This window comes from Dipodomys spectabilis, unplaced genomic scaffold (genome assembly GCF_019054845.1).
Source record: "Dipodomys spectabilis isolate Male_0828 unplaced genomic scaffold, ASM1905484v1 ptg000094l, whole genome shotgun sequence".
Taxonomy (NCBI): domain Eukaryota; kingdom Metazoa; phylum Chordata; class Mammalia; order Rodentia; family Heteromyidae; genus Dipodomys; species Dipodomys spectabilis.
Window position 1 is genome coordinate 12,824,736 of NW_024870771.1, and position 72,089 is coordinate 12,896,824.

The following is a 72,089-nucleotide window of genomic DNA, read 5'->3' on the forward strand; positions in this document are numbered from 1 at the left end:
GTTGGAGTGGGTCTCTTGAGTGTGTGCTATGACCCTAAATCTTTGGTCAGAGATAGATAGCGGGACTCCCTGTGAGAGCGCTGCCATCTTGAATTCCCTCTAGACACTAAGTTTTAAATGAACTTTACAAACCTGGGGGAGGAAGATTGAGAGAGGGAAAAATGGTAGAAAATGGGGGAAGGGATAACATTGTTTAAAAAGAAATGTACTTATTACCTGATATATGTAACTGACTCTTCTGTGCATCACCTTTACAATAAAATTTGAATTATAAAAAATGAATTAGGAAATACCTGTTTCTACAAGCTGGATTAAATACTCTATAGATCTTGCCCTGCTTCCTCTTGTCAGAGGTTTGGTTTAGTCTGCTTTTAATATCATGGAGCTTGCTGGTTTCATTCACCACCAGAACTGCAGAAAACAGGAAGGAAAGAAATGTGGATACCTTCTACAGTCCAGTATACAATGTGCTCCTTTCCTTGGCTCTCTATTGGAATCATGGGACTTTTGTTGGGGATTTAGTAGGTAGCTCCTGGCTCCATTGTGGTATTTCCTATCAATTTCTTTTACAGGAGTGAGAAAAAACTAGAACTTTACTCAGGAGCAGGTGAGTTTTCCGAGTTTTGATTATCCTGCCTAATATTCTTTTAATGATTCTTGTGCAGTAGAATTTTAAGAGAAAATGAGAGAACTTAATTGCTTGAGAAAGAAAAAAGAATCATTTACCTATATGTTTATATTTCAGTGTGAGTGTGTGTGTGTGTGTGTGTGTGTGTGTGTGTGTGTGTGTGTGTGTGTTTGAGTGTGTTTTTTTGTAAAGCAGATTTGAACTTTGGATATTTTGTGCTTGCTTCAGACTTTTCTACTTTTTGAGCCAATGAGCCACATCTCCAGTCCTTGTTGGTCTAGTTATTTTTGTTCTCTTCTTTAATAATTCCTGTCATAGCTGGAATAACAGGCACATACCACCAAACTGAACAATTGCTAGTATTGCCTGGTTAAGGGTCCTTTTCTAAATATCAATCAAACAATCTTTCTATTTCTATTACTAACCCTGCTCCAAATTCAATAGCAAATTTTCAGAACTTCTTGAGAGAATGTTCTTTAAGAATTCCGAAAGACTTATTGACATACATACATTCCAAATGTACTTATTAATGTATTCAAACTTTTGGATATTTTTTTCTTTCTTTTTTTTTATTGTGAGACTACCATACAGAACAGTTACAATTACATGGGCAAGATAATGAGTACATTTCTTATCAAACATTGTTGCCTCCTCTTTGTTTCCCCTTCCCCTCTCTTCCCATACACCCTCACCCCCACCTGATCCTCCCCCCCCCCACTAAAGTTGTGAAGTTCGTTTTTTGACATAACGACTTGTACATCTTATTGCTGCAATGGGTCCACCTGGATCCCTAGTTAAACAATTTGTTTTTGCCCTTCCCCTCCACAAATTATACTAACATCAAATACAGTGAAAGCAGGGGTTATACCATGGGGGAGGGACATATAAAGCAACATAGAAATCATCTTATAAATATGTTAGAAACAATTGCTTGAAAGAAAAAAAATACTTGAATACTTATCTTATGTTAGGGTTCATTCCCCTAACATCAACTTATCTGACCTTTTCTGCTTAACTCAGACATATACTAGTTATTGCAAATAAGGGAAACCATGGGAGCCTATGTTTCTTTGGGCTTGGCTTACTTCACTTAATATAATTTTTCCAAGTCTTTCCATCTCCTAACAAATGGGGCAATGTCATTCTTTCTGATGGAGGTATAGAATTCCAATGTGTATATATATCACATTTTCTTTTGGACATTTTAAACCCTCATTGTTTCTCATAGTTTCCTAAGCTTAGAGCAACTATCTCATTCCTTTGTGACCAAGCTGCACCTGAAGGAACAGAATTTTGAAGGTTTATAATGTCATGGCTTTTGCATCAGCTAATCTTGGACTAAGCATAAAACTTTCTCCATGGAACTCAAGATTCAGACTGAAACCATCCCTGTCATTCCAGAAGCTTTGGAAACTCCCAACAATTTACTTTATAGCATAACATTAACCTGTTTTACCTACATGTATTTTCAACTTATAGATACTAAATGTCAAAGCGATAAGTAGATGGATAGAGATAGATAATCCAACAGCTGCTAATATGTTGATATGGTGGTAAGTATATACAATTTTAGACTAAGTTGTTAAGCAAAAAGAATATATGAGAGATATTATGACATTCTATTAAATATTCATTTTCTCTTTGTAATTTCTAATACAATCACAATTCTAGTTGGGGCGTCATCACATTCTGATATAAGTATTTGCACATCCGATAAGGAGGATGGTTATATTGCATGGTTTTGGACATGACTGTCTCTCAAGTTGTTTTAGGGCTTGAGGTAAAATCATTTGATTTAAGTATATATTGCAGTGAATTCTTCTTTTGGTGAGTTAGTATAAACATACATTTCCTTGTTCTTCCTGCTAAGCCCATTTAAGAGTTATACATACAAGATTGAAAAATGAAATGAAAAGTCAAACAGTCCTGTGACTCCTGTTCAAGGAGTCACAATGGATTAAGTTTCTCAAGTTATCTCTGTCTCATATATCCAACACCAATGATTAGGTTGCCAGAAACCCATAAGCATTGGGCACAGACAAAACAGAAGAGCTCCAAGGAAATATTCCTTCATCAAATCACCAGAAAAGAGCATTAAAGGCATGCTAACAGGACAGAGAAAATTTAAAAATCTATTCTCACCTAATGTGACCCAAAGAAGTAGAGTCTCAAATTTCGACACCATCAGAAAAGACTGTGTAGAAAGCTTAGATGTGTACCCTTGCCTTGGTACAACTAGAAACTCCATACTCCCTGGCACTAAATGTCAGAGATGGACAAATGGGAATCAACATGGCCATCCAATGGCAAAGAGCCCACTTCTGGAGCAGCATAGGTAGATAGCATGTGAAGGGGTCTAGATGTCACTTCCCCAAGTAGGTGTTAAGAAGACTTATTCTTTCATGGAGGGATGTCAGGACAGTTCTTGTAGGATGTCCAAACTTGCATTAATGCATAATGAGATTAAAACCACTTCTGTGGTAGCAGAAGTGCCAACCTGGGAAAAGTAACAAAGTCATCTGTTCTTGCTAGCCAAAATGCCTAAATGGGAACTATGTCTACATAAAAATCACTTAGCAGCTTATTATCTAACACATCTTTCATTTACTTTTTTGGGGGGGTCCGGTCATGGGGCTTGAACTCTGGGCCTGGGCGCTGTCCTTCAGCTCTTCAGCTCGAGGCTAGCACTCTACCATTTGAGCCATAGCGCCACTTCTGGCTTTTTTCTTTTTGCTTATGTGGTGCTGGGGAATCGAACCCAGGGTCTCAGGCATGCAAGGCAAGTACTCTACCACTGAGCCACCTTCCCAGCCCCTAACACATCTTTTAGTATTAATGATTTAGTCCAGTGAGTACCCAGATTTTAAAAAATAAGCATGCAAAATTAAATTGCAAATATTAAGCTATAAACATAGAGTACAAAATTGAAACTATAAGTTGGGCACTGGTGGTTCATGCCTGTAATCTTAGCTACTCAAGAGGCTGAGATCTGAGAATTGCAGTTCAAAGCTAGACCAGGCATGAAAGTCCCTGAGACTCTTATCTCCACTAAACCACTCAGAAAACCAGAAGTGGTGCTGTGGCTCAATGGCAGAGTGCTAGCCTTGAGCTAAAGAGCTGAGGGACAGCGCCCAGTCCCATAGTCAAGCCCATGATTGCCGCCGCCACCAAAAAAAGAAAGAAACTATATTATATGCAATCTCTTTAAACAGAAAACAGGATGAAAGAAGAACAAAAAGGAGCCACAAAGAAAGTCAAGGGAAAGGAAGGAATAAAGGAAAGGAAAGAGGTATGAAAAGAGAAGAGAAGGAAAGAAACATAGGGTCAGGTATGACAAAATACATACAGTACTTCTACCTTGATAACTATAATATGTTGACAAAGGAAATTTAAAATTACCTGAATGAAGTGCAATACATCTTGTGAAGAAAGGAATTCAAAAAGAAAATAGTTCATTCCCTTCTGTTTAACCTACAGATTTAAGGTCATATGTACAAAAATACTGAGCAAAAGATTTGTGGATCTAGAAAATTTTATCCTCAAATTTCTTTTCAAAGTCAAAGAAACTTGAAAAGCCAACATTCTGAAAAAGCAGAATAAGATGGTAGAACAGATTGAGCAGCATTCAAAATGGCACAGACAGATCAATTGGGAGTAGAAAGATCATAAATAGCTCCACCCAAATATGGCTAACTTATTTTTGAAATGGATGAAAAAACATTAAAAACTGGCAAAAATTAAACTTTGATTTAGACTTCATGTCTTAAACAAAACATTAACTTAAAATGGATCATAAATATAAATGTCAAATGTAAAAGTGGAAGAACTTATAAAAAAACATAGGAGAAAATATTTTTAACCAGGGGCTTGGTAAAGAATTCCAAGATATGACATTGAGAGTACTATACAATAAGTAGACTTCTACTTTATGAAAATTATAAACAATTGAAAAATGAGGTGAAAGATCCATAAAGAGACAATTCACTAGAAAGTTTGTGGTGGTTACTTGTCGTGTCTACTTGACTTGGATATCTGTGGAGCTGATAAGATATTTTTTCTAAGTATGTCTGTGAGGATATTTCAGAAAGAAATGAACATTTAATTGCAAGTCTGACTGAAAAATCTACTCTCATGAAAGTGAGCATCATCCAATCTTTAGGGTACTGGAGAGATTAAAAAGACAAAAGAGGGTAAATTCACTCTTAGGGAATAGAACATCCATCTTCTGACTTTGGATAGCATTACTCCATGCATTTGGACATTGAGACTTATAATTCCAGTGATCCAGTTGCACAGGACTCCAGCCTTGGAATAATTAATAAATTAAAGGATTAGACAATCTTTTTAAAGAGCTATTGGCAAAGAACAATATAGCAGAGATGTTCTATAATGGGTCTCTGTTCAGGATATTTATTCACAGGTTGATGAATTAATTATTTTATCATTGTCTTATGTTAACTAATCTACTGATTCATTAGCTGAGCAGTTGTACATTTGCTTAATATCTGCAGTATCTATTTAATAGCAAATAATTATATATACACATGTATGTATATACTATTTTAGTATAAATGTAGTCTATAAATACAGTGTATGTATATATAACCATCTGTATATACACCCACAGTATATACAGTTTCAAGAATCTTGCTATATCACCCATGCTAGTCTCAAATTCCTACTCATCATGCACCTGCCTTGACATGAAACTATTACAACTCATAAAAATCTAGGGTTAGAACATCTTCTAATGCAGAGTTTGAGGAACAAAGAGAGAAAAAAAACAGAGGTGTGGAAAATGTGGGAAAAAGGGAAGAGGATGTAAAAAAGCATGGCTTAGGCTTCATCTGTGTATTAGGAGTTGTTTTGTGTTATTGTTGTTGTTTGTCTCAATACTGGTGCTTGGAGGGCCTGGGTGCTGCCTCTTGGTGCTTTTGTTCTAGGCTGACACTCTACCAGCCCTAACTTTAAGTAATTAATTGGAGATATGAGTCTTATGAATTTTGCTGCCTACACTGTCTTTGAACCTTAATCACCAGACTGTCTCCTGAATAGTTAGGATTATAGGTATGAACCACAGTGCCTGGATAATCTGTATTTTTGGGTTGCAGTGGCTACAGACACAGTCTAATGATAAGTTTTCTGATTTCTTATTTCCCCTGTTTTTGTCAACTACATGTGATATGTGTCCCTTCTCCCTAAAGTTGACACTTATCTGTATTTTTCCATCTACCCATATGTATGATAAAATAAACTTAAGTACATAGTCGGTTCAATAGTGTAGTTTTTAGCCTCCCACTACTATGCTTATTTATGGCTTGTTCTATGTCATAAGAAATTTAGATCCTGTTCTCTGAAATTTATTTGTGCATTATTTCAATTCTAATGCTTATGTGAAGCATTTTGAAATTTTTGAACTGACATTTCTCACAAAGTTGCCAATATCTAAAGAAGACTGTGAGATTCATTTGTAACTGGTCATCTTTCTGCACATCTTAGTGGATTTAAAATCCTGTAAAAGCTTAAATGCACTCTGTGTGATAAAAAGCTCTATGGGGTTAAGTCATGCAAGGACCATAAGAATATTGGAGAAATATTCCCATCAGCCAAAAATCTATATCTAGGAGCATGTTTGTGGTGATCACTTGTTGTTTTACTCTGTGCAGCAGTGAATGCCGATCTGAATTACTGATATTTATCCTTCGTTTAATCAGTCTTGGTAGAGTGGGCCTTTCAAAGAAGCTGCTCTTTTTGGTCCATTAAGTTCATTAAATATAGTTTGTATATCGTTGTTGATTTTTTTTTTACTTTTCTTTATTTCTGCTCTTATGTTTACTATTTCTTCTACTTTCTCTCAATTTATTTATGCATTTATTTGGTTATTTATTTTATGTCAGTCTTTGGGCTTGAACTCAGGATCTGGGTGCTGTTCCTGACCTTCTTTTGCTCAAAGACAGCATGCTTTACCACTTGAACCTAGTTCTACTTCTAGCTTTTAGGTGGCTAATTACAATTAAGAGTTTCATCGACTTGACCGGCTTTGAATCATGATCCCTAGATCTCAGCCTCTGAGCAGCTAGGACTACAGGCATGAGCCACCAGCTCCAAGGTCTCTCATTTTAATTTTTCTGCTTTCTCTTCTTAAGGCAACAACTTTGTTATTTTATACAAAATTGATTGTATACTCTAATAAAATATTTTAATGCTAAGTACTCTTTAGCCTGAAGCTCCAGATTTTTATATAGGTATGGTATTTTGCTTTCACTAATTCAAAGTAATGTAATTTCTCTTTGACATATGAGTTATTTCAAAGTGTAATTGAATTTCAAACTATTTGGGTATTTTTCCAGTGTGTATCTACTGTTACTTATTTTTGTTGATTTATATGACATATTGCCTTATAAATTTATTACATATTTTCTGTGGCTCATAATAGTTTGTTACTTGGTTCAGAGTTCTTCCCATACTTTATCTTATGTTGTTTGTAAAATGTTTATGAAGGCCAAATTTTGTCAAATTTGCTAATGGTTTGCATTGGTTCTATATAAACTTACCAGTTTTTGTCATACTTGGACTATCAGTTACTAAGAGAGGTATGTAAGTCTCTAAGTATAACTTGAATGTAAGATCTATTATGTTAATCATATCTATGGTTCTGTCATTTGGAATAGAAAATCAGTCCTGCCATGTACTTTTTGGTGAATTGATCCATTTACCTGCATCTTGTTTTTGTCTATTGAATATACAAAAGTTTTTATCTTGCTCATATTCTTTCTAATGAACTTCCTGTAGCACTCTTTATAAACTGTTCATAATAGGTTTTTATCAGTTTCTAGTTGTCATAGAGGTTCATTTTTGTTTTCATTTTTAAGAATATGTATAATTTTGGATTGAAAACATTTTTATGCTTTCAACACTTTAAAATTTAAATATCTAGAACATTTAAAAAGATTTTCTCTCTATTTTCTTCTTGCTTATGTAAATTGTAGTTCTCAATCATTTATTTATTTATTTATTTATTAAATAAGTTTTTTATTGTGAAAATACTCTACAGAGGGGTTACAATTACATGAGCAAGGTAATGTACATTTCTTATCAAGCATTGTTGCCTCCTCCTTTGTTTCCCCTTACCATCCTTGCCCTCCCATCCGCCCCCTTCCCCCCAGCTAAAGTTGTAAAGTTCATTTTTCAACATAACATCTTGTACAACTCACTGTTGCAATGGGTCCACCTGTATCCCTATTTAAACAATTTGTTTTTTCCCTTCCTCTCCCCAAATTATATCAACATGAAATACAACCCAATGGGGGAGGGACATACAAAGCTACAAAAATCATCTTATAAATGTGTTAGAAACAATAGCAAGAAAGAAAAACTATTTGAGTCTTTATCTTGGGGTTCATTTAGGCTAAAATCAACTTATCTGACCGTTTCTGCTTGTCTCAGACATATACTAGTTATTGCAAATAACAATCATCTATAACTTTTGTCGATTTCCACAGAAGGTAATTTGCCTTTCATCAGTCATGCTCCCTGGAATAACTTATCTTTGTATCTATCTTATCATAGCTTTAATATGGTTTTCTGAGGCAAACTTCATTTGATGCTTGTCATACATGGAAATTTGTTAGCTTTCTGGATATGTAGTTTGGAATCTACAACTAATTAATAGAAAGATGTGACTGCTACTTATTTAAATATTTTTCTGTTCCATTTCCTTTTCTTTTTCTGGGATTTCAAATACATGTAGTTTACAATGATTTATATTGCCTTATAGTTATTGAATGTTGTTTTTCATGTATATTATTTAATGGTTATGTTGGATAATTACAATTAACTCTTTTTGTAAAATGATTCTTCTCCATACTGTGTCTACTGATTACCCCATCAGAGCAGTTAAAGAAATTGTATTAAGGTGATATTTAGCATATTCTTCTTGTATATTTCTAATGAATTTATTTATCTGATATTGAATGCTGCCTACCTGTGCCATTATACACTTGAATTTATTAATCAAAGCTATTTTTTCCTGAAAATTGTTACTCTGTGAAATGGCTTGATCTGATTATGATCCTTGTATTGTTTCTTCATCTGTCTTTTTTCATTTGTTTCTACTCTGATTTATTCAGACTGCTAATGCATTAAAAGAAATGCTATGCTGCTGGGCCCCAGTGGCTCACGCTTGTAATCCTAGCTACTCAAGAGGTTGAGATCTGAGGATTATGGTTCAAAGCTATCCTGGGCAGGAAAGTCCATGAAACTCTTATCTCTAATAAATAACCAGAAAACCAGAAGTGGCGCTGTAGCTCAAGTGGTAGAGTGCTAGCCTTGAGCTGAAGAGGTAAGGGACAGCACTCAGGCCCAGAGTTCAAGCCCCATGACTGACAAAAACAAAACAAAAACAAAAACAAAAGAAATGCTATACCATTTGCCAGTTGGAGGTGAATAAGCTTTTCCTTTAAGTGTCCAATTTGAGAGGTTATGTTAATCTTGTCAGCAGTTGAGCTGAGCTTAAATTTGCTATTCATCATGCTAAATTGTTTATGTGAATCACAGGCTTCATACAACACTATGTTTCCTTTGCTCTGCTGTAGTATATTTCATGTAGAAACTGGTTGACTAGATTTTGACTTTCCCCCTTCTTTCCTGTGTGTGTGTGTGTGTGTGTGTGTGTGTGTGTGTTTTGCTTATCAATTAAAATTTGCCTCTCACTCTTTTCTAATAGTCATCAAATTGTACTGCTTTTGTTCTTACTATCATCCTTGTCATTTTGAGAGTACAACACTTGTGTGTTTGTACTAAGTCCTAGATTTCAGAAGGCATCGTGGAACTTTGTCTTCAGGTCATATTCTTCAATTGTTCTTCTGTCTATCCTTCAGTTGGAGTTGTGACCATAACAAATATTTGTATATATTTTGTGGGGGCATACTTTTTATTGTTGTTTGTTTCTTATTCACTACCTCTAAGCTGCAATGCTTTTCTTTTTTTAAAATTATTATTGTGAAAATACCATACAGAGTACATTTCTTATCAAGCATTGTTGCCTCCTCCTTTGTTTCCCCTTCCTATCCCTTCCCATCTCTCTTCCCTACCCCGCCCCCCGCCCCCCGCAATGGTTTTCTACCGGATCTCAAGACTGTATTTTTCCCACTCCCTTTGCAATTTAAATATTTTCTCTTTTGTAGATAAGAAAGAAGACCGACCAAAACTGATACCTACTTACAAGTATTATCATGAAAGAAACTTCCTGAAAATTCTCATTGATGTTTTCCTGCAAGTGCTTCATAATGAAAGCCTACCAGAAGCTAAAATCTCTTTATGTCTGAGATGGCCATGGAGTTCCACAATGTCCTTTGGCAATTCATTAAAAATTGCTAGCCTCATCTGCTCTCCATCTTATGTGGTGTCTGACAGTATTTTCTCAGCAAGCAAGCCCTTAGGTCCTGTTGCTCCCTGCATGTGTCTATCTCTCCCCAGATTTGATGTAGTTGTTTGCCTCCAACCTCAGTGTTCTGATGAAACTTATTTCCCAGAAAAGGCACTAGCTTTCGTTTTATCCAGATTTCTTTTCTTATTTTGAGAGTCAGAATAATGCTGTTACTCTTCCTCTCAGGTGAATTTTGAAAACAGAAAAAGGATTGAGTATCTGTAGTGAACTATATTCTCAAAGCTATCCTGACCAAAAATAATTCTCTTACTACAATTAGTACGGTAATTTTAGAGTTAATATTGGTACAATAAATCTGAAATTATTTTATGAGTCGTGTTATAAAATAAGTACATACATTAGAGTTAGTAGCAACCAAGATTTTCACAAGGACAAAAGGCAAATGTATCTAAAAAAGTAATGAAACACTTGTAATATGAAGTCGAATGTGGGTATGTCAACATGTAGTCAAATACTTAAATGTGTATGCATAAGTATATTAGATCCCTTCTAGTTCTGTCTTAAGATGTTCTAAATGAAAACATCTAATTCAGATGTGCATTTCAAATCACTACATCTTTTAATAGTTTTTTTAACTGTTACAAAAAAATAACATTTTTTCAAGTATAGGGCAAGAAAATACATTATCAATTTGAAATAACTTATTTTGCCAGAAAATAAGGAAAAATTCATTCTAAAAGAAAATAATATATACACTATTAGAAAAATCACAGTTTAAGCCCCATGACTTACCAAAAAAGAAAAAGAAAAAAATCATAATTTTACTATTTGATGAATAGTCCTTAGAGAAATGAATCATCATATAGTCTGAAAATGACATGTGACAAATTGCTTTTAAGTTGTAATAACAAAGGGACACTTTAGGTTCCAAACTTAAGAAAATGACCAAGCTGCATTCAGATTTTTGGTGAAGAATCCTTTCTATAGGAATATAACATATGATGTACAGACTGTGTTCTTACCAAAAAATGTTTAAGGTAAATCTATTTGTCAGTAATAGTCTTGCAAATTTGGAATGGAATGGATTACATTACAAATGATCAGAGACCTCAAAAATATTTGAGATGAATTTATGTATTAATTAGTTTGTTCTAGACATCAAAATATTAAAGATAATCAATACAATATGTAAAGTGTAAACTGAACTTGGATAAGGAACTTTATGAAAAAGACAATAAAAACCATTTCCAGCACAGATAGAGAGTTCACATGATCACACTGGAACTCACTCTTAACCTAGGAAGCCATCTGATGAAGTAAACAAAAATACATTTCCTACAATTTGCTGACTAACAGTGAAAACATACACACACACACACACACACACACACACACATACTTAGGTGCATGGATAGTCATAAATTATTTGTGTATCAGTGATTAAATATAGCAACAGCTCACAACTAGTAAAAAATGTTTGGAAGGAAAATTGTATTATTCAGACTGTCTATAAAGATAAATCTGTTCCCAAGAATACTTAAGAAATAAACAACTGTAAAATAAATAATGGTAAAATTTAAATGACAAGATCACTGTGTACAAAATAAGGCAATGTCTGATAAATATGTTCTTTCCCTACCTCTCCAAACCTGAGTCCTTTGTAAGAAATCAATTCCTTTTAACATTTTGTTTAATTTTTTCTTCTAGTATTTCTATTGCAATTCCAGAGAATATGAATTTTTATTGTTCTACTGCCTAATGCTATAGCTGAATGGGCAAATCATTAGCTACTAAAATATTTTAACTCCTTATTTATTACAACAATAATTAACAAGCTTTTTAAAGTGTGAATAGTGTTGTTTGTAGTGATATATACCCAGAGGCATCAATAATATCAAATGATTAAGAGCTAATAAGGAAAAAAAATGATGTGAAATCTTTCAGACTCTGGGAGTAGCACATGTACACCAAAAGTGGTTTCTCATATCTCTGTAAATATTTTTTACTGATTCTTTGGTGAAAAATCCAATCCATGCATCTCATATATACATTTTTCTAATTTGAGCAGGGGAAAGGAAATAACAAATGCTGAAATAAGGATCTAGGTTGACCCACTGTAACAATGAGATGTACAAGACACTATGTTGACAATGAACTTTACAACTTCAGGTGGGGGGAGGGAGGAGTTGGGGAAGTGGGGAGGGAATGGAAGGTAGGGGAAAAACAAAGGAGGGGGTAACAATGTTCGATAGGAAATGTACTCTTTACCTTACTCATGTAACTGTAACTCCTCTGGACAGTATCTTTACAATAAAAAATATTTTAAAAATCCAACCCAAACTTAAGTTGTGTCTGTAACTAATAATAACACTAAAATATAATTTATTTGTTTATATAAACTTATCTGTCACTTTTTCAATGCATAGCAAATTTCTCTATACTCTCCTCAAGCTAGACAGTCATATCATAGAAATGTTGACAAGCAATTTACTCAAAAACTCAAGCTGGCTAGGTTTTGGGGATTAGCTGTAACCTACAACACTTATTAGGATGTATTATTAAGTGACAGTGTGGCTTGAGTGATAAACAGCCTTGAGTAGAAAAAGCCAAGTAAGAGGGTGAATCCCTGAGTTCAAATCCTAGTAAAACAAAATTAATTAATTCCCTATATGTTTATTAAGAATTTATTTGTTACTAATTGTCAGATACTTTCATAAGGCAGTAGTTCTCAATATTCAGTGTCTGAGAGTTCACAAGGGAAAATTGTCAGATAGGAGTTCTATAGCTCCATCTGGAAAAAACAATCAGGAAATCTGAGACAGGACAGAGCACTTAACTTTAAAAAGCCATTCGTGTGTGTCTTGTCTACAATAAATATTCAATACTAAAGCATTGTAGTAGATTGTATATGTGTGCAAGCATGTATGTGTGTACATATATTATATACACATATGTGTAAATATGTGTATTTGATATTCAAGTGAATGCTTAAATGTATAAATCAGGTTGCTCCAGAAAAAAATAAACAATAGGACACACACAATCTGTGTGTGTGTGTGTGTGTGTGTGTGTGTGTGTGTTTGTGTGTGTGTGTGTGTGTGTGTGTACTCACAAGCACCTGAGTTGGAATACCTGATTGCTTAGAGAATTGATGAGTCAGGATTCAGTCCAAAGCCACAAGCTTGAGTCTCAAGGTAGTCAGGGAAAAAAGATCAAGCTTTTAATCTTTTCTGTTCTGTTCAGGTCTCCAGTTGGTAGGATGAGTCAGACATACCTTAATAAGGAAAAATCTACTCATTGAAATGTTCATTTTATCCAGATCATGTTTGACCAGCATCTGGAGACCAGTCAAACTGAAATATAAAACAAACTGCTGGAACATTATTCAAACACAATTATCTTAGGGTTTGTTTTTGTTTGTGTTGGTCTGGTTGTGGGGCCTGAACTCTGGGCCTGGGCGCTGTTCCTCAGCTCTTCAGTTCAAGGCTAGCGCTCTAACACTTGAGCCACAGTGCCACTTCCAGCTTTTTTTCTTTTTGCTTATGTGGTGCTGGGGAATCGAACCTAGGGCCCCAGGCATGCAAGGCAAGCGTTCTACCACTGAGCCACCTTCCCAGCCCCAAACACAATTAATCTTTTTTATAATTAAAGAACATTTATTTACTTTGTACTAAGACTTTCTCTGAGTACACAACTGAATGTTGCTATTCCACTCCATCTTGAAGGGTTAGTATGTGAACGTTATAAAGTAGATAGAAACAGTTTGAAGGGCTGGGACCAACATTAACTGGCGAGGAACAGCTTCCATCTAAATCATCATAAAAATGTTTAACTAAAAAAAAAAGTAAAAGAATAAAAAAGATACAATGAGGGCCTTCAATAGAAAAGATCTTCATTTCATCTAATACATTCACTCTTGGCTAAACTGTAGCCAAATGGAAACAGCATCACTGTAATGCAAACTCCACTATAGCACATTGTACACACCTTTGTTCCAAACCCACCCCCTGTGCCCTAATGCTTCCATATCAATTATATCCCAGCCTGTTAGAACTGCTGAGGAAGGAGTCCATTTTGATTTTCATTTTGATCTAGTCTTTGTAAGGCTAGTATGTCTGGGTATCAGTTCGGTAAACAAAACAGCTACGATCTACGAGATCGTCGATCAAAATCAAACAACTGACTGATATCAAACATGATCGAGGAGCTGTTGGGATTCATTCTCTTCAGATGCTCTTCATACATTTTAGAAACATCTTCCATGCATTCATTCACAGATTCAAAGTCAGCATAAGTTCTGCCTTCTGGTCTCTTGGTAGGCTGCACCAGCAAAATGGTGTCAGACATCGCGCTAAGTGCTTCGCAGGGGCCTCTGCTGCCACCGCAGCTACTGCCAACACCTCCACAATTAATTTTCATATATGGAAAGAATATCATAATCTTTCTCATAAGTAGAATTATTTGATCTACAGACTTGGATACATTACAAAGAAAAACAATTCCTATCTTGATGTCTATGCTTGAGGCTGTGAAGCATATTTTATATCATTGCAATTTGAAGAATACATTTAAAAAGTATGTCAGTAGAAAATCAGTACTCATCTGATATTCAGGCTAATCCATAACTCATTGGTTCTACATCCCTCCCCACAGGAGCAAGTTTCATATTTATAATGATTTTGTGCATTTCTTTTAACATCATTTTATCAGAAAGAAAATATTTTGTAATTTTTAAGGACTTCTTTGAAACTGGCTTTTTTATACTCTATTTTAATTATTTACTGGAAAAACAAGTATATTTTTTACATTAAAACAAAAAAATTAAGTTGCATTTGGGACTATTCCACAAGAAATTTACATTCATTATAAACATACATTCTCATCAATGGGTCTACTAAATGCTATTTTTTTCTTCCTAAAACCACAAACTACACTAATGAATTACTGAGACTGCATTTTTCTTCTTATTGTCCCCTAGCCAATGTTCAGTCTTGTGTGTGTGTGTGTGTGTGTGTGTGTGTGTGTGTGTGTGTGTTTGTATGTGTTTAACTCTCACAAAGAGCAGATATAAGAAATGATGAATTTTAGCTATTGTGAATAGGGTAGAAGTACCTTGTCAGCATTTATTATACAAAGAAGGAAGAAAAGAAACAACACCTAAGAAATATAGGCACTAATGCAAGGGGAAAAACTATTACATGAAAATGAAGTATCTGATTTCAGGCATTTTAGCCTATAGGTAGGACAATAAAGTTCACCTTATTTGGGTATTTACTCCAGCCTTCTCCATTTTACACAAAAGTAGGGATGATTGCTTCCTAAACTAACTCAAATTCCTTCTCAGGAAGTTTCACTTCCTGTCTCATGATGCTGCAGTCAGCATGGACTGTTATGTCTGGATATATGTTGCTCATAGCCTCGATTTTTTACAAAACCAGAGCCACAGACTCTGTCAATGGATATCCAGGTAGCACTTGTCACCCAGTCAATACTGCAGCATCTCATCCCATCAGAAATCCAAAGCCAGGAGAGCAGTCTTCAGCATTCCTGAGTGAATCCTCAGACCCTCATGTGGCAAAACCAGAGTCAGTTGCTCAAATTCTCTGGGTAAAGAGGGAGAGAACCTTTTTCATGAAAAGTTATTAAACCTGTGTGCTTCTTCTGAGAAGAGGGAAGAAAAGTACAAGGAGGAAAAGACCAAGAGAAGAAAGATGGAGGTGTGAGTAAGTAGAAATAGGTAAGAAGCACTAGCTTCCAACTTACAGCCTCCACTATAAGTTGACAGAAGACAAAGTCCATCTTCTTACCTCAAGTCTTGGGGAGACCACGCCTCACAGAAATCTTTAGCTTAAACAGTGAAGTTTAGATATCTGGTGACTGCAACTGTAAGATAATAAGCCGTGTTGTTTTAAGACACTGCTCACTGCTTATCTTTTGATTTGTTTTAAAAGCAACAGAAAATTAATACTACATCAAAAAATATACAGGTGTGAAGGGACAGAAATAAAGTACAAAAGAAAAACAGCAAAGAAAAATTGATACCACTTTGAAAAAGATAATGAATAAAGTAGATAAGGGAAAGGATTTAAGAAGCTGGTTTAAGCTGGGCATTGGTGGCTCACATCTATAATCCTACTTAGTCAGGAGTCTGAGATCTGAGGATCATGGTTCAAGCCCGGGCAGGAAAATCTGCGAGAATCTTATCTCCAATTAGCCAATAGAAAACTGGAAGTAGTGCTGTGGCTCAAGTGGTAGAGCACTGGCCTTGAACTGAAGAGCGCAGGGACAGCACCCATGTTGAGTTCAAAAAATAAAAGAAGCTGGTATAAAATAAAGGCATAAAATTAATGGGCATAAATTTTATGAATTAAAAGAAAATAAACAGCTCAGATGAAAACATGAGGAGGGGAAGGGAAATAACAAAATGCTGAAACAAGAATACAGGTTGAGCCATTGTAACAATGAGACATACAAGACACAATGTTGAAGATCTTCTCCTAATCCATGGGCTTTCTAATGATTTTGCTAACTATGAAACAGAATTTACAACTTTGGTGTATGTGAGGGAGGGAGGAGTTGGGGAAGTGATGAGGGAAGGGAAAGTAAGGGAAAAACAAAGGAGGGGATAACAATGCTTGATAGGAAATGTACTCATTACCTTACTCATCTAACTGTAACCCCTCTGTACAGTATCTTTACAATAAAAAAATATATTTAAAAATGGAATGTTGCTTTATCCTAAGAGTTGAATTAAAATCTTGTAAAATAACTAAGTATCTGATATGTGTGTGTATGTGTGAGTGTATTTAAGTAATATGTTAATATTTTCTGACTTAAAAATGTGAGAAGCCAGGCACCAGTGGCTCACACATGTAATCCTAGCTACTTAGGAGTCTGAGATCTGAAGATCTTGGTTCGAAGACAGCCTGCACAGGAAAGTCAGTGAGACTCTTATGTCCAATAAACTACTCAAAGTAGAAGTGGCCCTGTATCTTAAGTGGTAGTCTGCTACCCTTGAGCTACAGAAGCTCAGGGACAGTGCCCACACCCAGAGTTCAAGCCTCATCATTGGGAAGAAAAGAAAGAAAGAAAGAAAGAAAGAAAGGAAGAAAGAAAGAAAGAAAGAAAGAAAGAAAGAAAGAAGGAAAGAAAGAAAGAAAGAAAGAAAGAAAGAAAGAAAGGAAGGAAGGAGAAAGAAAAGAAAGAAAGAAACAGAGAGAAACAGAAAGAAGAGAGAAAGAGAAAGAGAGAAAGAAAAAAGAAAAAGAAAGAAAGAGAGAAAGAAAGAAAGGAAGGAAGGAAGGAAGGAAGGAAGGAAGGGAAAGAAGGAAAGAAAGAAGAGAGAGAGAAAGAAAGCGGAAGGAAGGAAGGAAGATATAGAGAAAGAGGAAGAAAGAAAGAAAGAATAAAAGAAAGAAAGAAAGAAAGAGAGGGAGAGAGAGAAAGAAAGAAAGAAGGAAAGAAAAAGAAAGAAGGAAAGAAAGACAGAAAAAAAGAAAGGAGAGTCAGATTTTAAGAATACCACTACATTCATGTTGAGATTGATGACAAAATACATATGCTGAGACACAATGCTTAAACATAATAATTCTGAGCTCTAAAGAAGAAGAGCATAATGTAGAATTTCCTGAACTACAACAAATTATTCTCTGTAAATGTAAAATAATTGAGCCGATATGGAGTTTTCATTTTAGCACTGGAAAGAAAGATCTTTTGGGGTAATAACTATAGACTACAAAGAGACTTAGTTGGTAACTGTATAATCCCCTAAGATATTATTTACTTGTCAAGATAAAAGGAAATCTTTTCAGTTATTAATAAGTATTTCAGACAATATCACATCCAAGTGACTCTACTGATGAGATACTTCAAGAAAGAGCTGTATACACACCCTAGATGACTTAGAGAGGATAGAACAGCAAGAGTATAAACCACAGCAAAGTCCTTGTGCATCTCTCATTTGCCCTTGACGCTTGAGAAAATTGGGATGTTAAAAGATTCTGCAGTCTCCTGTATGTGGGAAGGACTAAGGAAGAGAGGAAAATCTGGTAAGAAAAAGAAATTGCCTCCTATTTCCATATAATTTTTCCATATATAAAGTTTGGTTAGGAAGAACAGCTACTTTAAAAAAAATACAGGACAGTTTCTAAATGAACAAGGGAAAGTTGGAATTGTTGCAAGCTCAAGCCAATAATGAGAATAGCTGTGAACAGAGTAAGAATTAAAGTGTTAAAGGAAATTGAAGACGAGAAAGTAAACTCCAATGGGTCAGGCAATTACACAAATTTGAATAGACTATATTGTCCAACCAAAAGAAAAGTAATGTCAAATTAGCCTAATGAATGGAATTCATCTGTGTGCTATTTATAAGAAACAAAGGGTGAACTAATTCAGCAGTGATACTCAGTAGACATTATGTTGAAAATGAACTATACAATATGTGGGTAGAACTGGGACAGAAAAACTGTGAGAAAACAAGGGAAGAGGTGAGACTGTTCAAAAAGAAATGTACTCATTAATTGACTTGTGTAACTGTAACTCCTTTGTACATCACTTTTACAATTAAAAAATGTAAGTTCAAAATGTTAAAAAAAAAAGGCTACAAAATAATGATCATTGAAGCATCAGAAAACTGCAACAAAATGAAAAGGCTTAATAAAACAAATAAGAAAAATTAGAAAACTTAATGTTCAGGGCTCATACCAACAAAAATACAATATGCTATAATATGAATAGTGTAGTCAGAAATGTGTGCAACCCAGACAACGCATGTCATTTCATGTTCTCAGATTTCCTACATCAGGGGGATTACGTGTCAAATAGTGTCTGAAAATTAAGATTTATTAAACACTTTAGTGATTTTCAGAATCCATAGAAAGGTCAGAGTTCAAGCTACATGAAAAAGCACCAGGAACCAGAGCCAAGAGAGTCTCAATCACAATGCCAGACTTTTCAGGTAGAATCTTGTCTTCTGCATCTACTAGTGGAAGATAAGGAAAGTTGGAGTCTCTACCCTATTATACATTAGTTGTAAAAGAAACAGTTGTGTTCTTTGGCATCCTAACTGGAGATCTGAACACTGAAACTGGGAGTGTGCTGTGATTTCTATCTTAAGCATCTTTAAAAGACTCTGTATTGAAGACTTAATCCATGCCCTGTCACACCACTGGATGCTGTAGGTACCTTTGTAGGTGTCGTCTAATGAGAGGAAGTTAGTTCATTGGGGGATATGCCATCAAAAAGGATGTTGTTACCTCAGCTCCTCCCCCTACTCTTCTTCTAATTTCCCCTCCCTCTCTCCTTCATCTCCTTCTGTCTCAAATTCTCTCTCTCTCTCTCTCTCTCTCTCTCTCTCTCTCTCTCTCTCTCTCTCTCTCTCTCTCTCTCTCTCTCTCTCTCTCTTTCTCCCTCTCTCTCCCTCTGTGTCTCTCTGCTTCACATGAAGTTAAGCACCTTCCTCTTTCAAATGCTCTAGCACATGTAATGTTCTGCCACAGGTCCAATTGGATGAGGCCAAGTGACTATGGAAAATAACCTCTGAAACCATGAACCTAAACAAGTAAAATATACTTTTAAATTTACTTTTCTCAGGTATTTTGTCACAGTGACAGAAACCTAACAGGGTGACACTGTGTTTTTTAAATATATATTTCAATACTCTGGTTTCTCTTCAGATTGTATAAATCTTTCACCTTTTAAATATATATTTCATTTTTATTATTTTTAGGTGTATTAAATGTTTTCAACTCAACATGTTGATTTATGAGCATGATCTCATCCTTTCCACCATTCTCTCCATCCATTTATCACAACTGTTAAATGTTTTTGGACTTTTTAAAATATACTTTTTTATTGTAAAGATACTGTTCAGAGGGGTTACAGTTACATGAGCAAGGTAATAAGTCCATTTCCTATGGAGCATTGTTACCCCCTACTTTGTTTTTCCCCTACCATCCCTTTCTTCCCCACCTCCCAACCTCTCCCTCTCACCCACTAAAGTGGTAAACTTCGTTTTCAACATAGTGTCTTGTACACTCATCCTTACAATGGGCCAACCTGTATCCTTATTTCAGCATTTTGTTATTTCCCTTCCACTCTCCAAATTATAAAAATGTATACACAAGATTCAGAGCACCAGAATCAAATACAGTGAAAACAGGGGTTATACCATGGGGGAAGATCATACAAAGAAACAAAAAATGACATGCTACATTATAAATAATCCCACTTTTTGGCATTTACCCAAATGATTGCAAACAAGACCATACTAAAGCTACCAGCACAACTATGTTTATTGCAGCATTATTTACCATAGCTAAGATATGGAACCAACCCAGATGCCCCTCAGTAGATGAATGGATCAAGAAAATGTGGTACATATAGACAATGGAATTCCATGCCTCCATTAGAAAGAATGGCATTGCCCCATTTGTTAGGAAATGGAAAGACTTGGAAAAATTATATTAAGTGAAGTAAGCCAGGCCAGAAGAATCATAGGTCCCATGGTTTCCCTTATTTTTAATTGTACGAGACAAGTAGAAAAGGTCAAAAGCTATGTACATATGACCAGATATGATGAAGGTAAGTGAAATGAGCCCCAAGATAGGAACACAAGTGTTTTTTTCCTTTCTTTCTGTTGCTTCTCATGTATTTATAATGTACCATGTGATATTTTTGTTGCTTTGTGTGTTCCTCCCCACGGTATAATCCTTGTTTTCACTGTATTTGATGTTGGTATAATTGGGAAGGGGAATGGGAAAAACAAATTGTTTAAATAGGGATACAGTTTAAACCATTGTAACAATGAGATGTATAAGACACTATGTTGAAAAACAAACTTCACAATTTAGGCAGGGGAGAGGGAGTAGTGTCTTTGTAGAGGTGGGAGGGAAGGGATGGTAGGGGATAAAAAATGTACTCATTACCTTGCTCATGTAACTGTGGCCCCTCTGTACAGTATTTTCACAATAAAAAAACTTTATTAAAAAACAACAGAGAAAAATCCCTTGTTTCCATATTTTGGAATGCATTTCACTTAGCATCAACTTATATGGTAATATATACATGTTTCCATCAGAAAAAATGACATCACCCCTTTTGTAAGAAAATGGAAAGACTTGGGGAAAAAATCTTATTAAGTGAAGTAAGCCAGATCCAAAGAAACACAGACTCCATGGTTTCCCGTTTGTGTAATAATTATTATATGTCTAGGTTAGTCCTAGAAGGGAATCACAATATCTCAATAGTAACTTCTTAAAATTCTTCTCCAAGCTTCACTGTTAATGGGAGAGGCATTTGCTTTGTGAACGTGTAAAATGTGAGAAAGAAAATTCTCCAGAGAATAATCCTGTGATCACTGAGGAAATGATTCTATCCCTAGACATGCTGTCCTCAGATATGGTGGCATGCATAGTTGAAGATTTAATCTTAATGATTCTCATTATTTCCCTATAACAATTTACCTTTGCTTCATGTGTTCCCCTCTAGTATTTTCTCTCCCTAACACAGAAGCATACATAAACTATAGAAGCACATAAACTGTGCCCCGGGCTTTCCAGGACCATGGGGACCCAGGCTAAGACAGTAACATATGGTAAATCAAAATAGAAGAAAAGAAAACTTCTAGCTGCAGAGGCATAAAAAGCTCACAAAAACTTCTGTTAATAAACAGAGAATTTGTAAAATTATCCAGAACAACCATTTTAAAGCTCTGGAAATTAACTAAATCAGAGAAGAAATAAATATATTTAAAAAATGAAAAAAATGCAAGCAAAAGGAAGGGAATTTCAAAAGAGAATAGAATCCATTAAATCAACTAAAAATTCTGAAGCTGAAAAGCACAGTAGGAAAAATAAACAGCAAAACAAAACACAGGCTCTCACCAGTTCTAACCAACACTGTGTTGAGGTTGGAGTCATGGTACTGGTAGAGAAAAGAATAGAAGATAATCAGATTAGAAAAAAAAAAGAAGTGAAATTGTATTCCTAGGCAACATGAGCTTTCATGTATATTTCAAGGCTTATATTTATTATAATTTAAAAAGAAGCAGTAGAATTAAGAAGTGAATTTACTTAAATTATAGGATACATGATCCATATGTAAACATGAAATATGTCTCTATAAAGTAGTAATGAACAATCTACAAGTGAACTTCAGAAAACAATTTGATTCAAACAAGGCCATGATGAAAATAATATGGCTATCAAACATCTTAATAATAGTTGAAATTAAAAGGTCAGAATTGTTAAAATACTAATTAAATTTGTCTATACTTTTCAGTTTATGTATTGTACCAGGTTTTTCATAGAAATACATAGGCTAAATCTAATTTTTAAATAGAAATGAAAAGTCCTCAAGCTTCTCTTTGTTGTTGTTGTTGTTATTGTTTTGTTGTTTGAAGGGCTTATCCTTTGGGCCTGGCTGCTGTCCCTGACCTTTTCTGTTCAAGATTAATGTTTTACCATTTTGAGCCACAGCACCACTTCCAGTTTACTGGTGGTTAATTGGAAATAAGAGTCTCATGGACTTTCCAATCTGGGCTGGCTTTGAACAATGCTCCTCAGATCTCAGCCTCCTAAGTAGCTAGGGTTAAAGGCATGAGCCTTAGCCCAGCTAAGGCCCAGGTTTTATAAATACATATTATAAATGAGGAATAAAATTAAAGGATCTAAAAATGCATAATAATCAAAACAATGCATAAAGCTAACATAAATACGGAAGTTTAATGATTCTATAAAAATAGATCCATCAATCAATGGAAAAGACAAAGAGAGAGAGAGCTGTTTCCTCACATTCACAGTGAATGCACTTTCAAAAAAAATTCCAAAATAATGAAATGGGAGGCATGATAATATATCTAAGAAATATGCAAAAACCAATATAATAACTCCTAATAACATATAATACATAAACCACTATAATATGTTATGGAGTCAAACTTAACTATGAAAGTCTAAATCTTGAGTCTAAACTCTGAAAGGAATAAGACAGTTCCCAGGGCTGGTAGCAGGGCACACAGAAATGAGGAGCTATCCATCAAGCATAAAGTTTCAGTTTAGCTAGATAAATAAGCTCTAAAGCTCCACATCCCACATTGTAGCAAGAGCCAAGAGTCATGTAGTATATATTTTAAAAAATGTTAATATGGTAGACCTCATAGTAGGTGTTCCTATCACAACAAAATAATAAGAAAAATCACTTTTTTAAATGTTTCTGTGCTGGTCATGGGCCTTTAACTGAGGACCTGGGTACTGTTCCTGAGTTTTTGTGTCAAGGCGAGCACTCTAGCACTTGGGCCACAACTCCACTTTGGGCTTTTCTGGTGGCTAATTGGAGATAAGAGTCTCATGGACTTTCCTGCCAGGGTTGGCTTCGACTATGATCTTTAGATTTCAGTAGCGAAGATTACAGATGCTTCAGTAGCTAAGATTACAGATGCTAGCCACTGGCTCTTAATTCAGAAATCCCTTTTTAAATTTGGGTTTACTAAAGATTGTTTAGTTACAACACCAGTAGTGCCACAAAGAGAAAAAAGAAAAGGAAGGCAGGAAGACAGGAAGAAAGAAAAAAAGGGGACATCTACAGCTGAGACTTATTCCATGGTAGAGTTCTGTGCTAGCAGTTTGAGTTTTTGTGCTCAATCCTCAGAAACAGTTACAAAGACTGATAAATTTCCAAATGACAAAACTGGATCAACCTGAATCACAAGGTAAATAAAGTAACATTAGTTTGGAATTAAGTGTGCAAACTAAATGACTGTACCTTATTGACTTATACAATCACTTCCTTTCAAAAGCAGCTGCATATGAAAAATCAGGTGGGGGTGAGACTTCATAAAAGATAAAGCTTCCAAACATTGTTTTACTTAGGTTTTAATTTCAACAGTTTAAAAGCATATAGTCAGTTCTCTTCACATGATATAATAAGAGTAACCTCTTCATCTCTGGAATCTTCCTCCCAAACACAAACAAGTATCTAGAAATCACAGTTTCAGATATATTGCAATAGGAGGGCATCTATGAACCTACCTGAGAAAGAATTGTTAAGGACCAACCTTGCCAACAGTGAGGAAAAATGTCCTAGTAAGGAGTCCCAGGAGATATCATGACTAAGCTTGTGTCCACATACTAGTGCAGCAAAAGTTAATTGTGTAAAACCAAGGATATCTGGAAAGGAAACTTCAGTTGATATTCATGTATTAGTACCAATTTATTCATTATAGCAAATGAACCACACCCATGTGAGCATTAATGCTAACCGAAAAGTATGTGGGTTGATAAAATATATAAAAAATCTCTCTATACCACATGCTCAATTGCTATGAATGAACAGGAAGGTGAATAAACATAAAAAATAGTCACAAACACATCTTGTTTGCTTGTTATTTTGAAGATGGAGTCTCATGGACTTTTTTTCCTAGGCTGGCCTTGAGTCTTTTGATCTCAGCATCCTGAATAGATAGGATTACAGGCGTGAGCTACTGTTGCTAGGCGTGGATACAATATCTTGGATTTCCTTTAAAATAATCTCTTCTAAGGAATCTATGTGGCTCATGCCTGTAATCCTAGCTACTCAGGAGGTTGAGATCTGAGGATCTCTGTTCAAAGCCAGCCCAAGCAAGCAAAGTCCCTGAATTTTTTTATCTCCAATTAACCATCAGAAAACCAGAAATGGCGCTGTGGTTCAAGTGGTAGAGTGCTCACCTTGAGCTGAAGAGCTGAGGGACAGCATCAGGCCCAGATTTCAAGCCCCAGGACAGACAAAAAAGAAAAGATATTGTATCCATGGATTAGATGACTTATATATTAAAATTTTGAATTTACCCAAATTCATTGTATATACTCAGTGAAATTTTAGTAGCTAGAAATCACGTGGAGGTGTGCATGCCATTGTACAAAAATATATGTTAGTGAGACTGTGTTTGATTTTTTTTAATTATATAAATCCCTTAGACAGTTTATTTTACAGTTCTATTTTTTAAATTTTATTTTATTTTATTTTTGTGAACATATTGTACAGAGGGGTTACAATTACATGGGCAGGATTATGCATACATTTCATGTCAAGCATTGGAGCCTCCTCCTTTGTTTATCCTTCACATCCCTTCCCAGCATCCCCCCACCCCCCCACCCAATCCTCCCCCCCTCCCACACACCTCTCCCCCCCCACCAACGTTGTAAAGCTCGTTTTCCACATGACAACTTGTACTTCTCATTGTTGCAACAGGTCCACCTGTATCCTTAAACGACTTGTTTTTCCCCATCTCCTCCACAAGTTATACCGACACCAAATATAGTGAAAGAAGTGGTTATACTGTGGGGGAGGGACATACAAAGCAACAAAGAGATAATCTTATAAATGCATTAGAAACAAATGCATGAAAGAAAAAAACACTAAAATACATATATAAGGATTATCTGACCTTTTCCGCTTGACTCATACATATACTAGATATTGCACATAAGGGAAACCATGGGACCTATGTTTCTTTGGGCCTGGCTTACTTCACTTAATATAATTTTTTCCAAGTTCTTCCATTTCCTAACAAATGGGGCAATGTCATTCTTTCTGATGGAGGCATAGAATTCCATTGTGTATATATACCAAATTTTCTTGATCCATTCCTCTACTGAGGGATATCTGGGTTGGTTCCATATCTAAGCTATGGTAAATAATGCTACAATAAACATAGTCGTCCTGGAAGTGTGGTCTTGTTTGTAAACATTTGGGTAAATGCCCAAAAGTGGGATTGCTGGGTCATAGGGGAGCTCTATGTGAAGTCTTTTGAGGAACCTCCATACTGCTTTCCAAAGTGGTTGAACAAGTTTATATTCCCACCAACAATGAAAAGTAAGGTTCCCTTCTGTCCACATCCCCTCCAGCATCTGTTGTTGTTAGAGTTCTTGATTTTTGTCATTCTAACTGGAGTGAGGTGGTATCTCAATGTTGTTTTGATTTGCATTTCTTTTATGGCTAGGGATGCTGAGCATTTCTACATCTGTCTATTGGTCATCCTTCTTTCTTCTTCAGAGAAGTTTCTCTTTAAGTCTTTAGCCCACTTATTTATTGGGCAGTTGTTTCTTTGAGGATTTGTTGTTGGAGGATTTAATTTTTTGAGTTCCAAATATATTTAGATATGAGACCCTTGTCTGTTGTATGGCTAGTGAAGATCTTCTCCCAATCCGTGGGCTTTCTATTGATCTTGCTAGCTATGTCCTTTGCCATGCGGAAGCTCTGAAACTTCATGCAATCCCATTTGTCCAACCTTTCTTTGATTTGTTGTGTTTCCAGGTCTCTATTCAGAAAATTTCGGCCTGAGCCAAGGAGACCTAGGGTTTCTCCAATCCCACCCTGTAATGTTTTCAGAGTGTCTGCTTTGACTCCGAGGGCTTTGATCCACTTGGAGTTGATTCTGGTGCAGGGTGATATATAAGGATCTAGCTTCAGTTTTCTACAAGTAGTTAACCAATTTTGCCAGCACCATTTACTGAAGAGGCTGTCTTTCTTCCATTCTATTGTTTTAGCTCCCTTATCAAAGATTAGATGGCTATAGGTCTGTAGGTTCATTTCTGGGTTTCCAATTCTATTCCATTGGTCCTGAGGTCTGTTCTTATGCCAATACTAAGTTGTTTTGATTACTATGGCTTTATAGTAGAGTTTGAAATTTGGTATTGATATTCCTCCAGCAGTGTTCTTTCCATTGAGGAGCATTTTTGCTATTCGGGGTCTTTTATTGTTCCATATGAATTTTTGGATTGCCTCTTCTATTTCCTTGAAGAATGAGGTTGGAATTTTGATAGGTATTGCGTTGAATTTGTAGATAGCCTTGGGAAGTATTGCCATTTTCACGATGTTAATCTTTCCAATCCAGGAGCATGGGAGGTTTTGCCATTTTCTAAGTTCTGTTTTGATTTCCTTTTTCAAGATATTAAAGTTTTCAACATAGAGGTCCTTCACTTCTTTGGTTAAGTTAATTCCTAGGTATTTTACTTTTTGAGGGGCTATTACAAATGGAGTTGCTTTCCTAATTTCAGCCACACTTTTCTCATTGTTGGCATACACAAAAGCCATTGGTTTTTAGGGGTTAATGTTATATCCTGCTACTTTGCCAAAGTATGAATCAGCTTGAGTAATTTGGGAGTGGAGTCTATGGGATTCTTAAAATATAAGATCATGTCGTCTGCAAAGAGGTAAAGTGTTATTTCTTCTTTCCCTATTTGGATCCCCTTTATGTCTCCATCTTGTCTTATTGTTGTAGCTAGGCATTCTAATACTAGATTGAACAGAAGTGGAGAGAGTGGGCATCCTTGTCTTGTTCCTGAGTTAAGAGGAAATGGCTTTAGTTTTTCACCATTGAGTATAATGCTGGCTGTAGGTTTGTCATATACAGCCTTTATTGTATTGAGGAATGTTCCATGGATTCCTAATTTTTCCTAAACCTTCATCATAAAGGGGTGTTGGATCTTGTCGAATGCTTTTTCTGCGTCTATTGAGATAACCATGTGGTTCTTATTCTTGCTCCTGTTGATGTGATGAATAATATTAATTGATTTGCATATATAGAACCAGCTTTGCATCTCTGAAATGAAACCTGCTTGATCGTGGTGTATGATTTTTTGGATGAATTGTTGAAGTCGATTGGCCAAAAATTTTGTTGAGAAGTTTTGCATCAATGTTCATCAAAGAAATGGGTCTATAGTTCTCTTTCTTTGATGAGTCCCTGCCTGGTTTTGGGATGAGGGTCATGATGGCTTCATAGAATGTGTTCAGTAGTGAACTTTCTCTTTCAATTTCATTGAAGAGTTGGAGGAGTATTGGTGTGAGCTCTGCTTTGAAGGCCTTGTAAAATTCCGCTGTAAAACCATCTGGTCTTGGACTTTTCTTAGCTGGGAGGTCTCTTATTGTTGTTTCTATTTCAGTGCTTGATATGGGCCTGTTAAGATGGTTTAACTCATCTTGGTTTAGTTTTGGCATGCCAATATTTGCTAGGAAAAGGTCCATTTCTGTCAAGTTCTCAAACTTATTAGCATGACGTTTTGAGAAGTATTACCTTATAATGTTCTGAATCTTAGTTGTTTCTGTGGTGATGTTTCCATTCTCATCTCTGAGTTTATTTATTTGGGTGTGTTCTCTTCTTTTTCTGATAAGATTTGCTAAGGGTCTGTCAATTTTGTTAATTTTTTCGAAGAACCAACTCTTTGTTTTGTTGATTTTTTCTATAGTTTGTTTTTATTCTAATTCATTTAATTCTGATTTAATTTTGATTATTTCTTTCCATCTACTGGATTGGGGTTTATATTGCTGCTCTTTTTCAAGGAGGTTTAGATGTGTCATTAAATTGTTGGTTTCAGATCTCTCCAATTTGTTGATGTAGGAGCTCAGAGCTATAAAATTGCCTCTGAGTACTGCCTTTGCTGTGTCCCAGAGGAACTGGTAATTTGTGTGTTCTTTTATGTTGAATAGCATGAACATTTGAATTTCCTTTCTAATCTCTTCCATGACCCACTCGTGATTCAGCAGTGTGTTGTTCAGCCTCCATATGATACCGGACTTTCTTTGGTGGCTTTTGGTGTTGAGTTCCAATTTTGTTCCCTTGTGGTCAGAGAGAATGCAAGGTATAACTTCAATGTTTCTGAATTTGGACAAGTTTGCTTTGTGGCCTGAAATGTGGTCTATTTTAGAAAATGTTCCATGTGCTGCTGAGAAAAATGTGTATTCTGATGCTGCTGGGTGAAATGTTCGGTAGATGTCTGTTAAATCTAGTTGATCTATGCAGCTGTTTAGATCTGGGGTTTCTCTGTTGAGTTTTTGCCGAGTTGATCTATCTAGTGGGGAGAGTGGTGTGTTAAAATCCTCAACAATTAATGTCTTTGGATCTATATGGGATTTGAGGGAAAGTAGTGTTTCTTGGATAAATTTGGGTGCTCCATCGTTTGGTGAATAGATTTTTAGAAATGTAATATTCTTCTGAAGGAGAGATCCCTTCTTTAGTATGTAGCGACCTTCTTTATCTTTTCTCACGAATTTTAATTTGAAGTCTATTTTATCTGATATTAGGATTGCAACTCCCGCCTGTTTATGGGGGCTGTTTGATTGGTAGGTTTTGTTCCAGCCTTTAACATTGAAAATGTGTTTGTTTTTTTTGGGCAAGATGTGACTCCTGAAGGCAGCAGATAGAAGGATCTTATTTTTTAATCCAACTAGACAGTCTATGTCACTTAATTGGAGAGTTAAGTCCGTTAACGTTAAGAGATAGGACTCAGAGGTATTTGGGAGTTCCTGCCATGTTATCCATCTTCTTGGGGGCTGCGAAAACTGGGTTCTTCCTATGGTTCTTGGATTCTCAGTTTCGGTGAAGTTTCTTGGCATTTATTGCGGTCTTGTTGGTTTTCTATGTGTAGGACATCTTTAAGAATCTTTTGTAGGGCTGGGTTGGTGGAGATGTATTGTTTCAATTTTTCTTTGCTATGGAAGGTTTTTATTTGGCCTTCAGTTATGAAGGAGAGTTTAGCTGGGTACAGTATTCTTGGTTGATAGTTGTTTGTTTTTAGGGCATGGCATACATCATTCCAGGCTCTTCTTGCTTTGATTATCTCTGCTGAGAAATCTAAGGTGATTCTAATTGGTTTCCCTTTATAGGTGCTTAATCTTTTCTCCTTGACAGTTTTAAGGATCTTTTCCTTGGTCTGAGTTGATCTTGTGTGGATTATAATGTGACGGTGGGATGTCCTATTCTGGTCTGGTTTATTTGGGGTTCTAAAAGCTTCTTGTATCTGAATAGGCCTATCTTTTTGCATGTTTGGGAAGTTCCCTGCTAGGATCCTGTTAAACAAATTTCCTAGACCATTAACTTCTGTTTCTAGGTGCTCCTCTGCACCCATTATCCTTAGATTAGGCCTTCTGATGGTGTCTTCCAAGTGTTGGGTAGATCTATCATATTTCTTGGACTTGTCTTGGATGGTTGTATGTTCTTTCTCTATAATATCTAGGCTGTCTTCAATCCCTGAGATTCGATCTTCTGCATGGTCTAACCTGCTGTCAAGACTTTCTACTTTGTTTTTTATTTCTTTTCCTTCTAATTGGTCAGCTTTGATGGCTTCAAATTCTTTGTTGAAGAACGAAAGAGAGGAAAAGGTGAAAAGGATAAGAAAGGAAGAAAAAAGATCAGAAGTTCAGTACAGCTAAACAAAAAACAAAAAGATAAAGAAAAAAAAGTGAAAGAAAACAAAAAAAGAAAGAATAAAGCACACTCACGTATCCCTAAAATAAAAATTATGAGAGGGGAAAAAAAAGTTACTGGAAAATAATTTTTTTTCAAAAAAGGCAAAAATTAAAGATTAAAATATATTTTAGTTTATATAACCTACCAAAAAAAAAAAAAAAAAGAAGAAGAAGAAGAAGAAAAAGAAGAAAAAAAAGTTCTTTGATGTTTTTGGGAGGGGTGGGAAAAATCCTGTATCTCCCTTGTGTCTGTAACCAGCCTCTTGTTGGAGTCTCTGGTCTGCTTGTGGTCCTGTGGCTTGGTTGGTTTCTTAAGTCAGTTTGTTAGAACAGGCAGAAAAATGCTCTGCTTTACCCTGGATTTTGCGATCCTCCTCCCACGCTAGTTCAATGAGAGGCAGATCTGCTTTGAGGATCACAAAAGAGGGGGATGCAGTGATGAGGCTAGGTTCTGGGTAGTATTGAGGCCTTTCAACAAACAGTAGCTTTTCCTGGGGGCTAGTTTGTGAAAAACTCACAGAGCCCAGTCTGGAGCCATTCTCAGGGTTTCTGTTTACTGAATTTCAATTGATTGTTGAGGCTGCTAGAGGGAGGGCCAGCCTCTGGCTCTGATTACCCAGTGAAGAAAGCCACTCCTAGAGCTGGCGCCCGAGCTGGGAGATTTTTCCCTGGGTGGAGCTGAGTCTTTCAGGTCATGCCACCTGAGACCTGCTATTCAAAGGCTTGAGTTGGAGCTAGCAGCTCTGCTGAGCTTTATCGGTATCCAAGATGGAGATCTCCCATACTGGGGGAGGAGGGGTGGCCTTCCCTCCTCTGTTCCCTGAGAAGGAGTGAGGGCTTCGGGCTTCTACTCATGCTAAGTCTTGGTTTCTGGGTCGTCTCTGGTGTGTGAACTGCAGGATGAAGATGTCTGCTCCTTATTGGCTCTTGCTGGTGTTGAGAAGCATCCGCTCGACCACTGCTGCATCTGGCTCCCTCGTCCCGGACTCTCGCCGCCGCCACCGCTGCTGCCGCCCCAGCGGCTGCTGGCAAGAGCTCAGATGTGTCTCCTTGCCTGGATTTTCCCTCTCTGGCCTGACTCTCTGTCCTGTGATGGCACACTTGGTGTGATTCTCTGGCTTAGGACTGTTTACTGGAACTCTAAAACTGCTTTCTATGCAAGAGCTTGTTTAGACTGCACTTCTCCTCCATCTTCCCGGAACTCCTATGTGTTTGATTTTTCAGATGATTCTCTAATTGATGTAGAAGTACAAAGGCATACCAATAAGCAAAAGAAAAAGAGACATACCTTAGAAGATATGATGAAGGCTCTTATTACATCATTGTACTTAAGATACTGAAATACTGGCACAAAATGCACATATAAGATGGTGGAAATAGGAAGTCCAAAAATGTTTATGGTATTGATATTGTAGTTTAGAAGGAAAATTTGAATATGTCAATAAATATGCTAGGAGATCATATCCATATCCATTATTATAAATAAATACATACCAACAACTCACAAAAATTCTCATAGACACATTTTTCAATCAGTACAGTTGGATTATAAATACACATGTTAAATTAGATAATTATGGAAAAATATAGACAACTTCAGATATTAGATTGAAAATGTTAACTTTTTAGCCAGCCCACAAATTGTAAACTACAGAAAAAGATCTGTAGATCTTTTTTTTTTCCAGCTTAAGAATGTCTGTTCATGGGATGACCATGAACAGAGCAAAACTAATTAGCTGCTGAGAGATGGAAAGTATCTCTAACCCAGTGAAAAATGAGAAATGATATCCAGGATGTCCAATCAAATTTGTTTTACTCATAATTACTGCACACAACTTCCTTTAAAAATTAACACAACATTTAAAACGAAAATGTCAAAAAATATTACTGGTTCAAAAATGCAAGGGAAGATGTTCAACTTTAATAATATCAATGAGTCCACAACACTATCACATTGAATTAAATGTATAATCAAATACTTCATACAAACTGTAAGTTCTTTAAGTACACATATAACATAATTTGTTTTGTATTTTTATTAAATTAATTTTATTACATTTAAATCATTGTACAAAGTGGTTTCAATTCAACATCTCAATTTATGAGTGCAATGCATGTTGATCAGTGTCTTCCTGTCTATCTTTCTTGTCAAACTAGCCCAATGATAGCCGTCCCTTCAGATAACCTAGTTCCATTTTCACATATGCATGTTGAGTATTTGTTTTTTTTTTTTTTTTAAAAACAAGGAAAGTATACAGAGGTAATGCAATTGTAACAGTTGTAATGATAAGATGAATAGGGAAAAATGTGTGGACTGTATATTGTTCAGCAGGCTTTTTAATGAATTGCTGATTGTTATTCTGAAATATAAAATACAGTTTATGAAAATAGGGAAAGTGCAATAATATTCACTTTTTTCCATTACTAGGAGGAAAGGAATACTTACAGATTGGCAAACATGAAAATAAAGATATTATTTATGCAGATGCATATCTAACTGGTATTTGCTAAAACCCAGTAGACAATATTAAGAAAAAAAATTGCTAATGCAAATACCCCACCCCCAGTCTATAGACTTTTAATTGTTTTACAATGCCTTTAAATAGTTAACCTTCACAATCTGGGTGTTACCTAATTTATTAATCTTCCCTTCATGAGTTTGTGGTTCTTGAATATATCTACAAAATCCTTTACAAAACACAGAACATTGCTTCCACATTTTATTTTATAGTTTAAATAGTTATGGGAAAACCATTTTATGTTTTACATTTGTATCTCTGATTCCTTTTGAGTTGAACGTTTTCTACAATGTGAAGAATACATTAGATTAGTTTTTTCTTTTTTATGATTTGATGTGAATGTTAATAAAGTGCAAATATTTTTTCTAGTGGATATTTAATAGTAAGTCAGCTTACAATCTGATTTTTTTTTACACACAGGTCTTTCGTTATGTCAATGCTACATTGCCTTAATTAAGGTACTTGTATACTGAACATTGAAATAACATAGTGTGTGTGTATATTTCTTTGTAGCAAGACCATAACTTGAACTCAGTACTTTGCTGTCATTCTACCAAGTGAGCCACACATACAACCCCTATAATATGTATATTAAACAATTTTTGTTTTCAAACATCCGATTCTTCATGGTTTAGGGCTGAATCTTATATATAATTCTTCTTGAAGAACAATGCTTGATAAGAAATGTACTCATTACCTTGCTCATGTAATTATATTGTAAACCCTCTGTATGGTATTTTCACAATAAAAAAAAGTTTTAGAATTTTTGAGTCTTTCAACTAATTTGTTGCATGACAAAGATTACACTTTTATTACTAAATACATTACAAAAGGTTGCTATGGTTATTTTCATTATGATTGCAGTTACTTGGATATATATGCTGCTCTTTATTTTGTTTATATTTCAGGAATATTTGTTATTTATTTCATTTTTCCTTTATTAGTGGGCCTAGAATATTCTGAAATATTTTATCTTTTGGAAAAAACGAGTGTTTTTTTTAATAAGATCATCCTTTATTTTAAATTAATGAATGAAATCATATGGTTCTTGTCTTTATGTTCTTGTAGTGTTACTTAAAATTATTTTTAGTTCCATACATATTGTCACAAGTCAAAATATAAAATCATTTTGTTATTGGGTAAAAAAGAAAACTAGCATATGTGCCATACTTTCTTTGTCTATCAATCATTGAGCAATGTGGTTGTCTTCATTTCTTGCCCATTTAATAATTTTTACTTTATTATTATTTTTTGTATGTGTCCATACTGGGACTTGAACTCAGAGTCTAAGTGTGGTCCTTTAGCATGTTTGCTCAAGGCTCATTATCTATCACTTGAGCCACATCTTCACTTCTAGCTTTTTGGTGGTTAATTGTAGATCAGAATCTTAATGAACTTTTCTGCCAAGTCTTGTTTTGATCCAGGATACTTAGATCTCAGCCTCTTGAGTAGGTAGAATTACAGGCAAGATCCAATGTTTGCCAGGCCAGTTTTGAGTGTTGTTACAAAGAGAATGGGAGATTAGAAGTCTCTTAAACATACAATTTTATTTCTCTGATACACTCAGTAGTGGAATTACAGAAACATGCTGTTTGTGTTTGTATTTTTCTGATGAATCCAATTGCTATTTTCTATCATTGCACTAGTTTATATTGCCACCAACAGTAAGTAGTCTCACAGTTATTTAAGCAAGTAGATCACATTGTTCTGAAGATAATGTGAGTTATCCTGTCTCTTGATTCTCTAAAAGCAGCTTCTCATAAAGCCTGGAATTTCATTCTCTTTCTGAGGCTCTAAATGACCCATGTTATTTTCTTCCTATAGGCAGTTACTAATCCAGACTAATCTCCAGCAATTATCATATAGGTCCATAGCTGGTGGGTCTTATGTTCAGCCGTTCTCCAAAACCTATGGTGTGATCCCTCCACCACTGTAGTCAGTGGAGCTTCATATGACAACTTCATTTGGGAGGATGATCATTTAAATTTACTTTCTCATTGGAGAAATTGTAATATATGCTACTGTTTTCTTTTTTTTAACTTCATTGTGCTTTTTATTTTTTATTTTTTTATTGTGAAAAAAACTGTACAGAGAGGTTACAATTACATGGGCAAGATAATGAGTACATTTCTTATCAAGCATTGTAGCCTCCTCCTTTGTTTCCCCTTCCCATCCATTCCAAGCCTCCCCCCCGACCCAATCCTCCCCCCATCCCCCCACCAAAGTTGTAAAGTTCGTTTTCGACATGACAACTTGTACTTCTCATTGTTGCAACAGGTCCACCTGTATCCTTATTTAAATGACTTGTTTTTCCCCTTCCCCTTCACAAATTATACCGACATCAAATACAGTGAAAGCAGGGGTTATACTGTGGGGGAGGGATATACAAAACAACAAAGAAATAATTTTATAAATGCATTAGAAACAAATGCATGAAAGAAAAAAACATTTAAGTACATATCTTAGGGTTCATTTTCCTAACATCACCTTATCTGACCTTTTCTGCTTGACTCATACATATACTATACAAATATTATATCTTTTGGAAAAAACTAGTGTTTTTTTTTTAATATTGACTTTCTTTACTCTCATTTTCTGGTTTCTATTTGACTGATTTTTGCTATATTTATTTTTTCCATGCTTTTTTTGATTTAAGTTTAATTTCCACATTTCTTATTTTCTTAATGTTGAAGATTAAGTGATTGTTTTGAATACATATGTTTTCTGGTATACATACTTTGTACTATATATTTCCTACCAAATACTATTTAATTTGCATCCCACCATTTTGGCAAGCTCTTTATTCACATTTACTCAATGTGAAATATGATATAATTTTCCTTTATGTCTCTTCTTTGGCTCTTAAGAACTTTAGAATTAAATTTGTTAGTTTCTTATACACTTGAGTATTTTATAGGTACTGTCCTGTTAATGATATCTATTTAATGGGCATTTTTTGTCCAGAAGCATAATTTCTATGAAATTAAGGATTTTCAATTTATTTGGGTTTGTTTTATGGTATTATGTTAGAGTCCATCAAGGTGAATATTCTATCTACATGTAAATAGAATATGTATTTTACTGTTGTTGAAGTGCTTTATAAATATAAACTCAGTCATATTGCTTGATAATGTTATTCAGATAATTGATGTTTTGTGGTCTCCTTTTTATATATTCATTATTTAAAGAAGGTTAGTAAAGTCTCCAGTTTGAAACTTTGTCAATTTTTCACATCATTACTATCAATTTCTGCCTCAAGGATGTTAAAGTTCTGCTTAAGAAGCATGGATATTGACTATTACTATTTCTTTGAGAAAAATTTACTGCATTGCCATGAACCAATTCTTTGTACATTCCTTGTAACATTGCTTGACATGAATTCTACTTTAATATTAAAGTGCCTATACTACTTTTGTTTTAATTAACATTTTTATGGTATAACCATTTCTTTTTAATATCTCTATTTGTATGGAGACTTTTTACTTATAAGGCAAGCTTTGTAGACAACATACCACTGGGTTTTGATTTTTAGAATTTATCTTGAATTTCTTTAATAAGCATTAATGCAAGTTTTATATAATACAGTTATTGATCTGTTTACATTTAAATTTATAATCTTGCTACAGGTTTTCTATTGACTCATCTGTCATTCACTTCTTTTATGACATTTACCTGCCTCCTTTTGGCTTACTTGAATATTTAGTTTAATGTATGTGCATTTTTAGATTAACTAATTATATTTCTTTTGATTGATAGTTTGGAAGTTTTTTAGGTATTGACTTATTAAATCTTTATTTTCCTAGATTCTTTCTTTTCTTTTTCTTTCTTTTCTTTTCTTTTCTTTTTTTTTTTTTTTGCCAGTCCTAGGACTTGACTTCAGGGTCAGGGCACTGTCCTTGAGCTTCTTTTGCTCAAGGTTATCACTAAACCACTTGACCCACAGCACCACTTCCAGCTTTTTCTGTTTATGTGGTATTGAAAGATCAAACTCAGGGCTTCATGAATGCAAGACAAACCCTCTACCACCAAGCCACATCCCTAGGCCTTTATTTTCCTTTTAGGAAAGAAAGGCATAATGTACTATTTGACCTTATTATACTATTTGATATAATCTTATAGCATTTCATTTCTTTTCAATCATTGTCTTTGTGATTAAGGCTTAATTATGTGAATTAGCTATCTTCTTCATTGTCCAGTCTGTTCTCTGACAGAATTCTCCAAGTTCAATTCTCCAACTATTTAGACACTTTCCAAACTTAGAGTTAAAATTCCTAGCAGATAATTTCATAATTTGAATAAATCTATAAATATGGCTATAATTTTCTTGCCTTTTAATATCATTTTATTAGATTTTATCCATTGTGTTTACAGAAATTGTAAAGGCTAAGATAAATAATATTTGCATTTGCAAATACATGTGTATAGATACTCTCTCTGCCTGGAGGGTTTTTCTCCAGGTAGTTATTTAGCTGAGTTGGAAACTTATTGCTATATTTATTGTCCAGGTGCTCAAACTTTAAACTTCTCTAGGTATTGACTGTAGCTATGTGATTCTAAATTGAGGCCTGCAGACTCTTGGTATTATCTGGGCATGTTTAGCTTTCAGCTGTCTTTGCTTGCATGTAGCATGACATTCTCCTTGCCCTTCCTGAGTACTGTTTTTACTTTTTCTTTCTTTTTGCACAAGGTTTACATGGCTGTACAGTTCCAACCTCTCTTAGTAAATATCCCAGCATCAAGGTCTTGGAGGTAGAGACTAGTCAGTGTTAATTTATTTTAGACAATATCTGTTTTATTTGGGGGAAGAGGATGTTTACAGAGAAGAAGGTCCCACACTTGTCCAATTGTATTAGATTTGTCCTTGACATGCAGAATCATGTTGGGTTTCTTACATTCAATCAAATGTAAGCAACCATTTTCTTTTCCTTATCTCCCTCAGTAGTGTGTCTTTTCCCTAGTCTTAGGGGTAGGAGAGTTTTATGTCCCTGTGTCAGCATCTTAAAACTTTTATTTAATGTGAAAGTATGTTGGAGATAAGTAGGGTTGAGGTTCTGTGCCTTACCAAAAGTTATTCTGTTTTTCTTTCCTGGCCAAATCTTGACTGCCTAGTGAGGGTATATGGAATATAGCTTGTGGATGGCAATAGACAACTCTGAAATTCTAAACTGCCGTAGTAACTCCTATCCAACCTATAACAAGTCACTTTAAATGTGGTTGGTTGCTGACTTTTATAGTAGCCGTTTATCTTATATTTGGGCACCAAGGAAACTTTTATTTTTATTTCCTTGAAGAAATTCAATTTACTCCATTACCTTTTAAACTCAACTCTAATTTGCTTAAGAAGAATTATATTTTATTTCATGGATAGCATAGGAACATTATTCTCCATGGCTTTCCACGTTCCAAGCAGAAGCAGGATTCTGTGATGAAATACTTTGGTGTCAGTCTCAGAGCATACTTTAATGTTAAAATATGTAATACCACTTTGTCTCACACTTCTGTTTCAGGTTAGTTGCTCCTCCCAGTGACAGCAGATGACAAGCACAGCTTCGTGTTTCTGAGATGAAGGATGGAGCAGCTTGAAACCTGCTCCTCTCCTTGAAATTTCTTTCAAGGGCTCACCAGGTCCTTAACCTAGAGAGCTAAAAAAGGATACATTAAAGGTAGCATGAACTCTCCTCATTCTGGTGAAAGTTCTTGAGGAGAATCATGTTTTAATGTCAGGATTTTAAAGTTTTTATTATGATCAGCATGACATAAAATAAGTTTACTGATTTAAATATCTACTATATATTTAACATTAGTAACTATAAGCACATTTGTACAGAAGATCTCCAATACTTTTTGCATGAGTGAAACCTTAAAATCATTCCATATAAATTCTCCATTTCTCCCAACCCAGAGACTTGGAGACTTTTATTTGACATTTGTATTGTGATTTTGACTTTGTTATTTGTCCTTTGGGGATTCTTATTTTCCTTGATATAATGTCTTCAACATGGATGAAGCTTCTTTTTCTAGAAATACCAACAGCAATATAGCTACCTTATTACAGAGCAAAGTATCTATGCATAATTATTGTTTGCAATGGTAGAAATGAAACACTCCCCAATTCTTCTTCTTCTTTCTTCTTCTTCCTCTTCTTCCTCCTTCTTCTTTCTTCTTCTTCCTCTTCTTCCTCCTCTTCCTCCTCCTTCTTCTTCCAAAAGGAGGCAGGTAAATGCTATCAACCACAATTTAAATTATATTCTGAATTGTCATGTGACTTTGGATCAAATTTCCTCCTAGAATTAAGGACTTCCATCTGTAAAATCAATGCTAACTACTAATGCTCAGGGCTGTGAAGTTTAAAGATGTTATTTTATTAAGAAGATCTAGCTTTATATATAATAGTATATAAATAGTCACATAGTACTGTATAAAATAATATATTGTCATACTATATAGTAATGGTATATTGTCTAGAGTGACATGCAGTCATGCAGAAAGGGCTATTTAAATTTTTTTTTATTAGAAGCCAACTTAATTCAAATAGAAAGGGCTAATTTCTTTACTTCAATCATTTCAGTGTTCAGTGGTTCCTTGCAATGTTTTATCCTTCTGCCAAGAAGCACCCAGATCAGGCTTAACTCTAGATTACTGGAGGTCATCCTGAAACGTCCTCCTTCCTGGAAGTCCTCCATCAATTACTGCCCATGTAATTCAAGTGGTCATTAATCACTTAGTACCTCCTCACATCTCTTGTTGTCTTACACTGCTCATCAGCAGCTTGACTCTCAAATTAACTGTCGGTGACTTTCTTTGCCTGATGGTCTATAAGAAGTGTGAAAACTGAGACAGACTGCAGTTTTTTTTCTTTCCAGTGAAATTTTAGCAAATATAGTCAATTAAAGCTATTCCTGTTTATGTTTCCAAAAATAAAGTATGCTTATACAGATACATATGCAATAAGACACTTGAGACTCCAAATTTTACAGGATGGTTTGTTCCAACACTGAATGGTCCCATTAAACAGGAGTTAATGTACGCATGTAAACTATATATAATAGACATTTATGTATGTATATATACATCTGCATGTTGCATATGAATTGCTGTTTTGTGCAACCTTTAATATGGCTTTTTCCAAGAAGCCACTTTTTATCCTGTTCTTGAAGTGTTATTTATTAGAACAAGTCAGCTCACATATCAGTCCATTTATTTTATGAGAACTTGAACCTAATAAATCCTGTCTGATGGCCTGAAGAGTCTGCCCACCAAATGAGCACATATGCTTGTGGAAAATTTTGTTTCTCAGAAGCACATGTAGATCTCCTCTGAGTGATATTTGCCTCATTATTTTGTAAAATGTAGTGCTTTGTCATTTGTACTGGAGCATTTAGAAGAATTGTTTTAAAATACAGTTTCTGGCCACTCTTCCATATTCACATTAATAAAGTAATAGACTGGTACGACAGTTGTAAAACACATATGACTCAAAATTTAGAGATTTTATAGATTTAGCTGGGTTTGTTATACTCATCTTCCTTCCAGTCGCCTACCTTTACAGATCCCATGCCATTTCTTGACTACAATTTTATTTTTGTCATTAATTTTTACTCATTCAGTATCTGTATGTATATTTATTAATTTCATTGTAAGGTCCAACATAATACTCTTCTCAATAGTTGGAACTCAAAATATTTTTGGTCCTAAATGCATGATAGGTGAATATGCATACATGCTTAGGCATGAACATATATACATACGTACCTACTCATAAACAGACAGTGTTTTCTAAATATGAGTCTACATAAATGTCAAAAATCCAATTCTGGTTGAAAATTCTATGGAAATGAATTAAATTACCTAAGGTTAAATAGCTAGAATTTGGCAGAACACAACATTAAATTCAGGGTTATCTATTCTTCACCTCCCCAATGCCTAGTGATTATAAGAAAGTCAGATGATGTAGATTATTGTATCATAATGCAATTCATTCAGTGTCTTCTCTCTCTCTAATCTGCTTTCTTTGCTTTGGTATAACATTTATACATATTTGCTTGGTCAAGTTTTCTCCATTCTCAGGCAACTGCTCAACAATTTAATATCCACATTTTTCTAGAGTATTTCAGAATTCCAATTCAGAATTTTTTACATTTTTTTATTGTAAAAATACTGTACAAAGTTTTAAAGTTCATTTCAGCATAACATTTTGTACATCTCATTGTTACAATGGGCCCATCTGTATCCCTATTTAAACAATTTTTTCCCTTCCCCTCCCCAAATTATACCAACATCAAACACAGTGAAAACAGGGATTATACTATTGGGGAGGGACATACAAAGCAACAAAACAATCACCTTATAAATATGTTAGAAACAATAGCAAGAAAGAAAAAAAAACACTTGTGTCTTTATCTTGGGGTTTATTTCGCCTAACATCATCTTATCTGACCGTTCCTGCTTCGCTCAGACATATACTTACTTATTGCAAATAAACTGTTTTCAAACTAGTTACATTGGTCTTAGTAAAAATAAGCCTGGAAAGAAATCAGTGCCTCTATGTTACTACTGTTTACCAACATTTCTTTTCTTTTGTTTATTTTATGACTACAATTATCAAATTCTTGTTCATCCTCATTTGCTCCCAAAGAAATAGGGAAGGAAGGTCTTTATATATTTGTATGAAAGATATAAAATATGAGTCATGGAAGTTAAATATAATAAAAAACAAACTAAGGTATCAACAGTATGTAAAAAGAGAATAGTCACATAAAAATATGTTCAAATAAATTTTGTTTAGCATTTTATCACCTGTGAAAGGATCATCTGACTATCAAGAGTCAGATGCTTCATTTGCTTTGTGCTCAAGAAAAAAGATCTAAACAGAAGGCTCATAATTATAGTTAGTCGCAAGGAATAAATTTCAGAGATATGTTATACTGTAAGGGATTATATGTAATAACAGAATATGTAGTCTTGAGAAATATGAAAAGCATATGCTATTGATATTACCACTAAAATGATAAAGTTGTATATTTGTTCATTGGTAAGCTCTGATGATTCCATAATGTATAAGTGCTGCACAGGATGGTTTTATAAAGGTGTACAATTTTTCATGTCAATGTGAATATAATACAATCTATAATCTATTACCTGTTTATCATTGTCTATAACCTATTATCTATAATCTATTATCTATCTATCATTGTCTATAATCTATCATCTATCCTATTTATCTATTTATGTATCTTCGTTATCTATGTTTATTAACTCTGTTTGTTAAATGAGAGATGGATATCCCAGCATAGAGTTTTAGGCCTTTAATATCAACTGCTCAAGGACTAGAGATATGAGGATGATAGTTTGAGACTAAAGGTTAGCAAAATTCATTTCAACCAATGAACTGGGTATGATGGCTTATTTCTATAATACCAGTGTGTGCCTAGTTGGTAAGAGGATCACAGGCTAAGGCTGACCCCAGGCAAAAAGCATGAGACCTTTCCTAGCAAGTACAAGTCACAAATAACTTCATAGCCATCACAGAAAATGTTTTCCTGGCTCAGTTTCCACAGATAAGGCAAGGACAATGGCTAACGTATCAAAAAGAAAAATAAGCATCTTCAGGTAACTAAGTGTTGCATGGGCTAACTCAGGAGTAATAATTAGATATACCCTGAGAAGATAAGCTATTAAATTGATAAGAAAGGATGGTATTATATTTTAAAACAGCAAACACAAACTCCCCAAGTAGAAACACCAAATTAAAAAATTGCATCTCAGAACTGTACCCACAATAGAAGAACACATCTGAGATCCTTCAAACATTTATCATGCAGTGTTAATGGACTGATTTTTATCCATTTTCACTCAATAGACCTACTGTCTTCTATCCTCTATCTATTACAAAAGTTATCTGACTTTTCTCCTATCTTCAAAAAAATGATTGTAGTTAATTTCTCCCTGTAAATTTTAGGAGCATTGTAAGTATTACTTCCAGATATTGTGGATATGCTGTATAAATTAAGTAAATGTTTTCCAATAAGGCTAATACTTAGGAAGTTAAATATCCAGTTTTTGATGAGTATTGATTTCCTAGGAGTCTTTATATTATAATCTCATTCATTGTTCAAAACTCCACTGTAGTCCAGACCCTGGTCAGAATTCAGAAAGTCAGAATTCTGACTCTCAAAATTTTGTGGTAAGGAACCCTTCTAAGTAAAGCAACAGCTCAATTTTAAGTTAATAAAAACAATAAGAAAAGGAATACTTTAGAAGATTCAATATATTGGCAAATAGTATACTGGAAATGAAGAAATATTTATTCCAGAAAATCTACAAACTGAGAGAACAAAAATAATCTTTGTGTGTGTGTGTGTGTTTGTATGTGTATGTGTGATTTATTGCCATCTGCTCCCATATCTACCCTTTCCTTCCAATTTAAGTTGAAAGAAACTCCATTTTGGATGTCTGTGCTAAGACAATAAGAGTTCCTCTTCTCCCTAGGCTAGAACTATCTTTCAGAACAGGCATCCAGAAACTCTCCCTTACTCCATTTTTATCTTTCATAAGCTCTGTTCTTGCCACATGCAGCCAAGAGGATCATGGTATCCCCTCCCCTAGCCCATTCCTCTGTGAAAAATCAGAAGTGCATCCCAAGCAGAGCATATCAAGACATTGAGCAGTCACTGCTGTGCTCCAGCTTGCTTAGAGTCAAACATTCCACAATGGGAGGCAAAGATCATGAATGTTAAATGCTGACATCCTTAACAAGATGGTTGCCAGTGTTGACCTCAGATCCAGTGCTATGGCACAATGTTGTTCCTAAAGATGAAGCACTTGCTTTTATGAAAATTGATTGCTATAGTTCACTCTAAGGCATGTGACTTCACTTGGAGCAGAGCATGGGCAGTTTCTGCCCTATACAAGTTTGGTAATCAGCAAACTTCAGAGGAGGGTGGCAGTTCCATATTGGTCCTAGCAACACACAATCATTTGATTCACTGGAAGTTTAGCAGAAAATAATTAGGAAAACAGTTCCTGAAATTGGAACAATTCTGAGAAACAATCTCCATCCTACTCATGCACAGTTGCCTATTTCAAATTAGATCAGATTGTGAAGCAATTTATTGTTGAGAAAAAAATAATAACTAAAACCATCAGTTGGAAATAAGTAGTGACTAACATGTAGATTTGACACCACAAGGCACAGACTGGCTAAAAGCTTTATGACAGTCTAGCAAGCAACAATCAGAGAAGTTGGTGTGCACTCTGGAAGCTACAGAAGGAAAGGGAGATATAAGAGCCAAAAGCATTACAAGAAATAATACCTGAATATGTCTGACATCTCATGGAAATAATTAATCTGTGCATCCAAGAAGCAGAATGAACTCAAAGATGGATAAGCACAGTGATATAAACATATCAGAGTCAAATGTTGAAAGACCTACACAAGGGATTTGTGTGTAAGTACTGGTGCTTGAACACAAGGCCTCGGCCTTCTGCTTGACTTTTTTGCTCACAGGTGGATCTTTATCTTTTGCGACAAGCAGAAAGTCTATCATTTTGCTTGTTAATTGGAAAAAGATACTCAGAGATTTTGCTGCCTGGGCTACCGTTGAACAGCAATCTTCCAGCTCTCAGCTTCTTATGTAGTTAGAATTACAGGTATGAGTTACCAGGATGCGCAGGAAGAATTTTCTAAAGCAATAGAGAAAAATCATCTGCATTCAACAGAACATCACATATCGATGATCACATAAGATGATGCTAAGTGAAATGAACTTCAAGACATGAACACCAGAGGTTTTTCTTTGTTGTTGTTTTTAATGTACTATGTGGTTTCTTGTTTCTTCTGTATGTTCTGCCCCCTATGGTATATCCCATGTTGTCACTATATTTGATATTGGTACCCTGGTATTGTATATGCAACAGTGATATACACAAGACAATATGTTAAAAATGATCTGTACAACCTGGGGGAGAGTGTTGCAGGGGAGGTAAAGTAGGAAAAAAAAAGAGGGAAAGGGTAAGAAGTTTGACAAGAAATGTACTTATTAGGGGCTGGGAAAGTGGCTCAGTGGTATAGCGCTTGACTTGCATGCCTGAGACCCTGGGTTCGATTCCTCAACACCACATAAGCAAAAAGAAAAAAAGCCAGAAGTGGTGCTGTGGCTCAAGTGGTAGAGTGCTAGCCTTGAGCTGAAGAGCTGAGGGACAGGGCCCAGGCCTAGAGCTCAGGCCCCATGACTGGATTCCCCCAAAAAAACAATTAAATAATTAAAAAAGAAAACACCTGTGCAATGTCTTATCTGCTCCCTGAAGGCATTCTGCTGCTTCCACCTTCTCCATGGAAATGGAGATACAAAATTTAATGCATGTCTGAAGGAAATTATTAAAGAAGAAATGCTATGGTAAAAAAACACAAGAGGGCAAGACTATGACTCAGCTGTCGAGTTCCTATGTAGAATGTAGTACCATCTAAAAAAAACCCAAGAGGATAGAATGAAAACTAGGGAACAGATGTTAACAAGCATCATTATAGGTGGGATTTTTATTCTATGATCATAGTATTATATTGTATTTTATATCATACAGTAATTAGAGAAATTTGCCCCCACACAGTTATCAGTTCCCACTGAACTCGAGCAAAGCCTGTCAAAACATTAACTGCTCTCAAGCTGAAAATACAGAGACTGCAGTGACCATGGCAACACAGAAGGGATAGTTTGGAAAATTATTTGGAAGAGACAAAGGAAGAAAAAAATGTAAGTCTGAAAGGGAGGGAAAGAGGTTTAAAGATCTGATACTGGCATAAAGATTTTAGAAGGAGATAAGAGAGAAGGCACAGAGTAGAGAGTTATTCAGTATAAATAATAGTTGCATGTAATTATAATATCTCACAGGCGACAATGAATCACATGGATTGTAAGAATGTCACCAACTGGAGGAGATATTACCCTATAGACTGAAATGAATGAATAACAACAGTGGTAAATGGCATTTTCAAAATAAATCTACACTTAGACATACTGTTAGAAGATATAACACTATAAAATAATATTCTGAAACCTTCTCAGAGAGGAAAGTAGAAAGAATTATTTTCTCATATGGCATCATAGGCCTTATAACAATGAGAGCTAAAGTTCACAAAAACTGAAATTTCTGTGTAAAAATTAAAAGCAGAAGTCATAATTGGAGTTAACGAGAACTTCTATCTTCATTACTCAAAAGGAAAATGTCTTTAAAATTCTGAGGAAATTAATTTTATATCCTGAAACAGAAACATTACTATATGAGATTTTAAAATATCATACCGTAACAAATCAGTGAATGTATGTTTCATGCATACTTTTAGAAAAATGATTGTTCTTCATATAACCAAGAATGGGTTCTATGGAGAAATTTCAAGATGGCTACTGACAATAATTGTGGTTAAGTAGTTAGTCCTAATTAAAGTACAATTTCAAAGAAAATAGTATCCTTTATTCATTCCTTTGGGAAGGGTGACAAATTCTTCACTCTATAGCCAATATGAAATTGTACTCTTATTACTCTTTCTTTATGAAGGCAATACATTTCCATCTTGCTTATGATGGAAACTTTCAAGAATATTAAATGTTTTAATAAAAAATTCTTTAAGTGGGGGAAAAATCTTATGCAGCCAGTGTCTGGCTCACAGATGTAATCCTAGTTAGTCAAGAGGCTGAGAGCTGAGTATCAGGGTTCTAATTAGCCCAGGCAGGAATTCCTTGAGTCTCTTATTTCCAATTAACTACTAGCAAAACATTAAAAAGACTGACACTGGAGTTCTGGCTCAAATAGTAGAGTATTAGCCTCAAGTACACACACACACACACACACACACACACACACACACACACACTGGTCTGAGACAGTGCCCAAGCCTTGAGTTCATGCTAGATAAATTCTATATAGGGAATTCTGTTTTCCTTACTTATGCAGTACAATCCCTTGAAATTTTTATGGCTTTTTGGTGTTTTTAGTTATTTTGTTTTGGTTGTTTTAATTTAATTTTATTGTTAAAGTGATGTAAAGAGGGGTTACAGTTATATAGGTAAGGTAATGAGTACATTTCTTGTTGAGCGTTGTTACCCTCTCCCTCATTTTTCTCCCACTTTCCCTCATCTCAATTCCACACTACACCCCCCCCTATAAATTGTAAAGTTCATTGCCAAGATATTGTCTTGTGAGTATAGCTATTTCAATACATTAAGTTTCCAGAACAATCATTGAGTTAATCCTATAAAGTAGATAATTAATATAAGGTATCCATGAGATAATGAAAAAAGATTGAAAAGAAAACAAAACTTCAATGAAAACTAGCAATCAACAACGGGAAGGTTTATTTTAATTACAAAAGGTAAAAGAAGCAGAATTGTACTTTGAGTATTGACGAAGTAAAATGAGGATTTAGCAAAGTGAAATGAAAATGCCCAAACTTTAATGTGTGCATTGTCTCCACCTTTTATCCCAGGGATTGTTGACTTGTAGAAATGCAAATGTAATTTTTTAATAAACAATATTTGTTATAATAATAAGTCAATATATAGTGGTATTTTCTTTAAAAATATGCCTGTGGTTCATGCCTGTAATCCTTGCTACTCAGGAGTCCATGAGACTCTTATCTCCAGTAAACTACCAGAAAACCAGAAGTGGTGCTGTGGCTCACGTGGTAGAGCACTTGCCTTGAGCTGAAGAGCTGAGGGACAGAACCCAGGCCCAGATTCAATATCTATGACTGATTAAAAAAAAAAAAGAATTTTCTTTGTAACTAAATCTGGCATATATGTATATATGTCATATGTTTTTATCTTAAATAATTATTTTAAACAAAAATTATTTTAAACAAAATAATTATTCTTTTCTCATGTAACAAAAGCAGCACTTAGTATAATAAAGGTGTGTGTGTGTGTGTGTGTGTGTGTGTGTGTGTGTGTGTGTGTGTGTGTGTGTAATCCTAGACACAGAATCCTGCAGTATAGCCATTGGGTAATAAGAAGAATTCTGCACCCCTCCCCTTCACCGAGTCCTGTGGCCCAGGTCTTACCTTTGAATCAGGATGAGGGAGGGTGGATCTTGGTCGGGCTGCTGGCTGTGCCCCTGCTGGCCACATACTTGCACATCCCAACCCCTCAGCTGTCTCCTGCTCTGCACTTGTGGAAGACTAATGTGGCAAGTGTTGTTTTTTTGTTTTTTGTTTTACCTACAAGGGACTGCACATCTTCTACCAAGACTCTGAGTGTGGTTGGAAGTCCTGAGATAGTTGTGATTTTACATGGCTTTCTAACATCCAGCTGTGATGGGTACAAGATTTGGGAAGGTCTAACCTTCAGGTTTCATCCAGTGATTGCACTTGACTTCTTAGGCTTTGGCTTCAGTGACAAACCGAGACCACATCACTACTCCGTCTTTGAGCAGGCCAGCATTGTTGAGGCATTTCTGCGGCATCTGGGGCTCCAGATAATCTCACGATTATGGAGATATTGTTGTTCAGGAGCTGCTGTATAGGTACAAGTAGAATCGATCTGGCCGGCTTACCATAAAGAAGAGTCTCTGACTGTCCAATGGAGGTGTATTTCCTGAGACTCATGGTCCTCTTCTCCAAAAGCCCCTCAAAGATGGAGGCATACTGTCACCCATCCTTACGTGGCTGATGAACTTCTTTCTGTTTTCTCCAGGTCTCACCTCCTGTCTTTGGACTATACCCTCGACCCTCTGAGAGAAAGCTGTGGGAAATGTGGGCTGGAATCTGCAGTAACGATGGCTACCTGATCATCTACAGTCCCTTGCAGTACAATAATCAGAGGAAAAAGTTTAGAAGACACTGAGTGGGAGCCTTTGCCTCTGTAACGATTCCCATTCATTTTATCGATGGGCCATTGGATCCTATAAATCCCTACCCAGAGTTTTTGGAGCTGTACAGGAAAATATTGCCGTGGTCCATGGTGTTGATTCTGGATGACCACATTAGCCACTACCCACAGCTAGAGGATCCCATGGGCTTCTTGAATGCATATATGGGCTTCATCAGCTCCTTCTGAGCTGGAAAGAGTAGCTTCCCCATATTACTTCCCCAATTCTCTTACTTGTCGTATATTCCACTTAGGAAGAAATGCCCAAAAGGGGTCCTGGAAACCAAACATCATTTTCTTAACGAAGTCCACTTTACTCACATTGCTGAACAGAATATAGAAAAATGCAGCAAAAACTCCAACTAAGAGTGACATAGTAGTCCACCTCAGTCCTTTGACGTCTGATAAAGTATGTGAACTTGCCTTTGTGTTACTGGGAACTTCTGGTCTGCATTACTTCTTACTGATGCAGGAAGATAGACATTAGACATCACTTTGCATAAAAGATTTTTAAGGCTCCTGTGGATTTTTCTGAAATATTTAAATATGGGAATTTCTGTCTCGATCCCAAGTGAAATTCCACAATAAAGAATGAGAAGGGCTTGTTTACCTCTCCTAACATGGCTTTAAGAGCACATAGATTTTTAAAAGTTCTCTAAGTAACCTTGCTTAAGTGAGAGTGAGAGAGAATCTGTTCTCTTAACTGTGGATTTAGCTTCATCAGCTATTTTAATTGTGGATGTTTTGTTAAAATAGATACTAGTCTAGATAATGTACCATAAGTATGCTTTAAGACAATGATTTGCCTACACATGTATATGTTTTATAAGGATGCTAAACCAGCAGACCCTTCCCCTGCCAGAATAATAAACCTTATTAAGAATGTGTAACTTCTGAATAAATTGAACTAAATCCAAAATAAATAAATAAATAAAAAGAACTCTGCAATATGTATGAGTAACATGTATGAGGAACTCAAGAGTTCCTCAGACATGTATCCTTCCCATACACTATGCCTGTTCATATTTCAGAGATGGCAACTTTCTTCAAAGACAAATATGGAAAACCATATAAAAAGATAGTATTTTACCATCATGGTCTTCTACCCTCACCATTACCATGAAACCCATTAACATCATCTGCAATGATGTAAGATTTTTCAAACAATTAAGATTTTATCCATTCTCAAAATATAAGCATGGCTCAGTCACAGGGCCTTATTTGATCAGAAGGATTATATTTCACAGAAGGATTCTGTGAAATAATACATAACATCAAACTTCTCTTTTGTTACTGCTGGCCTCATGCATTTCACACATCAGTACGACATGTCCACTATGTTTAAGATCTTGTGAGATTCACTTAAATGAACAACAAATCCCTGTGAAATCATCTGATTTTGAAGCTATTTTCAGTCATTGCTCAAGAAGAAAATCATTAGAAGATTCAGTAACCACATAGAAAAGAACATGCCAATTACCTTGCAACCAGGGAAGATAAACCATTGTAAACAGACATAGAAAATGAAAATTGGATAATGTTGAAGTTGGGATTGGTTAAACTCATTCTAATTTATCATTTCACCCTCTTTGCCTTTTTATGACACTTGGGAAAAATTGCCTCCACACGAAGAATTATGGTATTACACATATATGCATCATGAAAAATGCTAGTCTTTCAGAGAACTTTTTTCCCTTAGGCCTTTAATTTGATTTTGAAATGGATGAAGTGAATGACAGTATTTTATTATCAAACCCCCCAGGAAGGCACTTTGGCTTGCCTAGTAAATTGTGACTGCTGTGTTGATTTTCTCTTTATTACTCCATTAAAGGGTGGCATTGACTACTTGGGAAAATTGAGAATGAAGGAAATATAAACTCCAAAGTTCCAGTCCTTAGTTTTCTTTCTTCTCAGTATTAAGGGCTAAGAAGAATATATATACATATATATACAGTATTATGTATAACATAAATATATAATGTATTATATACATATATATTATATATAAAATATGTTATACATATACTATACCTAATATATGTATATTTACCATATGTTTGTATCTATTACTATTAGATTACTCACCTAAAGTTTCTAGTATTACAAAATACTCACATAACAATAGGTCTAAATAAAAAAATAAAACTGTAGTTTTTCATATTCATTTTAAAACCATATTGTGCCATGGTATTTTCGATAATTTCTAAAATTTGTAAACTGTATTGAAGAGAGTTTTCACTTACCATTGAAAGACAAGAGTATTCAAGGTACTTGGAAAAACCACTTAATTAATAGAAAATTAAGAAACTGATTTTGGAACAAATTCAAGCTTCTTCCTAATAGGAATCAAAATAAAACCAAGGATACTTCTGTTTTCAAATTGCATATTATGTGTTCAATAGTCCTTTTCCCCAATAATGATCTTTCAGGTTTGTTCTGGCAAAGAGAATTACTATCCTCATTTTATGAGATTGCAAATCCCTCTCATCCTCCCTCCGAAGGCGAGTAATCTCTCAGACATTCCTCAGACAGCTCTTCTCCTCAGCTTTCCAATCTGAACATGGAGTCAGTGACCTTCACTCACTGTTCCAGTGCTGGTGCAGCCCAGGTCCTTACAGGGCACTTGGTTGACACGTAGTAAATCAGGTGCATCCTTACTTTCTAACTTGGCAAGATTTTTTTTTATCATGTTTTAGATTCCAAATCCAACTTAAAGCCATCAACATACTGACATCTATGGTCTCAAACATACTCAGAAGTACACTTCTTTTCTCTGAGTTCATTAGTTGGTCTCCAGACCACTAGTATTGGCTTCCATTGTGAATTTGTTTAAAAAAATACATTTTTTTGCCAAGATATTGGTGTTTTAATAAGCCCCAAGTGATTATGATTTACAGTGAAATTTGAACAACAATTCTCTTTTATTTTATATTAGCTGAGTCTGTGTGGATGTTTTAACTTTTTCCCTATTCAATTTTCTCTTGAAACAACTAAACAGTCTGTGAAACACACACACACACACACACACACACACACACACACACACACACACACATTGAATTCAAATTTAGTTCGAAGTCACTCAAATATTGCTCTCTTTCTTTTCTCAATAGTAGTTTTGAAGGAGGTCAAGGCCACAATATAGTTGACTCATATAAACACATGTAAGTATTTATGCAGAAACAAGTCTAACCACAATCATTAAATTTGTAGTCATTTTGTAAATGATAGCCAGTTTATAACTTCTGAAAGGTAATTATATTCTTTAAAGTGTCATAATAAGGGTTTCTATGGGAATAGAAATTTCTGTGTGCATTTCTGTAATCACTGATTTTTAATATATTATCTGGAAACAAACAAGGCAATGGAGATAGGTGATCAATGTGGACTTTGCAGTCTTAAATCCAAAAACTAAAAAAGGAATTAGACCTATATCTTCCTTAAAATATAAAAGTAGGAACAGCAACTTAAATTGTAGCAAATATTGTCGGTATTGTATTCAATGAAAAGAACATCATCTTGAGCATGAGATTGAAAATTAGAGAATGTACTAGAATAATTTTGATATTAATTATGTTCTTCCCTTAAAAAAAAAAAAAAAACCCTCGCCGGGCGCTGGTGGCTCACGCCTGTAATCCTAGCTACTCAGGAGGCTGAGATCTGAGGATCATGGTTCAAAGCCAGCCTGGTCAAGAAAGTCCGTGAAACTCTTATCTCCAATAAAACCACCAGAAAACCGAAAGTGGTGTTGTAGCTCAAGTGGTAGAGTTCTCGTCTTGAGCTGAAGATCTGAGGGACAGTGCCCAGGCCCAGAATTGAAACCACACGACTGACAAAAAAAAAACAAAAACCCTCAACCGCTGTTTGTATTTACATATCATTGTCTTTTATCTGTATATCCTTGTCTCTGTAACCTAATGATTCCATCACCATTTTTAGAGCTCACCACATAGTCCAACGTGATGACATTATGAGATCCCAAGCTTCTTGGCATCTTCAACTAGCATTTTTCCAAGTAAAATCACATACATCAGCTGGGATGTTGATAAATACTTGACAAGTGGTCCTCATTAAATAAATACATATTCTTATGTTTGGGGGAGAATGTAAATAAGATACATAAAGAAATGAAGAAAGTATAGATATTTGCTACAGCTTTCAGATTTTTTTGTAATGTGCAATTTCCTGAAAGATTAAGGAAATATGAAATAGGTTAAGGAGGGAAGTAATACATTGCTTACTGCAGGAGATGCTACTAAATGGAAATTTCTCTAATCTATTTAATTCTTATTATATTACCAGCATTTCAGAGTATGTGGACATATATTTTATTAAATCATAATTGTTTTAGTCAGTTTGCTTTTCTGAGGTTAAGAAAAACTACTAAGAACATAAAAAGTCAACATAAAATGAATGAATTAGCTTGTCAATCTGCAAAGTATGATTTCAAAGAGGAAAAGATACTTTTATCTTTTTGAAAGGTAAGCTATGGGTTTTGGAAGAATAGCTATTATAAGAAAATGGAATTTTCTAACTAGGTGGTATCTACAAGGTACAATGATTAAATTAAAGTAGCCTTCAGATACGTCTGGGAATTCTGGGGGAAGGCAAAACTCACTGGAAAACTCAGTGTTTAGAAGTCGATGACTTTAATATGGAATGTATCTTACCAAGGAACAAGAAGAGTGGTCTGGACACAGGAAGAACCAAGGACAAGGCTGATGGCATAAAGGTCACGCTAAGAAGCTTTCAGCTGGTCACAAAATAAAAGAATGTTTATAGTGGGAAATTGAAGTAGAGTTAATGGGATCCAGATCAAACTTCAATCAATTCTTCTAGAATAATTTTGTTAATAGTTGTTTCTAAAATCACTGTTTATGATGTGCTCCTAGCCTGTCATGTACAGATGCACTGGGTATTATGGATGCTGCTGTGGTGACACAACACACATTTTATAAAGATTATTTCTTAAGAATTCGCTACCTATTGAGGTACTTTCAAACTTGGAAAGTTTGCACCTCTTCCTTACTTAACTTTTCTTTAAAGTCACTTGAAACCACCTGGAAAAATAAGTACTTCCACAAAGATGAATTAATGACATTCTAACATTTGTGATTGGCAGCATAGTACTACAAATACCTTTAAAACCACAGAACAGATGAATCCCTAGTGCAGTTAGAGATTGGCAGTCCCTTGTGCTTAATAGAAGTAGAAAATTAATAGTTTATAAATGATAAAATGATTTTAAGACTCTTTTTTTACTGGCAACATAGATGTGATCTTTAACAGGAAGGATGCAAAGGAAGATACACTTTTAATGACTGCAGAGTGATGGACAGAGAGTGTCTGGAAGCTGGGGCTTCCAAAGACTTCTGTGCTAATCTTTCAGGGTAAAAGAGCAAAGAAGAAGGAAGTTCCCACTGAGTTCTGGAAGTCCCAGAGAAATGGAAAGTGCTTAAATTTTGAAAATTTATTCCCTCTCATCTGCAGCTGACTTATCACCTACATACCTAAGAGGAAACTATTAAAGGTTGTCACATAATGCACTGAGGAACAATCCCCAGAAATAACACTGCACCAGGGGATATTTGTGTCCCAACAGGCAGGGATGGAAGATCTCAATATATTTTGCCAGACTAAAGCAGACTAATTTCAGCCCTGTATAGTAGGACAATATAATATGATTAAGAGGAATTCCTCACAACTAAGAGTAGTGGAACTTTCAAAACATAGTTAATCATGCCATCATTTTAAGAGATACAGGGAATAGTCTTGATAACATACCAAACAAGTTCACTATTAAAAATATTAACCAACAGTCTGATGCTGTCAGCTCACATTTATAATCTTAGCGACTTGGAGGCTGAGATCTGAGGATTTCAGTTTGAAGCCAGCATGAGCAGGAAAGACCATGAGACTGCTGCCTCTAATTCACCACCAAAAATCCATAAGTAGAGCTGTGGCTCAAGAAGTAGAGTGCTATCCTTGAGCAAAATAAGTTCAGGGAATAACATCTGGGCCCTAAATTCAAGCTCCAGGACAGTCACATATACACAAAAGATACATACACATACATACATGCATGCATACATACAAACATACATACATTCACACACATATCAGGTAACTAGAAATAGATGTAAATGTCCTCCTAGTGAAAAAAGGTTTGAGGAAATTCTTCAGCTAATAAACTTTAACGTAAAAGGCTAATATCATTTTTCCCTAAACTTGGAATGTCATTTTGCAAGAGGGTGACACATAAGGAGAAAAAAGGAGAAAAGCTTAAGTCCATAAAGATGATTAAGAAGTAAAAATACATCTACACATATTAATTTTCATGCAGAAAATTCTATGGAGCTACAGAAAGTAGTGTAATAATGGTAGTGAATTTAACAATGTGGTAAGTTATTACAAATATCCTTGATTTTCTATAACCTAGCACCAAATAATGGAAATATATAATTAAGTAAGCAATTTTTACAGAATAATCAAATTTATAAGAAAAATTAGAGATACACTTAACAAAATGTGAGATTTTTATGCAAAATCTGATGAATCTTAGCTAAGAGAAATTAAAGAATAATAAATGAAATACCATGAAATATCATAGCATGGAATGGAATCTTCAATATGTCTATTTTGTAAAATCAAAATTGTACAGAGGTTTGAAAATATAATAAAAATGTGAAACTTTTGGTAATCTGATTTCAATTCTAATTATAAAACTATAAAAGCCAGTACAATACAGCATTGTTTTAAAATCAGATAAATGCATAGATCATTGTGAACAGTGGAGAATTTAGAAGGGAACTTATATTTATATGGTAAAATATTTTTCCCCAAGAATTTTAAAGCAATTATACAAAAAAATTTAGCGTTTTCAGCTGAGAAAATAAAGAGTTTGGCTTATGGCTCATGCGGTATTCACGAACTAAATTGATGAAAGGTCCAAATGTAAAAGTTAAAATACTAAAATATCAAAAATAATTAGGCTATTTTGTAACCTTGGATTAGAAAAATATTTCTTCAAGAAAAACTACAAAATTAACCAAAAAAGAAAAATATTGATAAAATAGATTTTTTTAAATTAAAGATACTATGAGAAAAATGAGTACCCACACTGTATTCCATAAGAAAATTGTAGTTATTCCCACGTCTGACAAAGGGATTCACATATTCTGTATAAATGACTGCTATAGATCAACAACAACAAATAAAAGACAATGTTCAATAAAAATGTGAAATTGATTTGAATAGACATTTAGAAAAATATGTGAAGATTCAATGAGCAAGTGAAAATACTTAAGATCATTGGTTAAAAGAGGAATAAAAAATAAATGCCACAATGCAATACTACTATATATCATTAGAAGGTTCATATTTAAAGGTTGGATAGAACCTAACATTATAATATAGGTAGTAGCACAAGTCAATACTGGTGCTAAGTGCAGAATGGAATTATCATTTTGAAATCAGCCTAGCTTCTCAGGGAGCTTGACAAATGTCTAATTCATAATCCAGAAATTCCATTTCCATGCATTTTCCTAAGAAAATCAAAATATAACTGGGTACTAGTGGCTTATGTCTATAATCCTAGCTATACAGTGACTGAGTTGTATGCTCTGGCAGAGTAGAAAAGAATAGAAAATTATATGAAATTCTTATCACCAGTTAGCTAGCAAAAAGGTGGAAATAGATGCTCAAGAGGTAGAACATCAGCTTGAGCAAAGAAAACCAGGAGAGTGCTAAGGATGTGAATTTAAGCCCAAGTATTGGCAACACAATTTTAAAAGAGAAAAAGAAAGTTAAAATACATAAACATGTAAGGACAATGATCTGATAGATGTGAGCTACTTTTTTCACCACAACATTCTCAAACTTAAATGAAGATCATCTCTACTTCACCTGTGAAAACAGGTTTTACTTAGTAACTAATTGCAGGGAAAAAACTCCAAACAGATAAACCCTTCACTTCATTGCAATTTGTGCAGAGGAGAGTGTGCATTTTTAAGGAAGACTGAAGGAGAATGTAAGGGAATATAGACAAATTACTGAATTGGAAAGTGTTAATGAGATGAAGGCAGCTGTGCCTACAAGCTGATGATTATCAAAGTCAAGACTCTGTCATCCCATGAAAGCAGGGAAGACAGAGGCTCTACACCTACTGAAGATTATTGTATTACAAAGGAATGGATTTCAGATCATCAGAAAAGTCACTCATTACTAGCAGGAGATAGAAACAGAAGACCTAAAATTGTAATTTAGTAAACTCTTTAAACAGGGAAGGTCAGAATTCTATGCAGGTGTTGGCTGGTATGAATAGTAAATTTCTCTGTCTGACTTGAGTTTTCTTTGGCATTCATATTTTACAGTATAGTGGATTTTAATGGCAAAGATATATAAAAAGCAGAAGCATAAACTAAAAACATATATCTATATGTAAGACAACTCAGCAAAGTAGTGAATGGATGTGATCTACCATTTAATAAAAACACTACATCATTTTGTTGCCCTGTATAAGAACCTGATGTATTTTAAAATACCTAAAATATTGGCATGTCTTGAAAATTTTAACCCATTTATATTTATAATTGTTATAAAGTTACCCAATGAAACTTGCTCACAGAACCAGCATGACTTATATTAAAGCTCTACATCACTCCATTTATACTGAAAGTTCACACAAAAAATAGGGGGAAAAATGAAAACATCTCCTACTTTTCCCCATTTTTACACTGACAGTCATAACATTAAAGTTCCTTGTGACCTCTGAATCTAATTAATGTTCACAGCATTCAATCAAGGAAAGAAAGGGAAAATATATTTTAAGAAGGAAATCTTTACTCATCATAGCAGATCCTTAAGCCCGTTCTTCACTGCCTGATGGGCTAGTTGGATGTTGGGTGCGTTTGTTCCATGTCTACCATGGAAAGCAGTTTGGTATCTTCAAAGGATACTTACATATATATCATTTACTAGTACTATATACAAATAGCTGAGTTCCAGGCACACATCAGTTTTGAAGTTCTGACCAATTTTTCCCACCAAGAAGTCAGTAAATTAGAGTTTCAATGGACTGGTGATTACCTCTATTTTCATGCAGTGTCACAATACAGTACCTGGCTCTTGATATGATTTCTTCACTTCTCCAGTAGAAGGTATACCACTGTGAGCTGCTTTTGCAACTAGTTCTTTTTTTTGATATTTTTTATTGTAAAAATGCTGTACAGAGGGGTTACAGTTACATTAACAAGGTAATGAGTACATTTCCTATTGAGCATTGTTGCCTCCTCCTTTGTTTTCCCTCTATCATCCCTTCCCTCCCACCTCCATAACTACCTCCCCCCTACGGAAGTTGTAAAGGTCATTTTCAACATAGTGTTTTGTACATCTCATTGTTACAATGGGTCAACCTGTATCCTTATTTAACCATTTTGTTTTCCCTTCCTCCCCCTGAATTAGAGAAGTGTATATACAAGATGCAGGGCACCGACATCAAATACAGTGAAAACAGGGGTTACAAAATCACGTAGTACATTACAAATACTTTAGAAACAATAGCAAGAAAGAAAAAAGATATTTGTGTCCCTATCTTGGGGTTCATTTCGCTTAACATCATCTTATATGGTCATATGTACATAGCTTTAGACCTTTTCTGCTTGTCCTACATATGTACTAGTTATTGCAAATTAAGGGAAACCATGGACCTATGTTTCTTTGGGCTTGTCTTACTTCACTTAATATAATTTTTTCTAAGTCTTTCCATTTCCTAACACATGAGTGATGTCATTCTTTCTGATAGAGGCATAGAATTCATATATATATATATATATATATATATATATATATATATATATATATATACCACATTTTCTTGATCCATTCATCTACTAAGGGGCATCCACTCCCAAATTGTTTGAGCTAATTTGAAACTTTGACAAAGTAGCAGGGTATAAAATTAACCCTCAAAAATCAATGGCTTTTCTGTATGCCAACAATGAAAAGAGCATGGCTCTTTTTAATAGCCCCACAAAAAAATAAAATACCTAGGAGTTAACTAAAGAAGTGAAGGACCTCTTTGATCAAAACTTTTTAAAAAAATTATTATCAAGCTCATGTACAGAGGGCTTACAGTTCAGTAAGCAGTGATTACATTTCTTATTTAACTTGTTACCCCTTTCTTCATTTTCTCCCTCTTTACTCCCCTGCCAAAGTTGTACAGATCATTTCCAACACATTGTCTCTGAGTATCACTGTTGCATAGGTTAACCCTTTGTCCTTTTTCTCATCATTTTGTTATTCCCCATCCTTTCCTTATTTCAGATAAACATACATACCATATACAGTGTATGAAAATCAAATGCAGTGACAACAGGGGATTAACTATAGGGGAAAACACAAAAGAAAAAAGAAATCATGTAGTACATTGAGAACAACAACAATAAAGAAAAACCTCTTGTGTCCAGTTCTTGGAGTTCATTTCACTTAGCATCATTTTATATGGTCATATGTACATAGCTATTGAGCTGTTCTCCTCATCTGCTAAGATTATCCTAGATGTATACTAATTATTACAAATAGCTTTACTACAGGTGGATGCAGCAAACAGTTTATGTGAGTCTTGGAGTATGGATCTTTTTCCTCCTCCTCTTCAGGCAAATGAGAAGAGGTAGCACCAAGGCTGACCTTAGAGAGAGACTGAAGTACCTCAACATTCATGTTAGTGGTGACAGAAGCCATTCCAGGGACATGGACTCATGCTCTTAGAAACCATGCTAAAGGCTGGACTCTCTCAGAACACAGGTTTGGAGAGGGTTGCTATGTCCCTGAAAGTTCTTCAGTCCTCTGTCCCAAACCAGAAATAACCTAAATATCTAAGATCTAGAGAATGGACACACACAGGGCTATGAACATACCACAGTGTTATCTCCTTAGAGATAAAAGAAGATTTAACAAAAATTGTAAAGCTCTCCACAATAACTTAGACACGAAAGCATGACCAGAATGTGTGTATGCAACAGGTGAAGCTGGTCTATGAGGAAGAGTCGTTATAAGGTGGTTCCTCTGGTCAGAGGAAGGGAGCACCATCTGGTGCTGGTTCTCCTGGTCTTCCACTAATAGCTCATCCCACACAGTGCTGTGATCCTCTGTTAATTCGATCTTCCTGTAAGATGCCTACTTGTCTGCAAATCCCTGAAAAATTTCATTTAAGCCCTAATTTGTTGGCAATGCTACTCACGTGAAGGATAAAGGACCATGTTGAAACTCTAGTCTCATTGAATTTGATAGCACTATTTACAGGGAATAATTTCCAGTTTCCTATCAATCTTTTCTTAGCAAGTAAGAAAGAGGATTTTGAAAATTCATTGTATTGAGACATAGTTTATATCTCCATTAGTGACAATTATCTATCATTTCACTGGGCATGCTTATTTGACAGTGCAAACTTTACACCAAAGTGTGAAAACACACATACACACACACACACACATACATACATGCATACATACACAAACATACTGCATTCAATTACTGTGATAATGAAGAATAGGATAAAATTCAGAGTAAGGAAATCTTGAAATACTTAATAAACCTCTACCCATTTTCTTGGTCAAACACGTAGACTTGGAAAGAAAATTATAATTTTTAAAATAAAATATATATTTATACAAGAACTAGAGAAAACTAAGAAGGATGCCAGCCTAAGATTATTTAAATGTATAAAACAAAATCTCTGAAAGCCATGGAAAATTTTCATTGAAAATTAAAAAATGTTCCTGCAGAATGATGTCTTCTAGGTGCTATCACACAGAGGAAATGAAAGAAGAAAAAATATACTGCCTCTCATTCTCAGTTTCAATTTATTTAGAGAGAAATGCTGATTTGTCACCTTCTCCCAGGTGATGCAAAAAGATGAATGCTCATTAGTTGAGAAGATAGATAAGAAAGCCAGAAATAGCTGTTTAAGGAATCTGTGAGGAGGTAGGTGACAGGGCACTGCCCTTAGGAATGGAAACATAAAATACATCATTTGTTTCATAACCTCTAGAGTCTGGCCAATGTGAGTTTTTCCAGATCATCGGCGAAGGAAATATTATCATTTTACTTTACTCCTTTTAAAAAAATGTTTCCTGTCTGAAAGCTCCATTCAAGAACATGCAATTATTAAACATCAAGAAACTGCTAAAACAAAACCATGAAAACCTGAGTTTAATGGGATTACAGAGCAAATTGCAAGGCTCTGTTCACTTTAATATTGCTATGCGGTGGTTCCTTTTCAATTATCTGTTCTGTGTTACCTCTAAAAATTACTTCTAAACAACGTAAGCATGTGCACAAACACCAAAATTTGGTGCAGATCTTATCTCATAGGTGCCTTTCTTTACACTCTGAAAGGATTGATTAAATTCGCCTTCTTCCCCAAGTAGTGCCTTCTACAATCATTTACTTTCTGACCTCTCAATTCAAAATTATTAGAAATATCTGCTCAGGGCTTTTCTCTGACCTATGACAAAAGTTGAATAGCCGATTTTTATTTATTTATTTTTATTTTTTGCCAGTCTTGGGGTTTGAACTCAGTGCTTGGGCAATGTCACTGAACGTCTTTTGCTCAAAGCTAGCACTTCACAACTTGAGCCACAGCAACACTTCTGGCTTTTTCTTTTTCTGTGGTGCTAAGTAATTGAACCCAGTGCTTCATGCATGCTAGGTAAAGCATTCTACCATTAAGCCACATTATGAGCTTGAATAGCATATTTTTGAAGCTGTATTGGTGCTTCTGACAAGCAAATACTGAGCACCTCCACAAGCACACTCTATTTTCTTGTCTGCTTTTGTGTTGGCTTTTGGCTGGATCTTTAAAAATGAATGGAGAAGCTCTTGATCTCATATATTTCTCGGAATTTTGTCTTGGATAGAACTTAAGAAGCCTGTGGAGCTACTTAGATGAGAATATAAGTTTTCGTGGGTTTTGTAAAAGCACTAACTCAAAAGACCCTAAACCAACAGTAACAATAACAATAAAACTGTGTCAACTTCTACCAAAGGGAATGCTCTGTTTAAAGTGCTGTCCTCTAACTAGACCATTGACTCTACACATGATGATGACCCCTTTACAAGTAAGAAATCAGAAGAGGCAAAATAGCAAAAGACAGACTATTTCAAAAGAGAAAGAACATTCAGAAACATGAATTAGATGAAATAAGAGTTGAAAATCCATAGAGAAATAGAAAGCTAGGTAGAGTTTACATTATGAAATAATAAAGGTAAAAAATAAACTGAGACCCAAATTTTATCTTTTATAAATCTAGAAAAAGAGTAAACAAAACCTAAGGATAAATAAGAGATATAAATAAAACAGTGAAGAGAGGAAATCAACAAACCAAAGGGCAGGTTCTTAGAAAGATTTTTAAAATTAACAAACCTTAAATAGAGCGGTAAAAAGACAAAAAAGCAAATGATTAAAATCAAAGATGAAGAAGTAACACTACTGCCATTACAGAAATAAAAAGATTGTAAAACAATAGGATGAACAATTATATGACAATAAATTGGATAACTTAGACAAGGTGAATAAATTCCTAGAAAGATACAAACTGCCTAGATTAAATCCCAAAGAAAACATATTTTGATCTATAATTAGTAATGAGATTAAACTATGAGATAAACCTTCTAGAAGAGAATAGCTCAGGGCTGGGAAGGTGGCTCAGTGATAGAGTGCTTGTCTTGCATGCATGAGGCCTTGGGTTCGATTCCTCAGCACCACATAAGCAAAAAGAAAAAAGCCAGAAGTGGCACTGTGGCTCAAATGATAGAGTGCTAGCCTTGAGCTGAAGAGCTGAGGGATAGCACCCAGGCCCAGAGTGCAGGCACCACGACCGGACCCCTCCCCCCCCAAAGAAAAATACCATAGGATATTACTGACATAACTTATTAAGCATATAATGAATTAACACCAGCCCATATTTAACTGTTGATATTGAAGAAGAGGAATCACTTCCCAATTAATTTTTTTTATATCAACAGTGCCTTCATTCCAAAGCTAGACAAAGATATTACAATGCAAGTCAATTTCAGACCACTGAACTTGATGAATTTGGGTGCAAAATCCCAACAAAGTAATAGTAAAAAGAATTCATAGCATATTAAATGTCTTTATACACAATAAATAGTTAAGTGTCTGAAGAGCAATGATGGTCCATTCTATGAATGGATGAAATGAAGGAAGGCATAAACCCTAGGATCATCTAACGACTCATAAAACCGTTAGGCAAGGTTCAATCTTTTTCTTTTACTCAATAGCATGTTGAAAAAAAAAATTTTTTTGGGGGGGGGGGTACAGTTGTGGGGCCTGAACTCTGGGCCTGGGCGTTATCCCTCAGCTCTTCAGCTCAAGGCTAGCGCTCTAACACTTGAGCCACAGAGCCACTTCCGGCTTTTTTCTTTTTGCTTAATGTGGTGCTGAGGAATCAAACCCAGGGCCTCAGGCATGCAAGGCAAGCGCTCTACCACTGAGCCACCTTCCCAGCCCTGCATGTTGAACATTTTTAACTAAGACACTAAGCAGTAAAAAATCAGAGGCTTACAATTTGTAAAAAGAAAATAAAATTATCCCTTCTCTAAAATGGCATGAGTTTTTATGAAGAAATATTGAAACATCTCACTGTGTTATTATTAGAAATGCAAATCATAAAATAATATTGCAATTCAGGTGACAATTTTAACGTGCCAAATCAGGTACATTTCTATATATCAACAATGAAAATTCCTGAAAAAAGGTAAAAAATAATTAACGTAGCACAAAAATTTATAGGAATAAAATTAACCAAGCAATTAAAATATGTATATTAAAAGCTAAAAATATTGCTGGGCAAAGTGTCTCATATCTGTAGCTAGTCTAGGAGGTTGAGATTGGAGGATCCCATAGATTGAAGCCAGCCTGGGAAGGAAAGTCTGTAAGACTCTTATCTCCAACTAACTAACCAAAAGCCAGAAGAAGTTAAACTGCAGCTGGCTGCAGTGGTAGAGCACAAGCCGTATACAAAAAAGCTCAGGAATGGCACCCAGGCCTTGAGTTCAAGCCCCAGAGGGGAAAAAGGAAGAAATGAAAAAATGAATGAAGAAATAAAGAAATGAAGAAATAAATGAAGGCACAAATAAATGAAAAGGTATTTTTTTGCTTGCATAGGTTATAGAGTAATATTGTTTTGATATTAATATGTCCTGTAGCAATCTCTAGTTTCAGTACTACTCATAAAAACTCAGAGGTGATTTTCACAGGTATAGAGTAGCATCCTAAACTGCATATGTGATTTCTAATAAGCATAAGCTTTAATATAAAAGATCAGCAATAAGATCAAACAAAAACTCCTTCAATTTTTCTTTATTTCTCTTTTGAGTTTTTTTTTAATGGGGGAAGGGGCTGGAGTAGACCTCAGATTGTGATCTTCCTACTTATTCCTCATCTGTACCAGGGATGATAAGTGTGTAGTGCTGCGACTAGTTTTGTTTTATTGAAGTATTGAGGTAAAGTCTCACTAAAATTTTGCCAACCTGGCCTTAGAGTACATTTTTTGGCTGTATTAGAATTTGAATTCAGGCTCTCAAGCTTGCTATGCAAGCTCTCTACCACTTGAACTCCAGCCCCAACAAATGCTGAGAGAATTATTACATTTACAAAACAAGTAAACCTGAAAGAAACACATGGCACATAAGATATGATATTGAAAACACAACACAGGCATCAGGTATAGGAAAGGCATATGAAGTAGTGAAGGTTTAATGGGGGTGGCTAGAAGAGCAAAGTGATCCTGGATTCAGGAGAAAGTAACAAGACAAGGGGCATTCTTCATTAGGAACTAAGTATGACTAACAATAGAAGCAATATGCCAATCGTTTTCAGAATATTCTTTTTCATTCTTTATTTGCCAATTCCTAGTCATTGAACTCAGGGCCTTGAGCTCTCTGGTTTGACTTTCTCAGTTGGTATACCACTTGAGCCATGCCTTTAAGTCTAGTTTTTTGATGCTTATTTCAGAAAAAGAGACTCATGGACTCTTCTACCAGACCCTCCAGATATGGAATTAGCCGGCGGCATTAGCCACTGGTACCAGGCATTTTCCAGGAAATTCTGATAGAAGGAAAAGTAATTATGATAAATTTTGCAATTAAAAAGTAAACCAAACATTAAAAACATACAGCTATTACACAAATTAAGTAAAGACCATTTAGTCATATTTTACTACAGAGATCAGTGGCACATTGTATCGAAAAAAACATGGAACATTATAATGGAATATTATCTTTATACTGAAAATAACAGCATTACATTCAAACAGTTTGTAAATGAGGAGGAAACATATGTATAAAGATACAGAAGGAAGCCGGGTGCCAGTGGCTCACGCCTATAATCCTAGCTACTCAGGAAGCTGAGATCTGAGGATTGTGGTTCAAAGCCAGCCCGGGCAGGAAAGACTATGAGACTCTATTTCCAATAAACCACCAGAAAACCGGAAGTGGTGCTGTAGCTCCAGTGGTAGAGCGCTTGTCTTGAGCTGAAGAGCTGAGGGACAGAGTTCAAGCACAGAGGTCAAGCCCTACGACCACCAACAAAAAAAGATGCAGAAAGAAATGTTATCTGTCATATTGGGAAGAAAATTAATAAGCACACAACATAGTGTTTTACTTAGAAATGCAAAGATTAGTACACTAGCACCTGAAAGAAAGTCAGGGAGCACAGGAGCAGTAAAGGTGCGGAAGGATGTGGTGGAAGCCAGTGGAAGTTCTTTCAGGCTTCTGTCTCTTTAGCAACTCAACAAACAATTCTTCAGCCAAGATGGGGAAGAAAGATTTGGGTGAATGAAGAACAGAAAGAACATTTGAAATAATCACTTAGAAAATTAAGAATGAAATAAGGACGTGTGGTTATCTATAGTAAAACACTGACATGCTTAAACTTGACTTCTTAAATTTGCTTAGTATGAATCCTTATCTGGAATAAAGTATAACAATTGATCTCCATGTCAAATTATCAACAGCTCTTTCTTTCCTTGCTACTCAAGTTGTTTGGTTGAAGTGCATTGAAATTACATAGCAATGTTTGGCCAGATTAAACAGTATAGCTCAAATGGTCTATCCACAGTCACATGCAATTTGTGAAGTCCGTAGTAAGGGCTTTGTGAAATGCCAAGAGCCTCTCTCTCCCTCCAGCACAGAAGACCCCTTGCTGTGTTTGGCTGGAAGCTCTCTCCTGCTTGATGGGGTTTGCTTTCCTACTAGGAATATCTCTTGCCTCTACTTAAAATAATTCCAGATCCATTCACAAAATTTACCGTACAAATATATATCATCTGTTTGTATACAATTCTTTTACCTGTTTTTGCAAATGTTTTGTGGTAGTTATAAAGGTGAAATTAGGTGTCATTTCTCTTAGTTTGCAAATCAGTCAGCACACATTTCCCAATAAGCCTAGCACTAATAGGCAGGATTATATTGATCTCCTCTGGCCTAACAAAAATGCTTGTTTTATAAACTGTTGTTGCTAAGGATAGGGAAAAACATCCTCAAATCAGTTACAGGGTAGGAAAAAAAACCCTTTAAAAACCACATACCACCAAACTTCTATTTAGCTATTCACAGCAGGAAACTCAGTAAAAATTATTTAAAGCACATTAATTCAAATCAGCTCAGCCTACCTCCGTGAGAAAGTTGTTGCATAAAGGGAACAGTTCTTCTAATTAAATCTAAAAACTCTACAGCTGGGAAACTATAAATTTTTATCTATGCTAGCAGTAGCTCTAAAAGTGACTCTAAATTAAAATATTAACTTTTCCCCCTACACTCAATAAAAGACTTAAAACTTGCATAAAATGAATTGGATTGTTTTTGGCCTTTCTAAGCAGATGAACTGACTTTAGAAAACTTTACCCACCTCAGAATAAAAGGTTTACTATTTAGCATATCGCTCTCAACTCGCTTTTCTTTCTCCAAGTGTTTACATAGTATAAGTCACTATATAGGAATTTACCAGTTTATATTTTCCCTTTTTTTCTCTTTCTTAATGTCTTTTTTTTTAAAACAGTTGTTCCTGATTTGCCCATTGCAACAAACACCATCTGGTCTGTTGCGGATGGATAGTTAAATCTCTTCTCTCCAGGATAGAAAAATCTGTTTTTAGATCATAAGGTAGGGGTTTTACACATGTTCAAATATGAATGCCCAACACCTTGGCTGCTAACTGGACTTAAATGCCTGCCAATGGCATGGATTTCTACAAAATCATCAGTGAGAATTCTAGCAGCTAGTTCTGAAACTTGAAAAGCTACAAGTTACTAATTGCTCAAAAGATCTGTTCGTATAAGTTTCCGGATGTTTGAAAAATTGTGTTACTTTTTTACAAGTGTTTTACTATCTTTTAAGTGTAGAGTTTGTTTGTGGAGTTTGAAGATTTTTTTAGGCTTTGGCTGGTTTTGTCAAAATGATCCTGTTTGCCTGTTACCAAACATTTTGACCCTGACCCTGCAGCTTCTCTTTCCTTGCAGCAAGCTGGCAACATTACTTGTTGTGTTCCTCAATCCTGTCTGTTTGCAAGAGGCATGCATATTAATGTCCATGTTCTTCTGCGTCCTGAAAACGAGTCCCACAATAGCCCTCAGTTCTCAACTTAGCATGACCGAACTGTGAGGCCCAGAGAGAGACCGCATAGTTCCTGTGGTCTTCAAAACAGATGTGAGATCATTTGGAAATGTTTTCTAAAGCTTTATCAACCTTGTCCTTTACTTAAAGAAAAATACTATGCCTCCATCAGAAAGAATGACACTGCCCCATTTGTTAGGAAATGGAAAGACTTGGAAAAAATTAAGTGAAGTAAGCCAGGCCCAAAGAAACATAGGTCCCATGGTTTCCCTTATTTGCAATAATTAGTATATGTCTGGGACAAGCAGAAAAGGTCAGATAAGTTGAAGTTAGGCATGATGAACCCCAAGATAAAGACTCAAATGGTTTTTCTTTCTTGCTATTGTTTCTAACATATTTATTCGATTATTTCTTTGTTGCTTTGTATATCCCTCCCCCACTGTATTTGATGTTGGTATAATTTGGGGAAGGGAAAAAACAAATTGCTTAAATAGGGATACAGGTGGACCCATTGTAACAATAGATGTACAAGATGTTATGTCGAAAAACGAACTTTACAACTTTGGGGGGGGTGATGGGGGCGATGGGAGGGCAGGGATGGGAAGGGGAAACAAAGGAGGAGGCAACCATGCTTGATAAGAAATGTACTCATTACCTTTCTCATGTAATTGTAACTCCTCTGTATGATATTTTCACAATAAAAAACTTATTAATAAAAAAAGAAAAATATTAGGAGAATAAAAATATGCATTCAAGGCTGGGTATAGGTGGCTCACATCTGTGATCCTCAGTACTCAGGAGGGAGAGATCTTAGGATCATGGCTGGAAGCAAGTCCAGGTAAGAAAGTCTATGAGACTCTTACCTATAATTAACTATCAAAAAGGAGTTAGTGGAGCTGTAGCTCAGGTGATAGAGTACTGTCCTTAAGATAAAGTACTCAGGGACAGTGCCCAGGCCTTAAGATCAAGGCCCAGGACTGGCACAAAACAACAACAACAACAAACAACAAAAAATAACACCAAACATAAAACCTTACATGATAAAAGATGGCTTGTTTATCTGATTAATGATAACAATATTTTTTTTGTTTTACAACATTTGTTATCCTTCCCTTTATCAAATTTGGATGCAGCGATTTATTTCCAATATTATATCCTCATAGGATTCTTATCTCCAAGTAGTCTTTATTCCTCTTCCTCCAAATAAGAGAAAACTTGCATTTTTTACTTTATTGCATATATTTTAACCAAAGGTAATATGTGAATGCTAGTTTCATGCAAAATTTTCTAAGATGTATTTTTCACAACCATATTATATTTTTAAAATCTATGTTTCTTTGGTTTGTACATTCATAGAACCATCTTTCTTCTGAAAAAATGTTTGCCAAATGGACTGGTGCAATTTCTAACTGATAACTCTTTAGAATTGGCAATATTCATAACCTCTTTGCTTGGGTTTGATTTGGTCTATGCTCTCAGTCTCATTGCAGGAATAATAGTAAATTGAAAGGTTGTTGGTTAAGAGTAAGGACAGCTTTGATCATATGTGGACTACAAATCCTTGGACAATTCCCATCAGTGCACTGTAAATACTAGTGAAGTAACCCAGAATTATTTTGAGCTTGCAAGCACAGGGATATTAATTAAGGAGTATAACTCCTCTTTCTTTGGCTAAAAGACAAATTAATTAGTCCCCTAAAGTGGAGACTATGTCCAGTGTCAATAAAATTAATATTAGTCAAATATTTTAAATGTTTTCTTAAACCTCAATTATATCTGAAATAACTGGAAAAAAACAACACAAGAGTAAGAATGGACTCCAAGAAGCCGAACAAATAACATAGCAATTCATATGTTAATACTAACATATCCCATCAGCAGGAATATTTTTTTCTGGAAAAAAGGTTAGTTAAACACTTTATCGTTTGAGTGACACCTGTACTATTTCATCCCTTTATTATTTTTCAGATAAGATGTCACTTTTTGCCCAAGGATGTCATTTGATTGCAATACTCCTACCCATAGCCTCCTAGATAACTGGGATCACAGGCATATTCCATCAAATCCAGCCTATTGATTTAGATGAGGACCTGCTTTGATCTGTGATCTTCAAGTAGCTATATTTAAAGCTATAAAACCACCATGCCCAAATGAATTATACTTTTTTTTTTTTTGTCAGTCGTGGGGCTTGAACTCTGGGCCTGGGCACTGTCCCTCAGCTCTTCAACTGAAGGCGAGCACTCTACCACTTGAGTTACAAAGCCACTTCCGGTTTTCTGGTGATTTATTGGAGATAGGAGTCTCATGGTCTCTCCTGCCCGGGCTGGCTTTGAACCGCGATCCTCAGATCTCAGCCTCCTGAGTAGCTAGGATTACAGGCGTGAGCCACCAGCGCCCAGCGAATTATTCTTATTTAAGCAGTAACACTAGCAAAATTGGTGCCTTTGTGTTATGTGTTTCTAAAATATTATTTGGTGAACATTTAGGTACTATAAAGGATATAACGGAGGAAAATTAAAAGTAATATATGTCATTCAAAAACAGAAAGAAGGCAAAATTTTTGTTCTACATTTCTGTCCAGCTATAACTTATACAAGAAAACATTGTGTGGATTGGTATTGGGATAAACCATTCAACCCAACTTAGTTGCTCTTAAAATTACCCCAGCATGAAAGCACAGAACACAAGTGCAGACACTGTCATCTGTGCTTTGTCAATGAGAGGTTATCTGGGGTTTGCTAGATTCATCTGAGAGACAAGACAGTGTGAAATCTGTCTGAGTAAGAGTTCTTTCCAAAATGGTTAAAATAAATTTGGAGCACTTCAAGTTTCAGCCATCTGGAAAATTCTTTTATGTGGAAAATCTCCGTCTTTGTTAAAGTCATAGAAGTGAAGTGCTAGTTTGGTTATCTGATGAAGAAAAATGAGAAAATCACTTTCAAGAATTAAGCTGACCACAGGGCATAACACAATAGACTGGAGAAACATTTAAATGTAATTGAATAGTTCTGTTTTTGAAGTCCCAGGTTTAATATTTCTACTGTCTAACAGCAAAATTCTTTATTTTTCTTGTGCCAGTCCTGGAGCTTGAATTCAGGGCCTGGGCTCTGTTTCTCGGCCTCTTTGCTCAAAGCTGGTACTCTACTACTTCAGCCACAGTTCCACTCTTCGCTCTTCTGGTTAATTGGAGATAAGTGTTTCATAGGCTTTCCTGCTTTAGCTGGTATCAAACCTCAATCCTCAGCTGTCACCCTCCTCAGTAACTAGGCTTCCAGACATAAGCTGTCAAAATTCTTTAGTACTACAAAGCTTTATCTGTATAATGAGAGCAATATTTTATATAATGAGAGAGTGAAATAGGAAATGCTTTAGCATTAGAGTTTTTTTCTTTTTACTTTTTACAAATTAAATACTTTTGTGGTTATTGTGTGGTAAAATGATAATTGATGATCAACATTATTTTCACTCATATATTTGTCCCATGGTGAGTTTCAGTGGAAGAAAAGCCCATTTCGTACACATATTTATTTGCCATAAATCTTACTTGCTTCAACCCTATTCTCTCGTAGCATCTCATAAGACTCTCAGCGGCAGATAATGTTGGAGTTAAGAACCAACTCAAGTTTCATTCAAGGCTATCCCTTCCCACCTAGATAGGGAAGATACTAGTTTACCAGACTCAGAAAGTAAAGTTTGTTTCTAATTCGGAGTCAGACTTTGGCGTGTTAAAGGAATTCAATATGAATGAAGTGATGCATACTGAGTTATAGTAACCTAGATCTTTAAATTCAGAAACCAGCCAAATTACCTGAGATCCAATGTTCTAAAATGTGAAAACACTTAAATTTTTAAGTGACTTTGTGTTGAGAAATGTGTGTAGGAATTTGTATTAAGACTTAAACAGAACATCATGATCTCCAGCATTTACTATTGACCCACTCCCATGATCCCTGGGCCCTTGGTTCATTGATACTCAGTGGATACAGTGATGTGTGGATTGATTGGTGTGTCACAGCAGGTCTTGAAGCTTCCACACTTTGAAGAAATCATCTGTCACATTATGAACCTAGTCCAATAACACTACAGAGAGGCTCAGAAGGACAGCCTGCTGGAAAACAACTATCTTGGTGGGCTGTGTTAGGGAGTATATTCACCAGTACACCCATTAAAGTTCAGGGGCTAGAAGCCACAGAAGACACCTGTCTGCACCTTCAGGACATACCTCCCTCCAGTATCATAACACTTCTGACTTGCTGAGCCACAGGAACTCTGGAAAATAACAAAAACTTACTATTGATTCAACCCATTATGATTTCTTAAATAAAAGTAAGGAATAAACACCATATCCGGGACTTTTGGTAAATGGCTTTGTTTTGCTTTCAAACTCCTTTTCTCAGCCTCTTTATTACAAAACAGGAAAGGTAATTCCTAACTCATGAAGTTGTTTGTTTGTGTGTGTAAGTGTATTAAATATCTCAGCATGTTTACAGAATCTTGATATGTGGCACTGAATATTCATTAAATATGAATTATCTTTCTTGGCCTTGTTTATAGAAAAAAACATTGTTTTTCTTTAAGTACCTTGTACTTTCAAAGACAGCTGTTTGAGAGATGTTCTGCTGATGTTCCCAGAGATTAGGATAAATGCATGTGTAGTGTAAGTCCTTAAACAATATTATGGAATGGGATTCAGGAGATTCCCAGGGCAAAGAGCTAAACAATCTGACCAAAGATCAAGCGCTTGTTGCAATCTAGAAGGGACATAGTGTTAACTTTCAGATCAAGCCTTTGTATGCTTAAAAATACAGAGGCAAAAGAAATTAACAAAATGATTCTAGCACATC

The 72,089-nt window shown here is 35.3% G+C and overlaps 2 pseudogenes; one reads left to right on the forward strand and one right to left on the reverse strand.

Moving 5' to 3' along the window:
• Positions 1–14,122: 14,122 nt before the first annotated feature.
• LOC122112472 lies at positions 14,123–14,363 on the reverse strand (annotated as a pseudogene).
• Positions 14,364–20,591: 6,228 nt separating this feature from the next.
• On the forward strand, positions 20,592–48,801 carry LOC122112364 (annotated as a pseudogene).
• The last annotated feature ends 23,288 nt before the right edge of the window (positions 48,802–72,089 follow it).